This window comes from Zea mays, chromosome 3, assembly GCF_902167145.1.
Source record: "Zea mays cultivar B73 chromosome 3, Zm-B73-REFERENCE-NAM-5.0, whole genome shotgun sequence".
Taxonomy (NCBI): Eukaryota; Viridiplantae; Streptophyta; class Magnoliopsida; order Poales; family Poaceae; genus Zea; species Zea mays.
In genome coordinates, this window is record NC_050098.1 from 201585982 (window position 1) to 201657716 (window position 71735).

The following is a 71735-nucleotide window of genomic DNA, read 5'->3' on the forward strand; positions in this document are numbered from 1 at the left end:
GGCTCAATAGAAGACATAAAAGAGTAACGTTCACAAAAATGAGCAACTCGAGATCTAGTGGTTACCCCCTTGTGGATGTCACCGAGTATGGAGTTGACGGGGTGATCTCTTTGAATTGCTTGATGGACTCTTGGGTGTGGCGGTCTTTGATCCCAAATCTCTTAATCATCTTCCTTGTCATCATTATCTTCATCTCCCCCTTGATCAATGTCCTCCTTTTGAGGTGGCTTATTGTCTTGATCTTCATTCTCTTCTTCTTGAGCCTCATCCTTATCTTGAGTTGGTGGAGATGCTTGTATGGAAGATGATGGTTGATCTTGTGCTTGCAGAGGCTCTTCAGATTTTTTTGGACACACATCCCCAATGGACATGTTCCTTAGCGTGACGCACGAAGCCTCTTCATCATCTAGTTCATCAAGATCAACTTGCTCCACTTGGGAGCCATTAGTTTCATCAAACACAATGTCACAAGAAACTTCAACTAATCCAGTGGACTTGTTAAAGACTCTATATGCCCTTGTGTTTGAGTCATAACTAAGTAAAAAGCCTTCTACTGCTTTACGAGCAAATTTAGAATTTTTACCTCTCTTAATAAGAATAAAGCATTTGCTCCCAAAAACTCTAAATAAGAAACATTGGGCTTTTTACCAGTGAAGAGTTTATACGATGTTTTCTTGAGGATTCAGTGAAGATATAAACGGTTGATGGAGTAGCAGGCGATGTTAATCGCCTCCGCCCAAAACCGATCTGGTGTCTTGTATTCATTAAGCATGGTCCTTATCATATCCAAAAGAGTTCTATTATTCCTCTCCACTACACCATTTTGTTGAGATGTGTAGGGAGAAGAGAACTCATGCTTGATGCCCTCCTCCTCAAGAAATCCTTCAATTTGAGAGTTCTTGAACTCCCGTTCCATTGTCGCTTCTAATCTTTTTGATTCTCAATCCGAACTCATTTTGAGCCCGTCTTAAGAATCTCTTCAAGGTCTCTTGGGTTTGAGATTTTTCCTGCAAAAATAATACCCAAGTGAAGAGAGAATAATCATCCACAATAACAAGACAGTACTTACTCCCGTCGATGCTTATATAAGCGATCGGGCTGAATAGATCCATGTGGAGTAGCTCAAGCGGCCTGTTGGTCGTCATGATGTTCTTGTGTGGATGAACTCCAACTTGCTTCCCTACATGACATGCGCTACAAATCCTGTCTTTCTCAAAATGAACATTGGTTAGTCCTAAAATGTACTCTCCCTTTAGAAGCTTGTGAAGATTCTTCATTCCAACATGAGCAAGTCGGCGATGCCAGAGCCAGCCCATATTGGTCTTAGCAATTAAGCAAGTGTTTAGTTCAGCATCGTTATCATTAAAATCAACCAAATATAGCTGACCATCTAATACTCCCTTAAAAGCTATTGAATCATCACTTCTTCTAAAGACAGTAACACCAATATCAGTAAATAGACAGTTGTAGCCCATCTTACACAATTGAGAGACAGAAAGCAAGTTGTAATCTAAAGAATCTACAAGAAAAACATTGGAAATGGAATGGTCAGGAGATATAGCAATTTTACCCAAACATTTGACCAAACCTTGATTTCCATCCCCGAATGTAATAGCTCTTTAGGGATCTTCATTTTTCTCATATGAGGAGAACATCCTTTTCTCCCCTGTCATGTGGTTTGTGCACCCGCTATCGATTATCCAACTTGACCCGCCGGATGCATAAACCTACAAAACAAATTTAGGCCTTGTTCTTAGGTACCCAAACGGTCTTGGGTCCTTTCACATTAGAAACAAGCACCTTGGGTACCCAAACACAAGTCTTAGGACTCTTGTGTTTGCTCTCAACATATTTGGCAACTACTTTGCCTGTTTTGTTAGTGAACACAAAAGATGCATCAAAAGTCTTAAATGAAATATTATGCTCATTTGATGCATTGATAATTTTCTTTTTAGACATTTTGATATGAGTTGAATGCCTAGAGCTAGATGCCTCATTAATATACATAAAAGCATGATGAGAAACATAATGAGATTTTCTAGCATTAATTCTCCTAATCTTATGCTCAGGATAGTTTTCAGGATATAAAATGTAACCCTCTCTATCCTGAACTATGGGAGTCTTCCCCTTAACAAAATTAGAGAGTCTGTTCTTGGGGCATTAAGCTTGATGTTGCTTTGGCTCCCTTGTTGGAAGCCAATGCCATCCTTAATGTCAGGGTGTCTCCCATTATAAAGCATGCTTCGAGCAAATTTAAATTTTTCGTTCTCTAACTCATGCTCGGCAATTTCAGCATTTAATTTAGCTATGTGATCATTTTGTTCTTTAATCATGGCAATGTGATCATTCATAGTATCAACATTAACATCTCTACATCTAGTACAAATGGTGACATGTTCAACAGTAGATGTAGAAATATTGCAAACATTCGATTCTTCTATCTTAGCATTTAAACTAGCATTCTCATCTCTAAGACAGGAAATTAAATCATTGCAAATGTTAAGCTCTTTAGATAAATTCTCACATTTTTCTACCTCTAGAGCATAAGCATTTTTCAACTTAACAAATTTCTTATTTTCCTTAACGAGCAAGTCCTATTGGCATTCCAAGAGATCATCCTTCTCGTTAATGGATTCTATCAATTCATTTATTTTCTTCTTTTGATCCTTAGTAAGGTTAGCAAAACGAGAGGTTAAGTCATCATTATCATCACTAGAGCTACCCTCATCATCGGAAGTAGTGTATTTGGGGGTATCTCTAGCATGTACCTTCTTCTTCTTGCTTTCCTTAGCCATGAAGCACTTGTGGCCGACGTTGGGAAAGAGAAGTCCCTTGTTGATGGCGATGTTGGTGGCGTCCTCATCGGAGAAGGAGTCGGTGGAGCTCTCGTCGGAGTCCCATTCCCGTCCTATGTGCGCCTCGCCACCCTTCTTCTTGTAATATCTCTTCTTCTCCATCTTCTTCTTCCCTTTCTTGTCGTCATCCATCACTGTCACTTGTATATGGACATTTTGCAATAAAGTGACCGGACTTACCACACCTGTAGCAAACACTCTTGGAGCGAGGTTTGTAGTCCTTCCCCTTTCTTTGCTTGAGGATTTGCCGGAAGCTCTTGATGATAAGAGCCATCTCCTCATTGTCAAGCTTGGAGACGTCAATTGGGAGTCTACTTGGTGCAGACTCTTCTTTCTTCTCTTCCATTGCTTTGAATGCAACGGGTTGCACCTCGGGTGTAGAGGTGGCGCCTTGCTCCAAATTGACAATGTGTTTGAAGTCTTTGATTATAAGTTCAAAGCTCACAAACTTGCCAATAACCTCCTCGGGGGACATCTATTTGTATCTAGGATCTTCACGAATTAATTGAACTTGAGTAGGATTACGAAAAACGAGAGATCTTAGAATAACCTTGACCATTTCATGGTCATCCCATTTTGTGCTCCTGAGGTTGCGCACTTGGTTGACCATTGTCTTGAGTCGGTTGTACATCTCTTGTGGCTCCTCTCCTTTATTTAGGACGAATCGACCGAGCTCTCCCTCGATCGTCTCGCGTTTAGTGATCTTGGTCACCTCGTCCCCTTCATGCGCCGTTTTGAGGACGTCCCAAATTTCTTTGGCATTTCAACCCATGCACCTTATTATACTCCTCTCGACACAAGGAAGCGAGGAGTATAGAAGTTGCTTGGGAATTAAAATGCCTAATTTGGGAGGCCTCATCCGAGTTGTAGTCATCGTTGCCCACCTGTGGTACCTGCGCTCCAAACTCAACAATATCCCAAATGCTTTCGTGGAGTAAGGTCAGATGGTGCCTCATTTTATTACTCCACATACAATAGTCATCACCATAAAAGTATGGTGGTTTGCCTAGGGGTACCGAAAGCAAGGGAGCACGTTTAGGAATGCGAGGGTAGCGTAGAGGCATCTTACTATACTTCCTGCGCTCTTGGCACTTCGAAGTAGTAGACACGGCGCCGGATGTGGAAGGTGATGAAGATTCAGTCTCGTAGTAGACCACCTTCTTCATTTTCTTTTTCTTCTTGTCACCTTTCCTATGTGACTTGATGGAGGAAGCGGATTCCTCCTTGTACTTGTCACCGGACTCTCTTGACAGAGTCTGTTCATTGTTCTTCCTTCCCGAGTCTTCGGCTTTGTCATCGGTGACTATTTCCCTCTTGGCGTGATCTCCCAACATCACTTCGAGTTGTTAGACTCTTAATGAAGCACCGGGCTTTGATACCAATTGAAAGTCGCCTAGAGGGGGTGAATAGGCGAAACCTAAAATTTACAAACTTTGAACACGCACTATGCTCGGGGTTAGCGTTAGAATTAAATCGGAGTGCGAAAGATATTTCTCCTTGCTTAGAGTTGCTCAATCAATGCGGGTAACTTTGGGAGCAAACTCAAATCAATGTGAGCAAGGAAACTTTTAGAGAGAGGAAAGAGGGGAAACAAATCAAGTGAAGATCAACAAGTGAACACGGTGATTTGTTTACCGAGGTTCGGTTCCAAAGAACCTAGTCCCCTTTGAGGAGGCCACAAAGGTCAGGTCTATTCCAACCCTTTCCCTCTCTCAATCGGTCACACAGACCGGTCGAGGCTTCTCCTTAATCACTTGGGTCACTAAGACCCCGCAAGGATCACCACACACTTAGGTGTCTCTTGCTAGCTTTACAAAGCACTTAGAGAATAAGAATGAGAAGGATAAAGCAATCCAAGCAACAAGAGCAACAAAAGAACACAAAACACCCTCTCTCAAGTCACTAAGTGATAGTCGCCTAGAGGGGGGGTGAATAGGGCGAAACTGAAATTTACAAATATAAACACAACTACAAGCCGGGTTAGCGTTAGAAATATAAACGAGTCCGCGAGAGAGGGTGCAAAACAAATCGCAAGCAAATAAAGAGTGTGACACGCGGATTTGTTTTACCGAGGTTCGGTTCTCGCAAACCTACTCCCCGTTGAGGAGGCCACAAAGGCCGGGTCTCTTTCAACCCTTCCCTCTCTCAGACGATCCACGGATCGAGTGAGCTTTCTCTTCTCAATCACTTGGAACACAAAGTTCCCACAAGGACCACCACAAGATTGGTGTCTCTTGCCTCAATTACAAGTGAGTTTGTTCGCAATGAAAGAATCAAGAAAGAAGAAAGCAATCCAAGCGCAAGAGCTCGAAAGAACACAAGCAAATCACTCTCTCTAGTCACTATGGCGTTGTGTGGAATTTGGAGAGGATTTGATCTCTTTGGTGTGTCTAGAATTGAATGCTAGAGCTCTTGTAGTAGTTGGGAAGTGGAAAACTTGGATGCAATGAATGGTGGGGTGGTTGGGGTATTTATAGCTCCAACCACCAAAAGTGGCCGTTGGGAGGCTGTCTGCTCGATGGCGCACCGGACAGTCCGGTGCACACCGGACATGTCCGGTGCCCCCGCCACGTCATCACTGCCGTTGGATTCTGACCGTTGGAACTACTGACTTGTGGGCCCGCCTGGGTGTCCGGTGCACACCGGACATGCACTGTTCCTTGTCCGGTGTGCCAGTATGGGCACGCCTGACTTCTGCGCGCGCTGCGCACGCAATTAATGCGCCGCAGGGAGCCGTTGGTGCGGAGATAGCCGTTGCTCCGGAGTTGCACCGGACAGTCCGGTGCACACCGGACATGTCCGGTGAATTATAGCGGACTAGTCGTTGGCGATTCCCGATGCTGGCGAGTTCTTGAGGCCGCTTCTCCTTGGCGCATCGGACACTGTCCAGTGTACATCGGACAGTCCGGTGAATTATAGCGCGAGTGCCTCTGGAAATTCCCGAAGGTGGCAAGTCTGAGTTGGAGTCCTCTGGTGCACCGGACATGTCCGGTGGTGCACCGGACACTGTCCGGTGGTGCACCGGACAGTCCGGTGCGCCAGACCAGAGGTGCCTTCAGTTGGCCCTTTGTTCCTTGGTTGAATCCAAAACTTGATCTCTTTATTGGCTGAGAGTGAACCTTTAGCACCTGTATAACTTATGCACTAGAGCAAACTAGTTAGTCCAGTTGTTTGTGTTGGGCAATTCAACCACCAAAATTATTTAGGAACTAGGTGTAAGCCTAATTCCCTTTCACTAAGCAATTGAGTTGATTTGGAGGCTTGGAGAGGATTTGATCTATTGATTGTGTCTTGGAGTGTAGTCTTTTGCTGTTGTATTGAATGTTGAGTTCAGAAAACTTGGATGACTTGAATGGTGGTGGTTGGGGGGTATTTATAGCCCCAACAACTATTCTAGTCGTTGCTGTCGATGGCACACCGGACATGGCACTGTTCAGTGTCCGGTGTGTGCCACGTCAGCTGCTCGTTGGGGTTTGGAGCGGTTGACCGTTGAGGTCCTTTGTCTTCTAGTTACACCGGACAGTCCGGCGGCACACCGGACACATGTCCAGTGCATCCTAACATCGCTGCTCTAACCTCCGACTACACATTGTTCACTTTTGCAGTCAACCGTTGCGCGCAGGTGACCATTGCTCCGTTGGCTCACCGGACAGTCAGGTGAATTATAGCGGAGCGCCTCTCAGAAAACCCGAGAGTGGCCAGTTTGTTGGTGCCTTGACCTGGGCACCGGACAGTGTCCGGTGTGCCACTGGCACACCGTTGCTAGTCTTTGCTCCAAACTTGGTTGAGTGCCCAACTTAATTTCTTTTTTGGTTTATGTTGAGCCTTATGCAACTGAGATAAATGACAACTAGGCAAACTAGTTAGTCCACGTGGTTTGTGATGGACGTCAAACACCAAAACCGATTATAGGAAATGTTTTAAGCCTATTTCCATTTCATTGAGGTAGCACCATTGTGCCCACTAGAGCTTGTTGAAGGAAAGGTGTATGGCGCATTTGTAGCAGACGACGAACATGACCTAAAGCGCTAGGTCCAAGATACAGGCACCACAAACTACATAATCAGTGCACTTTGAAGGTCATGACACTATCCTATTTGCGTGCAAGAACGGTGAACACCTAACCCTCACCAACACCTACTTCATTCCTAGGCCTAATGCGAACATCATTAGTGTTGGGAAGCTAGACGAGGCAAGATTCCAAGTGAATGTGGAGGGAGGAGTCTTGCGGGTCCATGATGAGAAGCATCGCCTGCTCGCTAGGATCCATTGGAGTCCAAGTCAGCTCTACGTGTTCGACATCAACATCAAACGAATGATGTGCTTGGTGACGCATGTTTAAGAGGACGTGTGGCACAAATATGTTCCTTCATGGAGCACAAATCTATTCCTCACACTATCTGTTCCTTCATGGATCACACAAATGTCTTACCATAGTGCATGGAAAACCTTGTGGTTCCTTACATGGTTAAAAACCTCCATGCAAATACCTATAAAAGAATGTTTTTGGCCTTTATATTCTACTTCTTGTAGTGTATCTCATCACTAACTAGGTTGATGAGATCTTTAGGTTTTGGAAGGCCTTGTATGGTGGCTCTAAATACTCCAATATCTGTTGACCTCTAAATCCACCTCTATACAAAATTTCCAATAAGAAAAAATGTCTCCCTTGAACATGGGGTGGTCCATCCCCACCGCACATATTTTTGTAAGCGGTGAAGCCTAAACCAATGAAAACAAGGCTCTAACACCAATTGAAAGGATCAAGATGCCAAAGAGGGGGGTAAATTGGGATAATCTAAAATTTCTTGCAACAATTAAATCCTACAAAATAGCCCACTTCACCCATTGTGCCTAATAGTATTTTCTATTCTTCGCATAAAAGATTCGCATCTAAGTTCCAATCCTATTTTAGTACGACAATTCTAGTAATATAGATATAAGAAGGTAATTGCACCAAAATAAATGTTCAAAGTAAAGAAAGGGTTAGGAAAACAATGAACTTTTCCCAAGGTATTAGAGAGTTGTCACTACCTAGTACCCACTAGTCCATGTTGGAGCACCCGTGCAAGGGTGTGCCACCTTTCTCTATGTAAGTACCAAGTGCTCTCTATGGGTTGGTTCTTCACCACTCTGGCATGGTGGGTCACAAGCAACTGTTTACACCATTTGTTGGGCCACTCACAATCCGCACCAGGTGATCACCAAGCTCTTGATTACCACCAAACCATCTAAGTGATATTGATCGTTAGGAGTAACAAGCACAAACTCTCATTTGACCTAAAAAGCCAAATAAGGATGGTGGATGCACACTTTCTACTATCTATGCACTAATGAGATCCTTAATCTTATGATTATCAAATCTCAAACACATAACTAGGTAAAGGATCCTCTTTATCCCTATTTTGTTTTTAGCTAAACAAACAGGCCCTTTGAGTAAATGTGTTTGTCTGCTTTAAAATGAATCCATGCATATGTGTCTTTGGAGTGTCGACCTGGAAGTTTTTAGGCTTTATAATTCATGAGCGTAGAACAGAAGTAGATCCTAACAGAATTAAAGTTATTCGAAATGTGGGTGCTCCTACTTATAAGTTCAAGATGCAGAAATTTCTCGGTAAAGTAAATTATTTGCAATAGCTTATTTCTAATTTTGCCGGGAAGGTTGATGCCTTTACTCATATTGTTCAGCTTAAGAACGATGATGGTTTTACTTGGGGAGCAAAACAACAACACAATTTTGATCAAATTAAGGAATACTTATATTTAGTCCCAATGCTAAAGGCACCGAAAAGTGGAATTCCTACTAGGCTATATTAGTTGTTTAAGATAGTCATTGGTGTTGTTCTAACTCAAGATGAAGGAAAAGAGTATAGTATAGCGTATTTAAGTTGTTGGTTGATGGATGTTGAAACAAGGTATATTTTATTGAGAAAATTATGTTTATGTTTTTTTATGCATGCACCAAGTAGGTATTTTCTGCTATGTAGCTCTTGTATTGTTGTTTGTCAAGCAGATGCGATTAAATGTATGTTTCATAACTCCATTATGAGTGGTACGATTGGTAAATAGACTTATGCATTTAATAGAATACTATGATTTGGTATATGAGTCTTTGAAATCTAGAAAGGGTTAGGTTCGTAGCTGATTTCATTATAAAGCATTGGATTAATGATTCTTGCAAGCTAGATATAGTTACTGTCTACAAGCTCTATCCGTGCAACTAGGCTCCTTTCTAGGAACATTGTATGATGCACTATGGTCAGGTCGGTGCAGTACACGCAGAAATCAGGCGGCCAGGCAAGCAGATAAGCAAGACAAGCGCCGCCACACCGGCCGCAATGCAGATAACAAGAATAATAACAAAGTAACCAACGAACGGGCGGCCCAACGCTAACACTCGACTACTCGAGTACGTGATCCAAAAAAAATCAAAGTGAGGTCGTGCACCACGGTCGACGGCATGCATGGGTTGGGAGGGCGGGCAGACAGCAACCTATTAATTAACCTGCAGCTGACGCGCCAACGATTCCAACATCTCGATCTCGATCATGTTGGCGGCGACTTGTACTGCCAGGTCGGCAAAAAGAACACAAGTAGACTCGCATGTACAATCAGCAAAAGATATATTATATGTCAGTCGTGTCGACTATAGCGCATCTCACACGTACGGCTGGCTGCAACTTAGCTATCTGCATATATACATGCCAGGATAGTGGCAGTGGGTCGATTAGGTCTGGGCTGATAGAAAACGACGGGAACGGGATGCAGCCGGATTTTGAATCATTAGTCACACGGACCATTTATCTGTTCGCCTTGAGATGCATATTATACGTACATAGGTTTGGTGGACGGTAATGGTATCTAGATTTTACACTATGAATTTTAAGAATCGAACCAAATTAGGATTAGACTCCATTTCTATTTATTTTTGAACTAAAATTATTTATGTGCTCTAACTTTTTGTGAAGAAGCATTTGGATCGTGATCTATTACCACCCCTAGGTGCAGATTCATTGTTGGGAATAAAATAGCAAGCTTAGAGCATCTCCACTAATTCTAAAAAAAATCATGCTTCAAACGTTCCTTAATTGAGGTCCCCGAATATAACAACTTTCTAAATATCTCTGTTTAGTTCTCAAACTTAGGGTGCTGTTTCGCACTCTCAATAGCATATTTCGCTTATCAAACACACCATGAAATCACTCATTTGCCATTGATTCATACTCATATACAAGTAATGCACTTTAAATGATTTAAGCTGCAGAAATAATGAATTTATAATAAAGTTAGCATAATTTAATAAAAAGTTAACAGTATAAGAATTAAGAACTGTTAGAGTCTATGGTTATTCATGTTCCCAATTTATATTTAGCAACTTGCTAAATTCAAGTTTAGGGATCTTTATTGGGAAGTGGGAACTAATGGAGATGCTCTGCCGCCACGTGCACTTTGTGCCCTTCCATCTACGACCCTCTCTCCATTTTATTAAAATGTAAAAACATTACTTTAGTTTATCGTATAAGTTATACTTTTCTGGCTTTGATTTAACTCCTGTTTGCAGGTACTTTTAACTTGCTAGTATTGGATTATTGGTTCGGCCAAGTTGGCTTATTTCTACGTAGCAGTTATGTTAGGGCTTATTCGGTTTGGTTTCAATCTATATAGATTAAGTGAGATTGGATGAGTTTAAATTCTAAAAAATCAAACTTCTTCTTATTTTTTTCAATCTCATCTAATCCATGTGTAATATGAATAATCGAACAAAGGTTTAATTGGCTGGTATTAGAACTGTATATGGACAAACCGAAGGTGTATTCTCGTGAAGTTATTTTGGCAGGAAGGCAACCAGGAAAGCAACCAGTTCGTCAGGTGCTGCAAGCCTGCAAGTACTTCAAGCCAAAACATGCATATTTGTGAGGACGTTTGTATAGAACTGATTATGGATTCAAAATTATGAATCCACGAAGGGCGGCCCTGGTGTAAGATTTCTATGGGATATGATGATGCACCAAAGAGCTCACTTGAGTAGTGTTTGGTTCCGAGGTCAGCGGGGACGAAGCGGCTCCATTATATAGAGAGTGGTTCCATCCGAGAGATTTTGATGAGGCGGATGACATTTGAACATAATTTTTTCTTTTTAAAGTCACTCTATCCTAAGGAACCAATCCAAATAACAACAAATTAAGAGTGAAACGGCTCTATCCTACTATACTCTATAACTAAATACTACCTTAGAAAGATAAACAAAGCATACAAAGAGAAACAAAGCAAAGAAGGAAAAGAGAGACGAACCAAGAATGTTTTTTTTTTCACAGATCAATTGATTGGCCGGATCATCCAAGCTTTCAGGTCCGTTCATGGCTCAGTGCAAATGGATAAACCGTACAGGACCTCTAGAATTTTAGAACCCCTAGCTCTTGCATGGCTCCATCAGTTTCAGCTTAAATTTAGATTTTAGTCGTTACAAGTGTTGCGGACTACCAAACATCTAGTTTTTAGTCCACTTTTATGAGAATCGTTTTGATGAAAATCGTTTAAAATGAATGTAAACACACAATCGGCCGAGTCGTCGTGATAGGATGAATCTGTTACTTTCTAGATTTCAAACCCTATAGACTCCTTCATCTTCCTACACACACGTAATCCACGCGATACTTACACTCTCTCCTCAATCAGATTCCCAGAAAAGATTGTCAGAAAAAGCTAAACCGAACATGCCCTATATACTGGGCTATGACCTCTATATGCTAAAAATATAAATTCTGAGTTCAATTTTTAAATCAGCGAGATAATTGTGTATGAATGCCTATAATTTCTAATTAGTAATATAGCAAAAAACATATTATTATATAATGACTTTGATAATTTGGTTATTTATACTTTCCTTGTATAAGAGATCTATCGAAACGTTTGAATGCCTTAAGCTGATTCTAACGGGCAGAATCTGGCCAGCAGAAACAAATAGTCCTAATAAGGAATTTTTAACAAGCTACCAAGCTATAGCAAAACGATTCTTTTTAAAATTATATAATTCTTACTCATTTTTTATGAATTATATAAAATTTATTTACTTAATTACGTAATCAGATGAATTGTTATTTTTAATAAAATAATGTGTTTCGTATTAAGTATTAACTAAACGTCTATAAAAGAAAATTTGAGATAGTTCTACGTTGACAATCGATTGTAGAGATTGACAATAGAACTGATAACTAACGTGGAGATAATTGATATAGGGTGTGTTTAGTTATCTATATAGTCTTTAGCGAGACTCATTGTTTGCAGGGACGATATGTTAACATGACGATAATTAATATAGGGTGTGTTTGGTTCTATTGTGTGTGGAGATTGAGCAGGGCGCAAAAACCACGAGTGGGCTTGGCGCCTTGGCTAGAGAGAAACCAAATCAAAATCTGTTTTCTCCGGGGGCATGCTCTACTAATGCAATTCCTAATAATTAACATGTAATTATTGTCTATTAAATAATTTTAATTTATTTAAAAGTGGATTAAGGACTATCATTAATATTTTTTAATGATGCATCAACATGTAATTAGTATCTATTAAACATTTTCAATTTCTTTAAAAGTGATTAAGGCTTGAAGTATGATATGGTAAATTTATAGATGCACAAGTTGTCCGATCACATGAAAATATAATAAATTTTAATAGCTTTTGAATACATGCAACAAGTATTAATGCAAGTAACTAAACAACATCTGTAATGGATCGGATTGGAGTCAGGCTCACTATAGAGCCAATCAGGCCCATAAGGCCCATAGTCCACTACAGTTCGAACAAGCCTACGTGCGCTGCGCGCTTCCAATGCCGCGCCCGCCGCTTGCTCGAGCTCGACGGGATGCCGCGTCCAAGCCCGCCGCTCTCCGAGTCCCTCTTCAACTCCCTCATCGCCTCCCGCTCCCGCACCGGTCGCGTTGTCGACGCCCTCTCGCTCCTCACGCGCATGCTTGCTGCCGGCGTCGCCCCGACCGCGTTCACCTTCTCACCGATCCTCGCCTCGCCTTCCGCCACCGCCTGCTGTGCCGCGCAGCTGCACCCGCACATTCTCAAGAGGGGCCTGCTCCACTGCGAGCCCTACTCGGGGACCTCGCTAGTGGGGTTCTTCGGGCGAAGCGGGCGCTTCGACGAGGCGCTCAAGGTGTTCGGTGAAATGACCGTAAGGAGCGTTGTCACCTGGAATTGTCTCATCTATTCGTTTGTGCAGTTTGGACACAGCCGCGCTGCAGTGTCCTGGTTCAGGGAGCTCGTGAGAAGTGGCGATGGCTTGTCAGATGGCTCGTTTGTTGCCATATTGCCTTCGTTTGGGTTGCCAGAGCAAGTTCATGGTGTAATGAACAAAATTGGAATGGGTTCCCTCTCAGCAGTTGCAAATGCATTGCTGAATTCATACTGTACTTGTGGTGCAATAGATGTGGCAGAGAAGCTATTCAATGAGATAATGTTTAGAGATGTGGTTTGTTGGAATACAATGATAACTGGTTTTGCAAGGAGTCATGTCCCAGAGAGAGCTTTTGAGCTTTTCTTGAGTATGCAACGTCAGGGCATTTTTCCAAATGAAATTACATTTGCCAGTGTTCTGTATGCTTGCACCGTTATAGATGGACACAAACATGGGAGATTTGTTCATGCGAAAATTATCAAGCACAATCTCAGCACAAGTGTGTCCGTGAACACTTCATTGGTTGGTTTCTATGCAAATTGTAGTAGGGGTGATGCTCATAAAGTGCTTGAAGGGGTTCATGGAAATAGCACCACGTGTTGGAATGCTCTGATTTCTGGTCACTCTGATTGTGATGATCCAACTTATTTGGTTATTGTGAGACACATGCTGCAATCAGGGATTAAACCAAATGAAGTTACTTTGTCATCTCTCAAGGATCCATCACTATTGGATCTCCAGCAGGTTCACTCATTGGTCATAAGATTGGGTCATGGTGGTAATGACTATGTTTCAAGTGCTATCATATCATCGTATGCTTCACATGGCATTATTTTTGATGCCTTATCTTATGGAGCTGCACTGGATCCAGACTCATGTAGTGTTTCTATGAATGTTTTAGCTGGTGTCTGTAACAAAGCTCACATGTACCAAGAAACTAAGGACCTACTTCTACATAAGCGAGATCGAGATACTATTTCATGGAGCATACTCATTACTGCTTGCGCACGGAATGGTGATTTCATTGAAGCTTTTGGATTTTTCAGGCAGATGAGGATCTTTGGGCACCGTTTTGATAGTTATGTATGTGTGAGCTTGCTGGGCATTTGTACCAAAAACAATAGCCTTTATCTTGGTAAGTTGATTCATGGACTTTTCATCAAGACCAATTCCAGTTGCTCTGACAGTTATGTTGATAATATGTTGCTAGATATGTATGCTAAATGTGGTAGAATTGAAGACTGTCTCAGAGTCTTTGAGGAAATGGAAGACAGGAACCTTATATCATGGACAACTGTGATTTCAGGACTTGGACTTAATGGTTTTTCTCGTAAGGCCTTGGCATTGTTTAAAGCCATGGAAAAGGATGGCTGCAAACCTGACAAAGTAGCAATTCTAGCAGTCCTGTCATCTTGTAGACATGGTAGGCTTGTGCAGGAGGGGATGAAGATATTCAAAAATTTGAAAGCTGATTATTCAATTGAAGCTGATATGGAGCATTACATTTGTGTGGTGGACATGCTATGCAAGTGTGGTTATTTGAAGGAAGCTGAGGTCGTGATTAGAGGCATGCCTTTCCAACCAAGCACTGCCATATGTCGCACATTCCTCCAAGGATGCAAGACATATGGTGTTACAGAGGCACAAGTTTTTAGCCAGCCGTGGATCAAATAGAATTCCTGTTGCATGGAGGTGTGCTTTTCGTCCCGTTAACCTTTTTTTTTTGCTGATAGTTCAATATTTAGAATGGACTGGATCAAGTTCATTTTTATTGGACCTGCACATATTGAAGTACCACAAAAATAGAAGAGAGATGTATATTAGATCACCATGTCCATTTAGATGTTAGATCATGCATCCTCATTGATGATGCTTTTCTGGTAGATGCAGTAGCTTTCTGGTTTGTCATATTTGTTTTCCCACAGTTTGTCTTTTGTTAATACTTAATACCATCTTAAGTTGTTTAATTTAATTGCATAACTTACCCAGGGTTTGGGGAAGGGAACTTCGTAATAGCCTTACCCTTGGTTTACTTTTCAAGAAGAACACTAGTGGATAGACTACCACTGTGCCAGCCTGCTGTCTAGGTCACAATTCTTAAAGCGGTAAGGCGAGACAAGGCGTTGGACCACGACACCTAGGCGAAGCCTAAGGAGAGCAGGCAAGGCCTTATCTATCTAAGAACCAGCAAGACAGTAGCATGGAGAGGAGGAAAAAGAAGGAAAGGGGTAGCAGGCCCAGCCCACCATCTAGCCCATATATCTTCCCCTGCTGCCCTCCTTCTCCAGCCGATGGGACCGCCGTCGCCCCCGATTTGGTGTCGCTGCCCCCGATTCAGGCGCCGCCGCTGCCGATTTGGGCCGCCGCCGCTCCGATTCAACGCTTCCCTTCCTCGTCTCCCTCCCTCTTGCTGGTTCTTCGCTGGGCGACGGGGACGCCTAGCTACTTTTGGGTGCCTGGACACTTTAAAAACTATGCGCGTTACATCATTCATTGTGTATCAGCAAAACATCCAGGCCTCTCATAATGTTATCATCATGATTAGGGTTAAACAAGGATAAGGAAAAGGTGAGAAGGATGGCTGCTATTTCGGTGACCTGGGAACATAGTCCTCAAGATTCAGCCATTTACGTCTCAATGACAATGCTCCTCTGGGCACCTGAATCTGATACTTTTAGTTTCTGAAAGTTACAAGGGAAGGGAATTGTGCATGTCCAAGGAACTGTACGATTACTTATATTCAAGTAATCTATGGAATGTGAAGAACTGAAGAACCATGCCATGGCTTAAATTGTAGTGAGTGTGAAGTATCTACTATTATATTCAGTTCCATTTATTTATTGAAAAACCTCAGTTCCATCAGTAAGGGTGCCAAAAGGAGGGTAAAAGGAAAACGCTGATTGTTTTGGATTTGCCAAGGTGCACCTCAGCTGTGTACAGCCGATAGAGAGGTTGAAGCAACTGGAATGGGTTCAGTAAGTTATCTTTGTTACTATGCTTGAATCTAGCTGATGTTAACCTGTTCAAGTGCTTCAAAATGATTGGAACTTTGAGAATACCTAGTATAATTTATATCATGTGTCTTTCCTACTCAATGTATATCAGAAACGTGGATTGCTTTTTGACAAACAACTCATTCTTATCTGTCATCTGTGACCCCTTGGTTTGCTTTGGAATGATTATCCCACAGAATTATTCATGTTGTCTTTTCGCAGTATGAGGAGGTCAGCCGGTCGTTGCAAGTTAGGATGTGGCTAATCGGTTGCAAAGACGATAAAGCACAAGTCTAGTACAGACACACCTACTGACACCCTGAGGTACCTGGGGCTTTTGACGAAGCATGCACATTGGCAAGGTAATAAGGCTTCTATACCATCCAAGCAATGGCTTTTATCAGTTATTGCTTCCCTTCCCAGTGGGCACTATCTGCATAGCGACAAAGGTGTTCGTTAAGTAATCGTTGATGATGGGGCACTTTCGTCCTGGCACCTAAAAGGTGATTTGGTCAAGGAATTAAAATCGGTTTTTCACTCTAGAGTCTAGACCCGCACATTATCTAATGAATAGTGCAGATTCCTGCAATTACTTATCAAAATAACATTGCAAAAAGTTTACTGTTCCAAAGCGATCCAATTTACTGAATGCAAGGGTTGTAAATTTTGATTCTGTCGATCTTGCAAAAATGAGGTTATTGTACTTACCGTTTTTTGTCAACCAAAAATGGCATTTTCCCATTCGGCGCCATTGTATTCATAATTATTTTTTATTCCTTTTTTCTTTTGCACTACTTAATTTTGTTTTTTGTTTTCTCTTTCCTTTCCATCTCCGTTATTATGTGACAAACAGTTTTTGACTTTTTGTGCCCAATTCTGTTTCGCTGCAGTCAATCGAGCAATAACGGTCACTAGGACACAGGTCCTGTTTGGAACGGCTGAAACTATTATGAAAAAGCTGGCTTGCGTCTGGCTGTCCTGAAAAACTGTTATCTGGAGAAGCACCTGTCTGAACGAGCTAGGTATTTAACAGTCTGATTTTTTGATGGGTTGAAGAGATGCTAAAGATGTGTATCGAAGCCGAAGCCGGAGCCTCCTTCACCCGAGCCGGAGCTGCAAATCGTGGTCCCGCCTCATATATGGAAAAGAACTCTGGCTTCTCCAAGTAAACAAAAGCACTTCTCCTTGACTCCTTGCATGGTCGTTCGGTGTGGCTCCTCCGGCTTTGCCGCTTTGGTATCGAAGCTGCCGACGGAGACGGAGCCGGAGTGCCACCAAACAGGCCCCAAGTCTTGATGTAAATTGTGCAACGTCTAGAATTGAAAATGCTATACATCTGGCCAGTGCATCCGACTCCCGTCCGACTGCCAGTTGCATCTTTATTTTGCTACTGCACTTCTGCGCCACTTGATATTCTCGGTCGAACGAGAGTCGGACGGCTGGGTCGTACGTATAGCAAGGTTCGTCTAGAATATCCTCGAGTGTTACGAAAGCAGCCCAAGTAACTAGTAATAGATTGTTCATGTTTGTAAACTATGAAATGAAAAAAAAAACAACTATTGACATATATTTAGATATATGTATTTATATGCTGTATTCCATTAGTACATTCTTGCGGACACAATAAAATGACAAAAGATCTTGGTCCTATCATGTGGCCTCCAAATAAAGGAGTTGCAATAGCATCTCGTAGCTTGCCCAGTTGCCCATGCATGTCCCCATCATCCATGACATCCTCGTTGAGCTCATGTTGCAAAGGCATCATCATTTTGCAGCGACTTTATTTTTCTTCTCTCCTTGACTTATCTACTATTTGCACACAACCATCATAGATTATTATAAGATGCATTTTCGACATTACCAAAATAACATAAGATGTGTCCATGACATGTGGGCCCTACACTGAGAACGTCGCAACTATGGATGATCGTTTCATGGTAACTGTGTTTCAATGAAAAGTTATGGTGGTGGTGCCAACCTCTCCTTACACGAGTGTACATATTAGGGCGTGTACAACCCTAAGCTTTTGGATCGGTTTTGTAAGTACAAGAGACGAGACTGTATGGTACACTGTGAGCCACTGGATCATGAATACGGTCAAAACATAATATGTATAGAGAGTCATGTAAAGTCCTTTTAAAAAAACGCTAAGGGCAGGTACAATTGGTGTCTTGAGCTGTGTCTTCGAGTGTGTCTAAGTGGATAAATGTAAAAAAACTCAAGACACGTATCTTGACGAAGATATTGTATCTTGGCTCTATGTTCGAGACAAGAGACTAGCTGATTTGTCAATTTAATTTATTGAATGCTTTGATTGGTGCAATGGATATAGTAAAACATAGGTGTTAGACACACTCACTGTATTATATTGTATTTTAGCTGTATCTTATACTTGGAATACTGTAGAGCAGTGTTAGAGTTTTATATGCTCTAATTAATAGGGCTGTACATCGCCATATACAGCATGTAATAATTAATAACACCTCTGCAACCGTATCACAGCTCTTGTTTTCGGACGGATGCAGTCAAGTTGTCAACATCAATTGGACCTGAAGAAAGTGTCGACGTCGATTCCAGTAAAACGCTAAGGGCATGTACTTCAGTTTCACATCTCAATGCTATCTCCATTCATTCATCCCACACATGAACGGAACCTTCCTAGGTAGTTAGTGGCGCAACATGCAGAGTCAGCACAGATAGTAGCATCGCAGCGGCTGACCGACGCCGGAATGCGCGATAGGCGAATATCGCCGTCCATCGCTTGAAATGCGGACAGCAGACTGCAGGAATCCAGAAAGGCGAAAAGGCGCGGGTCGTTGCAAGATGGATCGGATATAACCACACTTCTCGCACATCGTCAGCGCAGCGCAGGAAGAAGAAAGCGGTCGACGAAACTTCCATGGCGCACCACCGCATGCATGCCATGCCATGCCATGCATTATCCGCCGGCGCTAGTCAGCCGCTGTGCTCTACCTGCAGGATAATGGCCACTCGATCACCACGCAGGCACGCACCTAAAGCAAATAAACCACCCACCAATTATCCACAAAAAAACGCCCCGCAACAAATGTTTGTTTTGTAACTGCTGCCCCGGCCGTGATTCCATCCCATTGGCCCCCTATAAATAGCGGGCGGCCACCTGGCCATGACAGGGCACGACACCGAGAGACGCAACACTCCAGCCCTCGACTCTCGCTCGCCACAGGTCCTGCGGTGGTTGCAAACGTTTTCGTTACGTTCCACACCCATGGCGGCCCGCGTCGGCATTGTTGTGCTCTGCAGCCTGCTGCTGCTGCTGATCGTCGGCGCGGCAACGGCGGCCGAAGCTCGCGTCGTGCCGCCAGGCTATGCTGCCCCGGACATCGACGTGGCCAGGGCGGCGGGCACCGGCGGTGGCAGACGGGGCGGCATTCCAAGAGGGAGCAGGTGGAATGTGCAGAGCGTGCAAGGCGACTCCGCCCGCAAGCGGGAGGTGCCGGGTGGCCCGGACCCCCAGCACCATGGCTAGACATAAACAGCATCACGATCAGTCCAATGCGAATGGTCGATGCTCTGCCATGCATGCAGGCGAGCCTCCATGTGTGGCTTCCAATGGCAGGCCAAGCCACATGCACGAACATCGATCACTCGATCCATATATATGTTTCCTGCCGCTTCTTTTTTTTTCTTTCTTTCCAGATACATCATGTTGAGTCGGAGAGGTAAGTATAACCTGCATCGGTTTCAGCCGGGGCGTTGGAAGGTGTCATTATGCTCTTGTGACATCGTACAATGCACATACACAAGAAACCGAGGCTAGAGGTATACGTACATGCATGCATACTGCTATATATATATGGTTGACTTCTCTTTCTCTATGTATGAGTTGTAATAAGCAAGTAAGCGCAGGCTTGTAATTGCACCAAAGACGGCGCAGCGCCCTTGTAACTTTATCATCCGACGAAGGTACTTGTGGAATGGAGTAGCATATTCTCTGTTCTTCTTGCAATGTTATTGTACAGTGATAGTGAAACTATCGAGAGACAGCTTCAGCAACTCAGCATACTCGGAATGTTTTGTTTGCTTGCTGATTGGCTACTGGCATCATGATGCATGATTAAATGGCAACGGGGAATTCCCCTGCCGGGGAATAGCTCCCCATCCATGTCTCCGTGACGGAAAAAAATCTCCGCGGGGATCCACACGAACGCTTGCGAGGAACATTTCTTCCCAATCCCCGTTCCTCGCGGGGATAAATCCCTAACAGGGATCCACATCCTCGTTTAATTTATAATTAAGACATATATTTTTTGTTTTTAATGTTAAATATTTTCACTTATACACGTTGTTGGATGTAAGTAATCATTAAGCATACATCAAAATGAACATATTTATACAATTAGTGGTCTCTTAACAAGTTAATTACTTATTTTTGTCGATAATTAGTACACAAAAACATAGTCACGTGTAAGTTTAACGGGTCCCCGTGGGGAACGGGGATGAGGAATGCTTCCCCATCCAAATCCTCGTTTACCTGTCGAGAGATAAATTTTTCCCGTTTATATCCCAAGGGGTAAGTTTCTTCCTCATCCCCTAATAGAGGAATTTCTCGCGGGGAATCGTGGATCAGATCTACATTGCCATCTCTATGCATGATATGCGCCATACAGCTGAAAAAGAATATGATATCCACCACAAGGTTTGTATCAACCAAAAGGTGGATCAGAGAAAGGTTCCCTTTTCGAACAATTTCTTTTAATCGAAGATGATTGATTGATGCGCACCGTTTCCATGCATGGATTCTATGGCGACCAAGTGTCCGAGCAAGTCGCCCACAAAATTAGGATTAGTATTGTGTTATATAATACTATATGCGGGATCACCTCGTCATCTGACTCGAAAAAGGCCAGTACTGACTCAGCCTACTACTACTATCAAGCTTGGAAGTAATGAGCAAAAATATGATGCATTAAAGTATGATGCATTATATATAAATACTGTTGGTGATTCTGGCGAACCATGCAAAATTTATACATCGACGTGCTACACACATACTACGGGATGCGCCGGAAAGGAGCTGGGTGTTGCGGTCATGCTTGCCGGCTCCTCACTTGCCATCTTTCGGCTAGTTTAATTCTCCCAACGTACTATATATTCATCTTCTATATTCGTTCTCCATTCTTTATGATCTACTTTAAAAAGATTTTCTCATCTATATCTTCTTCATCTCCAGCAATGTTCTCTATATGTCGTCCTCTATACGTAAATTAGAGACATATTTTATTTTAATTTTTTATACATACATATTTGTCATACTCTCAAATGCATTGTACGTATTTTAGTTTTGTTAAATCTATTATTTAAAATATTAAAATGGATAGAGGGGAGGAGAGAGAAACTCTCTATGTATAGGATTCATCACCATCCTCTAAATTTAGAGGATTGTTTAGAGGACGTAAATTTCAGGTTACAGAGTCCTTTAAAGGACATGTTAGAGACAGTCTAGTCAACGCGGGGCGGACCCATGTGCGTTAGGTTTGCCTATCAAAGTCATATTATGGGGTAGTTTGTTTGGAATTATAATCTACTTAGATTATACAATCTATTTTATTTTAAAATAAGTGTTAATTAAAAATAAGTAGATTATATAAACCATAGACTATAAATCTATAATCCAAAACAAACAAGCCTTATGTAATCGCAAGTAGTTAGAGAGTAGTGTTTGTGTTGTTCACTCGTTTTTTTATTCCTGAAAGAGATAAAAAAAAGGCAACATAAATAAAAAGATTATTCCTTCTCCCATTTGTTAACCTTGAGAGATTAACAAATGAGAGAAGAAATGGGAGAAGATTTGAAAGAATAATGACAATTTAATAAGTTGGTACAATTAGAATCAATTCATTCTTTCTTGTCCTCCATTACATATTGCAATAATCCTTTTACATGTATATATCCGATCTCGCAAGGCTGAATACGAAGGTAAAAATTGAATAACTTCGAAGTTTAGCTATGGGTGTGTCCGTATACATGGTATTGTGCTCCTATTTAAATAGAGATAAGGTACATTTGTATGAAATTACATGCATGCTTACAGATTCTATACATATAAACTACTCTCTCTGTTTCTTTTTAGTTGTTGCTGGATAGTTCAATTTTGCACTATCCAGCGACAACTAAAACGAAACGAAGAGAGTATAAACCCTGCAAGATTAACGTCGGCTTTTCCTTCCTCATGCCGTGTAGACCAACCTTCTAGAATCTTCTTTACTCCTGTTTCTCGTGTTAACACTGCGGAGAAGAAGCTTTACCAAGTTACTGTCTTTCGCTGAAATGCCGAATGGTTGATATTGATCAAACAATTAAAACTAGAAGAGAAAAAAAATAAGAATAGTTGAAGAAGAAAATGATGATAACGATGAGTAGTTTTTCTTTTTTTACTGTAACACCACGTTTTCTCGCGGACCGGCTGTACTTACTTCGGGTCCTGGTAGGATTATAGATCATTTCCACGGACCAACACCCAAGAAGACTTACCGATCGATCACCTATCCTAATATTGATTTAGACCAAACACGTTTAACCAAGAGATTCTTTCGAGATAGGCTTCCGAAAAAATGCACCTTGTTGGTATAACTATTCTATCATCCCATTAAACCTTGGACAAGGATATTACAATCTATCCGAACCAAGATATCTCATTTACGAAATATGTATTTTTATTTTTTCCTCATTTTATTTATTTTGTTTGAATTACACATTTTTCTAAAAGTATGTGCTTCATTATATTTTTTTCTCGCGTCTTGTATTATTTTAAACTAAAGTTTATAAAAAAAACTTATGTGACATTGTGATGGTTATCCATTGAAGTGACGTAGACTGTGGTAGATAGCTCATCTCTCTTAGGTAAGCATTCCTCATCTTATTTTCCGCGGAACTTGTTAAACTTTCATGTGACGATGTTAATGATAAAAATAAATGATTGTCTTATCAAAAGATTACTCATTGTACATATATATTTTATTTAATTTGATATACATATAGTGGTTTATTATATTCAACAATGTTTTGCATTAATAACAAAGAACATACATTTTAATTGTAATTTAAGCGGAGACGTAGATCCCCACCAGGAATTTATTCCCATAGGGAACGGGATAGGGAAAAAAATCTCCCACAAGTGTTTATAGATATCACTGTTGGGAAAAAATCGTCGCGGAGACGATGATGGAGAGCTATTCTCCGAGAGGGAATTCTTGGTTACCATCCCTATTCGTAACACGGAACAACCTTTTAGGGCATGTTTGGGAGTGAAGTATTTTTTACAGTTTCTATGTGATACCATGGTTTTGGGCAGTACTGTACTATTTTATACCATGAGGTGGGTTGCATTCCTGAATACTATGGTTTCAAAATCATAGTATCCTAGATAATATGGTATTTTTGAAGTATTCGAAACTCCACTCCAATCAAAGTTTTTATGATATGGCTAGCTTTTGCCTAATACCATTGTTCACAGTGTTGTATCTAAACAATGTTTCTTAAAAATATGGTATTTTTGAAGCTATCAAAACTATAATATTATCATAACAATTACAAACAATCATCGTTTTGAGAAACATTGTCGCAAAGAGTCACTTATTTTCCTTTTCCTCCACACACACGCCCAACGTGTCGGCTTCCGCCGGGCAAAATCCTAGTCCCAAAATGTCCGTACCTGGCCGTCCCGGCGAACTCTCCGGTCGCGGCTCAGGAGGCGGCGGTGGCGGCTCCCGCCCGCATCTTCGACTTTGGCTCAGGAGGGGCCTGTCACCTGTACGCCCCAAAAATGCATGATTGTATCTTGAAATTTCAGTATACCTGTAACTTAGCATGAAGCTTCTACACATGAGTACTTTTTTTTCTCTCCTGGGTAACATCTTAAGGACAATTCATGTGGACTATAGACAGAACGTGCATGGAAGTCCTATGGTCTACTTTCCCCTCAAATCAATCAAGCCTAATTGTCCGTTGACTGTTGTACACTTGTGTCTCATATGTAAGGCCCCTTTCCTAAACCATGGTTGACGACAGTCCTTTGTATATGAATTGGTAGATGTAGGCTGGACCGCTGGAGCAAACAAGTTGGGTAGATATAGGCTGGACTACTGGAGCATACAAGTTGTCGCTGGTTCTGTCCTAACATGTATCATGTTCTATTTAGAAATTCTCTAACAAAACCTGACCATATCCAAATTTGGAGGCAGCCCCAATGCGGCAGTGCTAGAGGCTTCTACATGAGTGGGGTTCAAAGCATCGGGTTATTATTTTGGGTACCCGAAAGGCCCAAACAGGCCCACCAAGACAACAGCCAGTCGACGGATACTGGACTTGGACTTTAGCTGACCAGCCCCCAAACAGCCAAATCGGCCAAAGGCCCAAATGCAAACGCTTCCTGTCTACAACAGACTTTCTCGCAACCATTTTCTCCACCCGCACAGCAGTCTCAGACTCCCAGCTATCCAATGTGCATGTGCAGCAGTTTCCATCAGCCCCAATCCAACGTTCAACAGTATCCTCCTCCTCCTCTACCAGTGCAATGACAGCAATCTAGCCCACAGCTTGCTCAGGCAATGCAACCACAACATCCTCCTGTGCAAACTCAGATAAGACCTCAAGCCCCACCAAGCTACCCTCATTATCCACCCCAGCAGCCATTGAACACCACCCCTAAAACTCTTCTCGGCATTGTAGCTATGCAAGGAGCACACAACGCTGTTGCTCCATCAGGTGCCAGCCATTCTGAACCGCCATATTACGTACGGAGGGGTTGGCATCCCACTATCTCAGCCACCGCCACTGCGCCACAGCACAACATGCAGAGGCACCAGCACAGGTTAGGGCTCGTTTGGGCCACCCCTCCAAGCAAAGGGTCCTACGCTGGCCTTCCACGGTGGTATGCGCCATAGGGCAATCCGCAAGGCTACAGCACATGCTACGCTTACCCACCAAGCGGACCTCCAGGCTCCAGCAGCAGTCCAGCCGCAACAGTTGCCCCCAGGTGGAGTCGTAATGAGCCATCCGGGATCGCATATGATGCGTGGCCATCCCTACGGAGAAATGATGGAGAAGGCGATCGCCGAGAGTGGCCAGCCAATGGATTTCAACACCCTGCTCGACAGACTGAACGAAGCAGGGTCGGGACCACCACCCGCACGCGCGTGGTGATTGGTGTTAGTTATGTGACTTATGACTATTATCATGCAGCTAACTCGCTAACCTTAAAATGGTTATTTGAATGCAATAAAATTAATAGTTAATTGGCTAAAAATTGGTAGTGAAGTTAGCTAGCTAACAAACAGCTATCTAGGTATTAACTAATTTGCTATAAATAGTTAATAGCTAAACTATTAGCTAGAGTGTTTGTATGTCTCAACTAATTTTAGCCACTAACTGTTACCTCTAGTGCATTCAATCATCACCTAAATAAATAAGATTTGTGCTGATGCCATGTATACGATGTACATATATAGTTGTGATTTTTTTCATATAATCGGTGCCGCACCGCACGTGTACTACGTTCGTATCTATAGATTTAGGACTCCTTATAACTTGTTGTCGTTGGAGGATACTCAAAAATCCACCCATTTCTACATTTTATATTTTCGGATGCTCAAGGGCATGTTCATCTACTGCCTCCCTGTCTCGTATGTTTGAATCCCGCATGCAGGTTAGATGAACAGAAGTCAATTACTGACACGCAACCAGACTGTTGGCGCCGATTTGGTCATCAAACACTATAATGAATCGTTTGACGGTACTTGCACCTTTAAATGATATAGGGTCGAATAAAGTTGAAAATCTTTAAAGCCATGACCACCACCTATTTAGGGCCAAACAACAACAAACCCAAGGTCCTTCTCGTGATAAGCAATACATTGAGTTCGGCTCCGCGAGATAGTGGACAGTGGCGGAGATCTGTGACGGGTGGCAACGCTCCCTGCGGTGGCGCGGACGATACGCACACGGGGCCGGACGGTCCGCGCCCTGGTGGCAGAAGCAGCTTCTTCCTTGTGTCGAGCCGTACGGTCCGCGCTCTGGGCCGGATGGTACACGGTGACGTCGGGTCATCTTTTTCTCCTCGATGACCTAGATCCCGCCCCTAGGGAGAGACCTTATGGTTCTCTGGATCAGTAGGTCATCCGGAGTGTCCACATACGATGTAGAGTCGCCTAAGAATTAAGACATCAATTCGAGGAAGAGATCTTGAGTGAAGTAGTCGAAGTATATCTTGTCCCTCAGGAGGGGTAAGATCCTAGGGTTATATTCGGGTCGGCAGGCCACCCAAGATAGATCTAGACAACGTAGAGTCGAATAAGACTAGAGGCGGATATGTGGAAAGCTACAACTAAATCTATATTACATCTACTCCTAGGGCAGGAAAAGTAAATAAAGTAAATAGGTACGATTGGAATGTGTTTGGGAATTCTCAATCGGTTGTACCCCTTCATATATATAGGAGATGTCTGGACCCGTTCCTAGGCGATAGCTAATAAATCTCACGTGATTAGATGAATAACCACGCACAAAATAAGAATAATCTCCTGAGTTAATATATAATGGCGGGGGCACGAACCGTCCGGGCCCTAGGACCATATCGCTCACCACTTTTGGTGTTCAACACAGACATTTTTGTGTCATGTGGGTCAACTGATGACGTGAACATTTGCCCGTCGACTTGAATCTGGTTCCAATGGTGGACGTGATCGGCCCGCATACGAGACTTGCAACACAATGAGGTGGCGAGACTGAGGCTGCCTGGAGCGCCTTGCGCCAAATTTTCAACACAATGGTCCATGGCCTGGGAATTTGACGCGACACCGGTTACCAAATTTTTCGGTATTGTGAAATTTCTCATGTTTTATTCGATAACCTGAGACATCTTGTGCCAAATTATTAGTCCTAAAATTCTCAACTCTAGATATATTCCAAATGCTGAATTCGTCAAAATAATAGATTATGTCCCAACATTTTTCAAGATAACTGTTTAAAGTGTCATCTAAACATTGATATTCTTCTAAAATCTGCTAGACAACTAGCTGAGAATCACCAAATGACCTCACATGCTTTACTCTCATACAATCTAGAAGTTCCAAGCCGAATAAGAGTGTCGGTGTTTGGGACCCGACCACGCACCCGGGGTTACCCCTCAAGGTGCTTTTTGGGTAGGACGGTGTAACCGACAGTAGCTCGATGGTTCGTGCTGAGCGCACGAGAGACAGTAGACAGTTTTCTACAGGTTCGGGCCGCTCAGAGAGGCGTAATACCCTACTTCCTGGTGTGGATCTTTATGTGGTGGGTTACAGGGGGTTCTCTAGTATGAAGGGTGCTAGAGAATTGAGTAGATGGCTAATGAGTGACCTGTCTTTTGATGGGGTGCCCCCTAGGCCTTATATACTCGATCGTGGGGCGTTACATACGGGTATGATAACTATGTGCTCCTAAGTAATAGTGAACCGACTGAACTTATCTCCCTATTATCCTGTCGACTTATCCTCGTTCAGTTCCGACGTCTGAGAGCGCTGCGCGGGATAATCGGGTTAAAGCTGCGGATAACGTTTAAATCCATTGAGCCGTCTGGGCTCGAGTTGATCCAATCTTGCGTCAATCTGTTCTGCTAGTGATTCCTCCCCTGGCCCACGAAGGGGTGGCATTGCAGAATAATGGGCCCAAAGTCTTTCGCGAGGCCTTCTAACCTTCTAGTGGACCCGGGGATATCTGTCCTCCACAAGCCCCCAATCTTTGAGTTGATTTTGAAACAATCGGTCCAAAGATTCTAGGTCCAGCTTGCAGTTTTGACTTTAAACTGTGGATGCCTTGACAGTACACTTGTCAAGTCGTTGCTTCTGAACTTTGATCGGTCCGGTAAAAACAAACTCCTATTATGTTCTTCGGCTCTTTCAGCGATCTTCGCTTTATACTTCAGAGATTAGTTCTTGGTTACCAGCTTATGCTTTAGAGATCAGTATTTCGTCTTTAGGGGTTGAAGATTCATTGGGTGCACCGGGTGTAGCCCCCGAGCTTTGAGTGGATTACTGAAAATAATCCACTCAAAGGTCTTCATCTCATGCCTTAGAACTTGGCATTATATCATCAACTTATGCTTTTAGAGATCAGCCTGTTGTCTTTAATTCTTGCCTTAGAGATCGCCAACGCGGTATACCCATGTCCTGTTAGGTTTGAAATTTATTTGATCGGTGACAGATTGGACGTCCGGTAGATGGCTCTTGGCTGGTCTTCATTTCGTTTCACGCTTCAATGCTTCTGTTGATTAGACTTGTACTTCAGCAGCTATTTTTGGCTTTCCTCCGATCTCTATTGATATATTTTTTCTGTCTTGATACATTCATTGCGTATACTGTATGGATGTGATTGCTTGGGAAAATCTATTGAAAATTCCTGGACGTCCCCTCCCCAATGGGTGTAGCCAAGGGACGGCTTGGTGCGCTGAGCATTTAGCAAACTGCCCTTGAGTAGTAACTTGACGTGACCGTGGGGCATAATCATATCGTCCAAGCAGTTGACCTCAGTCCCAATGGTGTCGTGTTACGTGAGACGACGTCTGCCGCCTGACTTGTTTCCAGGTGATTTGAATGGCTTATTGAATACGTGCGACTGTTCAGTGACCGTGGTAGGAGATGAGCGGTTGCCTCCCGCCCCTATAAATAAACTGTCTGCTTCACTAGTGTCTTCGCACATCTCCCGGTCATTTGTTGCTTATTCTCCACTTTTCTCTTCTCTTCCAATCAACTATGGGAAGAACAAGAAGGGCGGAAGTTCGTCGCACCACTCCGGCGACAAGCGGAAGCGCGAGCCGAGTCCCCCCTCGGAGGACTTTGGTGACTCTGAGTACTCGTAGGAGTTTTCCTCCAAGTCCGAGGGGTCGCCGGTATATGCCTCTCCCTCGGTATTGTCAGATGACTCGATCGATTCCCAGGGGATCGCTGTCGAGGTGTGGACGTACATCCAGGCCATCGAGCGCTCCGGGCTCGAGGGCTCGGATGAGTCAGAGATCTCCTCGGACGAGGAGAACTCCTCCGACTCGTCCGAGGAGGGGAGCGGTGGTGACGGCAACGACGAGGGCGACGGTGGCGATAGAGGCGACATCGGCGGTGGAGGCGATGGCGACGGCAAGGGTGACGGCGATGGCGGCGGCAGCAAGGGTGACAGCGGCAGCAGCAAGGCCAGTGGCAAAGCGCCACTGGCTTAAATATTAGTATAGATAAGTAGAAGTATAAGTAGTATTAGTAATAGTGTAATAATGTAGTACTAGTTAGTAGTATAAAGTAGTGTAAGTAGTGTAGTGATGTAGTAGTGTAATGTAGCGAAAAAGGGAAAGAAGGCCAGCTCATAATGAGTTGGTCTTTGAGTTTGTGGAGGAACTTCCCTTCTTAATATATTGAAGAAAATTTCAGCTTGTTCTGAGTATCTTCTTTGCTTTTCCATCGTTCTTTTATAGTCGATTGATAGCTTGTATTCATGCCTAGGATTGTCGTTGTTCTTAGAGATAACACCCGAGGAACGATTGGTAATTATAGAGTCGTATTTGGTTCTGTCGGCATTTACATAGAGAAAACGGCTGAGTTATGGCAGGCATTGTCGGCGTCTTTTAGAAGTAACTGTCGAGCTGCTCTGGACCATACCGGCGTTTTAGAGGTAACAACCGAGTTACGCTGGGCCACGTTGGCGTTTTAGAGGTAACAGCCAAGTGGTGCTTGGCGACGTCGGCGTCTTAGAGGCAATAGCCGAGTTACTCTTGGTACGTCGGTGTTTTAGAGGTAACAGTCGAGTTATGCTGGGCCACGTCGGCGCTTTAGAGGTAACTGTCGAGTTATGCTGGGCCACGTCAGCGCTTTAGAGGTAACTGCCGAGTTATGCCAGGAAATCTTGTTTTTCCCGAGTGATGACTTCGCACTTTTTAGAAACGGTGCCCAACCGGGAAAACCCCATCTTTATCACGTCGTCGCATGCCTCTGCGTTCTGAGCCCTAACTTCACCTTTTTGCCTCAAGCCATACCTCTGTTTCTCTCTGATTTCGCTTTTGTTCAATCCGCTGACGAGATTGCGATGGCGCCCAAGCGGAAGAACCAGAATTCTATTGCGGTAGTGATCCCTCCCATCGACCCCAACAGCCAGTTGCCCTTTGCAGGTAACCATATGTCTGTTGTCTCTGAATCGGATCTCCTCTGCCTTGTCGATGTTGGAGTTCTTCCTCCGAAGGAGCTTTGTTCTTGGCGGATTTGTCGTGGGGTCACTGTTTCGACAGAAGATACCCACGAGTCCGTTGTCTATGTTCCTTTTCTTATCTGCGGCCTTGATGTTCCTATTTCTCCCTTCTTCCGTGGTCTCCTTGACTTTTATAATATGAACCTGACTCATCTGAATCCCAATTCCATTTTGCAAATTTCTATCTTTGTTCATCTGTGTGAGGCCTACCTCGGAATTCTTCCCCACTTTGGTTTATGGAAGTATCTGTATCACTGTCGACCTAGGATGGCTGGGGGTCAGCACTAGCTCGTGGGTGGTGTGAGTCTGGAGATGCACCGCGGGAGGAAAACAGAATACCTTGACATCCCGCTTAAGGACAACATTAAGGGGTGGTGCCTAGAGTGGTTTATTGTGGAAAACCACGGCAAGTCCCTCCCCCTCGGTCAGGGAGACAGCCAGATGTGCGCACTCCGAGTTGGATTGAGTCTCCTACTGCCTTGGAAGTAACAGAAGCTAGGGTTCTGCTTGCTGAAATATGTCTGTTGAAGGAGAGAGGTCTGACCGCCGAGGCTGTGGTTGCTGACTTTATTTTTAAGAATATTCAGCCCCTGAAGGACAGAGCATACCCAGCTTACTTGTACAGTGGTGTTACCGACTCGACTCGGGTTACCAATAGGAGAATTCCTGCTGAAGATCTAGTGAGCCGATTAGATATGATCTTGAGAGGCAAAGTATCAAATGTTGGTGCTCCTGTTGCCTACTCTGTTTGGAATCTGCCACCTCCTAAGTCCTTTTTCAATTTTATGTCCAATCCTCTTGCTGGTGATAGTGGTCTGGGTCTTAGAGTGCGACCCTCTGGTTGCTTCTCTTTGTGATCTTCCTAATGATGAGAGGCAAGTTCATTTTAAGATGCCAGCGAGTCCAAATGATGCAGAAATAAATGTTGTACTCGATATGTTGGCTGGAGAATCTTCTGACTCGGCCCCTGCTGAAACAATGGCTGTTGTGGTTATACCAGAGACTGACAAAACAGTGGACACTCGAAAGCCTGAGGGTACTTGCCCAAAGCGTCTTCCCCAGGTCAGCCGCCAACTACGCCTGCTGAGGAGAAGAAGAAGAAATGGCTTCGGCGACTGTCATGCTTGGATCAGGATGTTGGACCTTCTGCTCCTGTTTGCGAAGAAATATCAACAGAGGTCTTTACTGAAGTGACCCCAATGGTGGTGTACCTGCTGAAGTTGACCCCAATGGGTGTGACTGTGCACCAACTGACCCCAATGAGTGTATCCGTACACCAGCTGACCCCAATGGGTGTGATCATGTTGAGACTGACCCTAATGGGTGTAACCTTGTTGAAGCTGAGCCCAATGGGTGTGATCCTATTGAAGCTGACCCCAATGAGTGTGATCCTGCACCATCTATTGTCCGCATTTTTTACGAGGACGAAGAAGAGGAAGAAGTTCCGCTAATTCGTAAGAATAGCCGGCGGTACAGAGGTAGTAGGGGGATAGTGATATTCCTTCTCCAGCTCTGTCTGCTCTTGTTAGCCTTCAAGATTTATCCATAACAGATTTTGATCAGGCCCTTGAGGATGTCATTCCTGAAGATATGCTGTTGGAACCGACTGTTGATGATATGATGAATGTTTGCTCTGACGCTCCAGACGTGGGATTAGAGGTATCCCGGGCGGTATCTCGTGCATCGTCAACTTTGGAAGGCAGTCTTCGGTGTCAAGAGGTTGGTCAGGATTGCCTGACTCCCATGGAGGTGACTGAGGATCCTTCAGCCTCAGAGGTGGCCGTTGCAGAAAACCCAGCCCCCAAGGATGACACTGGCGGTTACCTAGCCCCCGAGGGTGTCGCCGGTAATGATCCGGCTCTGGTGGGTAGCGCAAGCTGCAACCCAGCCCCCGAGGGTGTTGCCGGTAGTGATCCGGCTCCGATGGGTAGTGTGAGCTGCCACTCAGCCCCGAGGGTGTCCGAGCGAGCTCTCCTTCCCATACCTCCATGGACGTCCACGTCGGGTCGTCTCCACCACAATCTGATGGAGTGATAGAGATGCATACTTCTTTAGCTTCGAGCGAGGGAGTCGCCTTAGAGGTCGGCGAGCCAGATGCTAGAATTCTGATATCTGCTAGTGGAGCTGAATCAACCCTCGACGATGCTCTTCAGATTGTTCCAGTTGATATTCCTTCATCGATCTACAACACAGCTTCTCATGACTTGGGATTGCCTTCATTCTTTTCTAATCTTCAGGTAACTTAGCTCTTCTCGTTCTGTCATTCCTCCTGGTAAATCACTTTCTTTATACTCATTTGTTTTTAATAACAGGCTTTGGTTGACGGGATGTCTGCTCAATTGAGATCACATGGTGCCTCTTTCCCAGAAGGAGCTCTGTCTCTGACGCAGTGGAATCCGTTGCTGCTTCAGAAGCAGATAGCTGATTTGAAAGTGTCAAATGCTGGTTGGTATCTTTGTTTCTTCCTTGGCTGATTGATTAATTTGTTTTTAACCGTGTATCCTTCTTTGATTGCTTTTTGTCAGATATGGCCCGACGGTACTCTGAGCTTGAGGAGAAACATCTTCAACATCAAGCCGACTCGACCCGGTGGTATTCTGAGCTTGAGGAGATGTATTCCCAAGGTTAGATCGACCTGGCTCGGGTTTTTGCTTCTTTAGACAATGCACATTCTTTGAATTCTTCTTTGAATGCTCAGCTTGACTCTGAAAGGGTAGCTAATGAGGTAAACTTACTCAGTTGGATCTGTCGTGCTTTTACTGCTCAATGGATGCTTGAGAGTTGATTCTTGTTTGTAGGAGGAAAAACGAGCACTTGCAGCTTCTCGCGATAATCTGGATAGGTTGTATCGTGACGCCAGCAATTCTCTAACCATCTTGGAGAGGAGCCACCGCTTTACCATGACAGACCTGGATCATCACCGTCGGGAACTGCAAGTATCTTAGGATGAGATCATGCGGCTTAGGCAGTTGGTGTCAAGCAAGGACTCCATCAAAGATCTACGTGCTTCCAAGAGGTTAATCGCCCAGGAGCTAGAGGTCGCTCGACTGGCTACCAAAGTTGCAAAGGACAACTGCGCCGCTCTGAAAGCCCAGCGTGACAAGGCTATGGACAAAGCCATTCGCACGGGGCGAATCTTGATGAGAAGGCCCGGTGTAGCTGTTCCTGATGACATTGTTGCGAACATCAAGGCTACGCCTGATGCTTCGAGTCGCCCTTCCTCCTCGATTGCTCCTGCGAAAGACATTGCCGAATAGAGAAGTTTTGCTGTGTTTAGAAGATACTGGATGCATTTGTGACCTATATGTGTGTGTGATCAGTGCGCTCGAATAGTTGGTAGGATATTAGAATGTGTTCTTGGCGTTGAAAGCTATAACATTTTGTTTCTGTTGTTAGAATTCAACAGTCGCTATGAACGTTTGCAGAAGTAAACGTGGCATGCTGGTTTTTGGAATCTTTTCCTAATTTATGCTAATTGATCAGCTGGTAAGGCATAGAGATCTCCCTATGACGAGTAAGCGTGAGCATGTTGCACTATCTTAAGTCTTTGCCGACTTAAGCCGATTGCTCCGTTAGTAGGGTATAGTGGTCACCCTAAGTCGAGTAAGCGCGAGCATGTTGCACCGTCTTAAGTCATTGCCGACTTAAGCCGACTGCTCCATTAGTAGGGTATAGTGGTCACCCTAAGTCGAGTAAGCGTGAGCATGTTGCACTAGCTTAAGTCTTTGCCGACTTAAGTCGATTGCTTCGTTAGTAGGGTATAGTGGTCACCCTAAGTCGAGTAAGCGCGAGCATGTTGCACCGTCTTAAGTCTTTGCCGACTTAAGTCAATTACTCCGTTAGTAGGGTATAGTGGTCACCCTAAGTCGAGTAAGCGCGAGCATGTTGCACCGTCTTAAGTCAGTGCCGTCTTAAGTCGATTGCTCCATTAGTAGGGTATAGTGGTCACCCTCAGTTGAGTAAACGCGAGCATGTTGCACCATCTTAAGTCATTGCCGACTTAAGCCGATTGCTCCGTTAGTAGGGTATAGTGGTCACCCTCGGTTGAGTAAGTGTTCTGATTTCAAGTTTAATCAAGTCGAAGTCGATGGATAACCAATAGTTTGAATGCTTTTGAGAATGAAATCTTTTATTGATGACGTATTTTCCAATTACAGAATACAACATTGCTCCGATAGTTCTTGCCAAGGGTAAAACTTCCTGGGGTGCTCTACATTCCATGATTTCCCTACTTCGATCCTGGCCGAGTGACCTCCGACACTATGAATGGCCCCTGCCATAGCGGCGATAATTTGTGTCGTCCTTCTCCCATTAGAATTCGACGAAGGACCAAATCTCCCACTATGAAGGATTGATGTCGTATAGTCTTATCATGATAGCGCCTCAGGGTCTGCTGATATCTAGCTGACTGAATTAATGTATTCAACTGCTCTTCTTCCAGTACGTCAATATCTTCTAGCCTGGTAGCTTCCGCTTCAGCTATGCTTTCAAAGACCAGCCTTGGTGCCCCAAACCTAAGGTCGGCAGGTAGCACTGCCTCCGAACCATAGACCATGAAGAAGGGGGTGTTTCCATGCAGAGCTCGACTGACGTTGAGTTCTTAGGCTCCAAACCACATAAGGTAATTCTCTGATCCACTTTCCTGCAAACTTTTCATTCTTGTCGAAGACTTTCTTCCTGAGTGCTTCTAGTATCATTCCATTAGCCCTTTCCACCTGACCGTTGGCCCTTGGGTGTGCTACTGACGCATATTTGATCTGAATGCTCCGTTGTTCATAGAAATCAAAGAATTCAGAGCTAGTGAAATTGGATCCCAGGTCGGTTATGATGCTATTTGGTATCCCAAACTTGAATATTATATCTTGTATGAATTCCACTGCCTTGGCTGAAGTTAGAGAAGCGATGGGTTTGTATTCTATCCATTTGGTGAATTTGTCTATGGCGACCAACACATGAGTGTAGCCTCCCTGAGCTTTCTTGAAAGGTCCAATCATGTCCAGTCCCCAGCACACAAATGGCCACGTTATGGGTATGGTCTGCAGTTGTTGTGCTGGTAAATGCTGCTGTTTTGATAAGAATTGGCAAGCTTCACATCTCTGGACTAACTCGACTGCATCACTCTTTGCCGTCGGCCAGTAAAAACCAGACCTGAAGACCTTCCCAACCAGAGTTCTGGATGCTGCGTGTATCCTGCACTGTCCGGCGTGAACCTCATCTAGCAGTTGCTTCCCAGTAACCAAAGGAATGCACTTCATGAGGACTCCTGTTGCACCCCTCCTGTACAGTGTGTCCCCTATGAGGGTGTAGTGGGCTGACTGCCTTGTGATGCGTTCTGCTGCGGCTTTATCATCTGGTTCCTCTTCATTATTAATATACCTGATGATAGGCTCCCTCCAGTCATTAGAGTCTGACTCTGGCTGGCTTAAAACATTGCACTCCCCTGCTTGATCTAAGGAAATGCTCGGGCGTGGCACCTCCTGGACAAAAACTCTAGGTGGGACCTGAGTTCGACTGGATCCTAGTTTCGACAACGCGTCTGCTGCTGCGTTGCGATCCCTTTCCACATGATGAAATTCCAGCCCTTCAAATTTGTCTTCCAGTTTTCAGACGGTTGTACAATACTTGCCCATAGAATCATTCGAGCAATCCCATTATTTATTTATCTGACTTATGACCACTAGTGAATCTCCGTATACCATCAACCTCTTAATGCCCAGTGATATGGCAATGTTCAATCCGTGGATCAGAGCTTCATATTCTGCTGCATTGTTGGATGCTGAAAATAACAACTGAAGAGCATATTTGAGTTGTTCACCTCTAGGGGCAATGAATAGGATCCCTGCGCCTGCTCCCTGCAGTTTCAGCGAACCATCGAAGTACATCCGCCACACTTCTGCAGCCTCTGGGTTATCTAGTACTTGTTGCTCGGTCCACTCTGATATGAAGTCAACTAGCGCTTGAGTCTTTATCGCAGTGCGAGGCTGAAACTCAATGTCGTGAGCTCCCAGCTCGTAGGCCCACTTGGCTATTTTTCCAATGGCTTCTTTGTTGTGGAGAATATCCCCTATTGGAAACCCGGTGACTACTATGACTTTATGGTCATCAAAGTAGTGACGGAGCTTGCATGCAGTTAGAAGTACTACGTACAATAGTTTTTGAACTTGGTGATACTTCTTTTTAGAGGGTCCTAGGACTTCACTGATGAAATAGACGGGATGTTGTACCGGATATGTGTGTCCTTCTTCTGCCCGCTCGACTACTAACGTGGTGCTCACCACGTGAGTCGTGCAGGAGATGTACAACAGCAGATCTTCTGCCGGCTGGTCTGGCATGGCTCGGCGTGGTAGCTTTAGCACTGGCGGTGTAGTCAAGAACTTCTTCAGTGCATCAAGAGCTTCCTGAGCCTCTGAGGTCCACTGGAACTTGTCCACCTTCTTGAGCAATTTATAGAATGGTAGGCCTTTTTCTACTAACCTTGATATGAACCTGCTTAAAGCTGCCATGCATCCAGTAAGCCTCTGCACTTTCTTTTGTGATCGTGGTGCTTCCATCCTCATGATAGCTTTGATTTTTTCCGGGTTAGCTTCAATTCCTTGGTGGCTAACAATGAATCTGAGCAATTTCCCAGCTGGCACTCCAAAGACACATTTTTCTGGATTGAGCTTCCACCGGTACCGCCTTAGGCTATTGAAGACCAGTTGCAGATCCCCAATGAAGTTTTCTGAGTTTTCTGTTTTAATCACCACATCATCGACATAAGCCTCTATTCGCTTGCCCCAGTGATCGGCTAAGCATGTTTGAATAGCTCTCTGGTAAGTTGCTCCAGCGTTCTTGAGGCCAAACGACATGGAGGTATAGCAGAAGGCTCCAAACGGGGTAATGAATGCAATTTTTTTCTCGTCTTCTTTTGCCAGGCTGATTTGATGGTATCCAGAGTAGCAGTCCAGAAATGACAACATAGAACATCCGCGGTCGAATACCACCTGATCTATTCTAGGAAGTCCGAAGGAATCCTTCGGACAGTGTTTGTTGAGATAAGTATAGTCGACGCACATGCACCAATCCACTTTATTCTTTTTGAGTACAAGAACAGGATTTGCTAACCACTCAGGATGCAGTACTTCTCTAATGAATCTTGCTGCGACTAATCGAGCTAGCTCGGCACGAATAGCTTCTCTCTTGTCAGGCGTGAAACGACGCAACTTTTGTCGGATCGGCCTCGCCTGGGGATAGACTTTCAGTTTGTGCTCGGCCAGTTCTCTCAGGACTCCCGGCATATCCGCAGGCTGCCATGCGAATACGTTTCGGTTATCTTGCAGAAACTAGACGAGCGCGCCTTCCTATTTGTCATCCAGGCTGGAGCTGATGATGGCGGTCTTGCGCTCGTCATCGAACCCGAGGTTGATTCTCTTCGTTTCCTCAATCGGCCGCATAGAGGTCATGACTTGAGCTTCATTCACGGGTATCGCGAGGTCTTCCTCAGGCTTTGAGTTCACCTGCGCGGAGGAAGTCGTCGGTGGTTTGGTGGTGAGGGTCACCTGAATGGCCACTCGGAAGCATTCCGCGACGCCTTGGAAGTCAGCGCGCATGGTGATGATTCCTTGTGGTCCCGGCATCTTCAATATCATGTATGAATAGTGCGGAATGGCCATGAATTTCGCCAATCCCGGCCTGTCGATGATGGCGTTGTATCCGCAGTTGAAGCTTGCTACCTCGAACCTTAGGAACTCGGTTCTGTAGTTTTCCGGAGTCCCGAAGGTAACCGACATGTAGATGTGTCCGAGTGGGTATTCTCCTTCAGTCGGCACAATGCCGAAGAAAGGAGTGTCTGACTTGTGGAGCTCTTTGAGTGCGACTCCCAAGCCTAAGAGTGTTCGGGGGAAGGTGACGTTGATGCTGCTTCCCCCATCCACTAACACCTTTTTTACCCTGCTCTCTCGGATCACTGGATCAACGAGGAGCGGGTACTTGCCTGGATGATCGAAGTTGAGCCATTGATCTGCCCGAGTGAAGGTGATCGGGTGTTCGGACCATCGATACGGGGCAGGAGCACTGGTGGCCGCCACCAGTATCTGACGGTCGTTGAGCTTCTGCTGCCTCTTGCTCTCTTGCGACCCGTATCCGCCGAAGATGACGTTGACTTCTCTGTCGACACGTGGGAACCCTCCGCCTCCTCCCCCTTCTTGTTGTGGAGGTTGTCGAGGTTCTCCGGGTCCTCCTCGTGGTGGGGGAGGTGGTAGAGGTTGGAAGGGTTGGCCACTCCCGACGGAGTGCTTGAAATCTCTGCAGTTCCGAAGAGTATGACGCATATCCTTGTGGTACAGGCACTGGACGTCGAGGATATCGTCCAATGTTCGTTCGCCTCTGCGGGGTGCCCCTCGGGCACGAGAGACGGGTGCTCCAGCGACATGAACTTCTTCGCGAGGCCTCTTCTCCCAGCGCTTGTCGGTTTGTTGGTTCGTGTCGCGTCGTGGCGCAGACGGAGCTGGCTTCGTTCCTCTGATGAAGTCCTAGGCACGTTCATCGGCGATGATGTAGAGGTCCGCTTCCCTGAACAGTTGTTCGTAGGTGGTCGACGCTTTTTGTAGTATGGCTCGGACGAAGGTCGAGTCATTAGATCCTCGGTAGAAGTCCTTGATTACTGCAGCTTCTGCAACTTCAGGAATATGATTTCTCATGGTCTGAAATCTTTTGAGGTACGACCGAAGAGTCTCATCTTCTCGGCGCTTGATGGATATGAGGTCCCATGGCTGTGCCGGCTTGTCAAAGAGAGATTGGAAGTTGGCGATAAAACACCGACTGAAGTCGCTCCAGTCGTCAATGCAGTGTTGGGGTAGGTGTCGTAGCCACTACAGCGCATCTTGCTTGAGGACAACGAGCAAGTATGCAGTCATCACATCTTCAGTTGCCCCAGCGGCCCAGGCAGCGGTGGTATAGACAGCCAGCCAGCCTCCTGGGTCCTGCTTAGGCTCGTACTTGTTGATGTTGGAGACTTTGAAGTTAGGGGGCCACTGAATGGCCCTGAGACGCGGAGTGAGCGCTGATACTCCACATGTGTCCTCTTGGCGACGATTGTGGTGTCGGTCCCAGGGAGGGGAGTTACCGATGTGCTGCCTCGACTGTCCCTGGGTCGTGCTGCCAGTTGAAGCCGTTGCCGACTCAACCCTAGTGGCCTGACTTCATGCAGAGATGTCGTGATCCTGATCATACTCCTCTCGGCGCCGGACCTTGTTTTCGTGTCGTCGTTCGCGCGAAGCATTGATGGAGCTCCACGCATCCCGTCGACTATTGATGGCGTGTCGTAGATCGCTCGGAGGATGAGCGAGAGGCAGGAGATGATTAGCTGCCCGAGTGAGCAGCCGCCAATAGCCCTCGGCGTCTGGAGTCTGGGGGAGGCCATCGGCTATCCGAGCCAATACTCCACCGACCTCGCTTGGTGTGTTCATGGCTCGGGCGAAGTCGGGGTTCAGGTTTCGTCCGAAGAGAGGGTTCTCTCGACGCTGTCTCGCTTCCTGCTCGGCATGCTCTTGAGCTTGTCAACGATCACGTCGGTGGGAGTTCCTCCTTTCCCTGAAGACTCATTCATCTAGAGTTTCTCCCAACTCTGATATCTCGTCTCGCGATACAGGCTGCGCTGGATCTTGTTCTCCGGCTTCATGATGTCGTCGGGCGTTACAGCGTCGGTTCCTCCATCGACGAGCTTCCCGCTGAGGAGGTTCTTCCCTAGGTACGGTCGGTTCGTCGTTGGAGATGGGGACGATTCCACCCCCCCCCCTCCCGATGAAGAGGACGTCGGGGTAGAATGGAGTTGTCGTGACGACAAGCTTCTTTCTATTCTCCTTTGAGGGCGGAGGTGCCAGAAGGGCAGCTTGATGGGTCTTTGTTTCTTTTTTTCCTTGTAACCCGTGTCCATTTTTCCGTGGATGAGGTGGACAACGGGTTCCTCCGGGTGAACGAATTCTCTGCTCCTAGCTTGTAGGAGGTAGTCTTCGTCCGGGCGCTGGAGGTTGCGCTATCTCCTGCTTCGTTCCTGCCTTCTCGGAGATTTTTGACGAAGGCTTTTTCTCCGGTGGATCCGCTATACGATGTAGAGTCCCTTCTTCGTCTGCCACGGACGAGATAGTTCCGAAGCAGAACACAGATCCAGGGCAGAGAGCGATATTGTGCTGAAAAGTGATGGCCATCGAGCTAGCTTGGATCAGTGACACACCCCCTACCTGGCGCACCAGCTGTCGGTGTTTGGGACCTGATGGCGCACTCGGGGTTACCCCTCGAGGTGCTTTTGGGTAGGACGGTGTAACCGACTATAGCTCGATGGTTCGTGCTGAGCGCACAAGAGACAGTAGACAATTTTCTACAGGTTCGGGCCGCTTAGAGAGGCGTAATACCCTACTTCCTGGTGTGGATCTTCATGTGGTGGGTTACAGGGGGATTCTCTAGTATGAAGGGTGCTAGAGAATTTAGTAGATGGCTAATGAGTGACCTGTCTTTTGATGGGGTGCCCCCTAGGCCTTATATACTCGACCGTGGGGCGTTACATGCGAGTATGATAACTATGTGCTCCTAAGTAATAGTGAACAGACTGAACTTATCTCCCTATTATCCTGCCGACTTATCCTCGTTCAGTTCCGACGTCTGAGGGCGCTGCGCGGGATAATCAGGTTAAAGCTGTGGATAATGTTTAAATCCATTGAGCTGCCTGGGCTCGAGTTGATCCAATCTTGCGTCGATCCGTTCTGCCAGTGATTCCTCCCCTGGCCCACGAAGGGGTGGCCTTGCAGAATAATGGGCCCAGAGTCTTTCGCGAGGCCTTCCAACCTTCTAGTGGACCCGGGGGATATCTGTCCCCCACAAAGAGGGACTCATACTCGGCTTGATTTTTAGTACAATAAGTTTTTAATCGGCTAGATAAGTCAAAAGAGGTGTTACTTGGTAAAACAAGCACGAAGTCAATTCCTTGTCCTTCATTACAAACCAATCCATCGAAATACAAAGTCCAAGGAGTAATAGTGAGATATGTCATGTCTAGTTCATGTGTATCATCAAATCTGATGTTCTACAATAAAGTCTGCTACGACCTGGCCTTTCATAGATTTTAGTGATTTATAGGCCAAGTCAAATTCTATAAGTGCATAAGCCCATTTACCAACTCTACCATTCATGATTGGGTTTTGCAACATGTATTTGATCACATCGGTTTGACCACAAACGGTGAAAGACTAGACAACAAATAACACACACTTGGTGCATGCTTAAAACATGCATAAGTATAATTTCTTGACAAAGGTGTATCTTGTTTCAGCATCCACTAGTCTTCGTTTTAAGTAGGTCACCACATGCTTCTTTCCTTCAGTGTCCTATATCAGAACAGCTCCAATAACTTTATGTTTGGCTGCAATGTATAACCTAAATGGTATTCATATTTGTGATGATTTCAATATTTGAGCCGAAGACAAATAGTTTTTAATAATGTTGGTGTTTCGACCCCGGGGGGTCCCTGGATCGACGAGTAAATTGTCGCTGCGTGTCCTAGCCCAGATGGGTCGGCGCGAGATGGAACACAAGGGGGAAAAGAAATAAGGGGAATCGCGGCTCGTGTTGTCCTGCGCCCAGGGCGGATGCGCTTGCAGTAGGGGGTTACAAGCGTTCGCGAGGGAGAGAGAGAGAGAGCCTGCTCGTCAGCCCGTCCTCCCGCGCGGCCATCTTCTCATACGAGGGACCTGGTCCTTCCTTTTATAAACGTAAGGAGAGGGCCCAGATGTACAATGGGGGGTGTAGCAGTGTGCTAACGTGTTCGGCAGAGAGGAGCCAGAGTCCTATGTACATGCCGACATGGCTGTCGGAGAGGTGTTGGTGCCCTGTTCATGTGATGTCGTGGCCATCGGAGGAGCACTTAAACCTTGTAGAAGCACAGCTGTCGGGGCTGTCGGGACCTTGCTGACGTCTCCTTGCTTCCGTAGGGGGCTGAGAACCGCCGTCGTCATGGAGCACGCGGGGTGTCATCATTACTTGTTATACCGGGGCGAGCCAGATGGGACGCCGGTCTTGTTCCCTGTAGCCTGAGCTAGCTAGGGGTAGGGTAATGATGTACCCCTCTGCGACGTGGTCGGCCCGAGCCCAAGGTCGGGCGAGGCAGAGGCTTTTCCGAGGTCGAGGCTGAGTCTGAGCCCTAGGGTCGTGCGAGGTGGAGGCTTCTCCGAGGTCGAGACTGAGTCCGAGCCCTGGGGTCGGGCGAGGCGGGGACCGTCTTCCGGGGTCGAGGTTGAGTCCGATCCCTGGGGTCGGGCGAGGCGGAGACTGTCTTCTGGGGTCGAGGTTGAGTCCGAGCCCTGGGGTCGGGCGAGGTGGAGACCGTCTTCCGGGGTCGAGGTTGAATCCGAGCCCTGGGGTCTGGCGAGGCGGAGCTTCCTATGGCGCCCGAGGCTGGACTTGGCTGCTGTCAGCCTCACCCGAGCGGGTGGCACAACAGTCGGAGCAGTGCAGGCGGAGCTGTTTTCCTGTCAGGTCAGTCAGTGGAGGGGCGAAGTGACTGCGGTCACTTCGGCCTTATCGACTGAGGAGCGCACATCAGGATAAGATGTCAGGCGATCCTTGCATTGAATGCTCCTGTGATGCGGTCGGTCGACGTGGCGATCTGGCCAAGGTTGCTTCACTGCGAAGCCTGCCCGAACTGGGCCTCGGGCGAGTCAAAGGTGCGCCCGTTACTTGAGGATGCCCTCGGGCGAGGCGTGAATCTGTCTTGGTCTACTGTTCCTGCCCGAGGCTGGGCTCGAGCGAGGCGAGACCGTGTCCCTTGAGTGGACGGAGCCTTGACCTGAATTGCGCCCATCAGGCCTTTGCGGCTTTGTGCTGATGGTGGTTACCAACCGAGTTTTGGAGTCTTGGGGGTACCCCTAATTATGGTCCCCGACAAATAAGATTAAATGTTTCCTATTGTTTTGCCCCCAAGTGAATTTAGCATCAGTTTCAAGCCGAATGATAGGAGTGAATGCATCAATCTTCCCGACTAAATTAGAAATAAACTTTCGGAAATAATTTACTTTGTTGAGGAACTTCTGAATATCAAGCTCTGGCGAGGCTCCGTAGTCGACCAAATCTTCTCCTAGCAGGTCGTCTTCCTTGGTGTTATCTTCCTCCATGGGTGTTGGCATGTTGTTGGAGGCATTCTGGCAAGGTGCGGACGGTCTGGATTCAACAACCGGACTATCCGGCGTACCTGCAGATAGCTATACATCTATTGTCCTGTCCTTCGTCTTTGAGGTCGTTTGATTTGTTTTTACAGCCTTTGGTCTCCACCTCTTTTGTGGTGGTGGTACTGCATATGCGAATCATTAAATATTTTTTCCGCCTCTTTTTCCTTGCTCTCTTTTGCTCTTAGGCGCTGCAACCTAGACCATCGGGCATGGAGTATATTGGATTGGCTGTTTTGCTAGTTGTTCCTATGTCTTCTTCCTTGCCTGTATTGGTCGATTCACCAAAAATCATCGGCCCTTCATTGTTCCCCTATATGATGACATATGTTGTGTATATTTTGATGATGTCTCCTTTTGTCGTTCTTTTGGTGGCCGTAGTTATTTCTTCTATATGCCCCCCTGCCGAATTGGTCGGTCTCTGCGGCCGAGTAGTCCAGCAATCTTGTTGTACTTGTGCCTGGTGACCGGATTAAGGCACATTCAATTGGTCTTGTACTAGAGGTGCCAACCTGTTAAATACAGAAGTTTGGGGCACCCCCCAAGCGGGGTACTCTACCATCCCACATTTGATTTGGGATATAAGGTGGCGAAAGGTATGCATGTTGATATGGCACATGTGGGTATGGGGGTGGAGGTGTTCATGTAGGTACATTAGTCCTTAAATGAATATCGTAACGTGTTGACTTCTTTGATTGGTGAGATGACCCAATCAGTTTTACTTGTTGTCGCTCCTGAGTAGGTGAGCAAGGTCGCTTTGTTGGCCGGTCACTTGGGACGACCTTCTTTTTCACATATCTAGATAATAACTAGTCAAAGGTTGGGCCAGATTTGACCAATCGACCGGATGCTTTAAACGTATTTGCCTTCCATGTACCTATTTCTGGTCGTTGAGGTTTGAAGGTATGTGGTCGTCGTTGCTCCTGAGCGTTGTCGGACCATCCACTCGATCTATCCGGACTGTCCGGTGGTTTTCGGACCGTCCGTGTCTATGCGCCGGACCGTCTACAGTGCGTAGAATAGTGGGCCACGCCTAGCCACTTGCCTATGCTTGCCCCCAGCGTTGGAGGTCATGATGATGATCTTCAGGGTCTCCCCTCCATCATGAGTCTTTTCTGTCACCACTTTCCTACAAGAAATTTTAGCATTTCCATCGGTCTCTCATGCATCGTCGATGATGATTCCCTTGCCCTTTCCCTTATCCAATGCGCTAAGCCGAAACAGGACTTTTTTATCATCAAAGTTGATCATATTTATTGGGAAGGGCTCTATGTTCACCTGCATTTCCTGAAATTTCAATCGTCCCTCGTTAATGGCCGATTGAATTTGCCGTCGTAACACATTGCAATCATTAGTTGCGTGAGAGAATAACATGTGTCACTTGCAGTAAGCACGACGTTTCAGTTCGTCGGCGGATGGAATAGTATGTTTTATTTTAATGTTGCCATTTTTGTGTATTTCATTGATATTTTATCACACTTACCAATATTAAATATAAACTTAACCTCTTCTTGCTGTTTCTTTTGAACCGGTTCTAAAGAGAAACAAACCGAAGATTTGGCCTGCTTTGGCCAAACTATCTCGGTAGCGTATACTTCTTTTGATTCGTCGTCCGAGTTACTCTCATCACATTCTACCATATGGACGTTGTAACGAACCACTTTGGCAGTATCTTTGCTTTGGCTTTCACAAGGCAAAGCCCTCTGGTGTAATTGAGCTAGCGTGAAAAATTGAATGCCTTATTATATTTCTTTTAAATAATAACACATTCCATTAAATGCTAATCCTAGTAGCTATTTTTCTGCTAGATGAATTTGGAAACATCGGTTTCTTGTGTACCGGAACCTCTGGATGTAATCATTAACTGATTCATCTTTCCCTTGTCGCAGTGCCACTAGGTCTACTAGATCAAACTCATAGTCGCCGGAGAAAAAAATGATCATGTAATTTTTGTTCTATATCTCCCCATGAAAAAATATAATTAGGAGGCAGTGTGGCATACCATGCGAATGCAGTCCCTATTGAGGACAATGAAAATAAACGAACACGGAATGCCTCTGCATTGGTCAATTCTCCTAATTATGCTATAAACTGGTCTAAGTGTTTGTGCGTGCTCTTACCCTGGTCACCCGAAAAATTTGCGAATTCAGGTATCCTAGTTCCCTGAGGGTACAAATGATAGTCAAATCGGCTATCATAAGGTCTCCGATATAACTGTCCACCAGGGATCATACAGACTCTGAGCTTATCTCAGAATGCTATGGCTATCTCTTCCCTTACTATGTCAATGGCGGCCGATGAGAGTCCACCAGCCCTCTGATCCAGCATAGGTGTGGGTGTTTGGATATTAGTATGTTGTTTCCTGTAACATCCCAAAATTTAACCCCAAGGTTTGAGATCCTAATCTCCTAACCCCCCCCCTTAATTGCTCCCTAGACTCCACCTCATAGGACATCTCATCATATGCATACACTATGATTGTTAGAAGCACCTCACATAGAATATTTTTTAGCACGTAAGATTATTTAGCTAATTATTTGTTCAAAAGAAAAGGAGATAAAAGAAATAGAAATTGACAAAGAAAAATCCCCCTCCCTCGGCTGGGCCGTTTCCGGCCCAAACTCTCTCTCTATCTCTCTCGCGCGCCCGCGCTTCTCTTCCCCCCCCCCCTCACGACCCAAGCAGCCCAACTCCTGCGCACCCGCGCTCGGCTGGGCCGAATCCCCCCCGGCCCAGCTAGCTAAGGAAATCCCTTTTCTTTTTCTTTTTCCTTTTTCTTTTCCTATTATTATATATATGTATATATATTGATATTTTATGAACCAAAAATAGTCTAAATAAATTATAGGGCACAAAAAATAATGTCTAACAATTGGCACACCTCACCAAGTCACCATGATTGATGTACTGTTCATTACCTATTTTTGCTAGAAGAAGAGGGATCCGATCCTCCAGAATTTGTAGCTCCGGAAGAAGGGCAGGAACCTGACCCCTCCGAAATAGATCTTTTGTGCCAAGAGAACTTCGATGAAGGCAAGTCCATTCTTCCCTTGATGCATAAATTACCTATTCTTTCTACCACTACCTAAGCCGGGATTAAGGGATGAATCTTTTGCATTCTGAGCAGAGAGATAGCCCGCATTAACAAACATCTTTTGAGTACAAAATGTGGATGAGAAAAGGGCAGTGTCTTTACTAAATGATGTTTTCAAAAAGTGTATGATGAAGGGTATTCACCCTCATCGCCTTTTGAGTGGGATGATCAGGGACTCCCTGGTTTAGGGGAGGGCCTCAGGTGTTGGCTCAGCCGGGTTAGGTGTGAGCAGAAGGATTGTCCCCTCATATAAGGACCGGTTTGTCATCCTACACTACCTGTACTCATGACAAGTACAACCACTCGAGACTGTATGGGCAGTCACTCAATCTGAACTCGTACGGTCCAAACCCCAGGGTTATGAAGGCTGGGGAGCACCGGGAGGATAAGGAGGGGGAATGTTTTGTCCGGTTTAGACATGACGGTGGCCTGACTCCTTCCAGTATAACCGTTAAGGTAAGGACGTGCGAGGAAAGAAAGAGATTCGACATTCAGGTCTCACGACGGTGAGATCGCAGAAACCGGACTAGTGGGTAAAGTGTACCCCTCTACGCAGAGTTCAAACCTATTCGAATAGTCCGTGTCCACTAGAATGGACGAGTCTGGTGTGGTATGACAATTAGTGTTTTATAACCTCCGGGAACAGGGAAATGTGTGAGTGGGTGTGTTTTTGGAAATGAAAACGATGCCACGGGAGCGGGAAGCTCAGTGGTGGTTGAGTGTGAAAATGTGCTATTTCCTTCTTTGGGAAAAACCATCAAAGTATTGCCTTTCTCTAGAAAAAGAAGAGTGACTTCAACTCCACCATATAAAGCATGTATATTATAGGTCCCTTTCTCTTTACGGGCGGGATGGGCTTGCGGAATGCCTAGTGTATTCACCCAGATTTATTTATGTTTTTCAGCAGCTGAAGACTTCCTTTTTGATATGCTTGATTAAGGGGGTTGTGTCTGCACCCAGTTCTGCCTGTGGCTTGGGCTAGTTTATCTTCGACTGCGCTTTGTAATTCTAGCTCTCTATCGAGCTTGTACTCTGGTATTGTAATAACTTTTATTCGAACTCTGTACTATTTGAAGTAAGGAATGTGGTTACTAGCCTCCTGGGACTAGTAATTGTATCACATTTGAGTCCCAAAGGATCGGGACGCTTCAGGTGGTATCAGAGCCATAGGACTGGTCGTAGATCGTAGCCCCGACCTTAAAAGTTTGCCTTAAAAAGAAAAGACCTCTTACCTCTAAGGAAAAATCTTCTCTCCTTTCCCCCGATATTAACAGACCCTTCTTTTCTTCTACCAGATGGAAGGCTCTTTGGTCATTAGGACATCCTACTGCTTAGAGGTGGAAGGATTCCCTCATCTCTTGCGGAGTTGCGCGCTTCGCATGGGGATCCACAAGAAGCCGGAGTACGTTTGGAAAGAATACCACGAGAATGGAGCTGAGAAGTGCTCTATGGCAGTCTACCTGGGAGAAATCCAAAGCTACCCGAACGACCCTTCTTTCCAAGTCACCTTCACCAGACACCGCTTCCCAGACACTTGCCAAAATGTTGCCCGAAAAGCCCTCCGACAGCTATGCCAAAACTACAGCAGGGAAGTCTTTGAAAGCCCCCTTCGTTACTTCCCACCTAGCAACAAAAATACCCCTGCCTGGAGGAAAAGACTTCAGGCCCTGTCAGGAAGAGATCCTACTGAGGATGACCCCACCATTGTCTACATGGCCGGATATCTCCACACCCTCGATAACCACTATGACGACCTTTCCTCCCACTGCACCCACCTAAACTCCCGGGTGGAGAGCTTAGAGCAACAGGTCAAGGAACTTAAAAAGGAGAAGGCGTCCCTCCAAGAAAGTCTCGAAATAGCAGAAGGAGAAGAGGCCAACACTCGTGAAGCCTACCGAACCCTGAAGATGGATTACGACAAGAAGCTAAAGAAGCTCGCCCCCACGAAGAAAATCCAGAAGAGGACCAAGAGCCAAGGATGCCAGACTGAACGGAAGAAGGAAGCCCCTCCAGCACTACCTCCCTCTAGGATAGAGAACTTGTCCGACGTCGAGGATATGTCCCTAGCTAGCCTTGACGACCTTCTCAAGGAATTTGGGGACACTTTAGAAAGGGAGTTCAGAAGTACCTTAGAAAGCGCTCGCGTGTAGTGCGACTTGTGGTAACTGTATGCTTGTAATGAACTTGTGTGATGAATAAAATAACATGGTTGAATTTTTTTGCATATGCATAGTAGTAATTCTCTCCCCCTGGCAGATGGCTTCGGATAAAACCACGCCTACCGCCTCCAGGATTGGAGCAAGGTCTCCCCTAGGAGCTGAAGGAGAAGCCAGTGGAGAAGGGAGTGAGACCCACCTCCCCGCACCCCCGGAGCTGCCATTAGATTTAGCCCAAGTTCTGGCCAACCAAACCTGACTCATTGAAGTCCTCACTAGAAGTCTAGAGAATCAGCGCCCGAATGGTGGAAGACCACAGGACAGGATGGGAGATTTTCTAAGGCTCAAGCCTCCCACATTTGCTGGATCCAGCAATCTGCTCGATGCTGATGACTGGCTGCGCACGATAAAAAGGAAGTTAGAAGCCATCAGATGCCCTGAGAACCAGCGTGTTCATTTGGCTGCTCATCAACTTTTCGGGATGGCCCTATCCTGGTGGGATACCTTTAGCACTGCCGTTAGAGATGCTACCTGGGGAGAATTTGAAACTGCTTTCTGAGAACATCATGTGCCCCAAGGGATCGTTAAGCTCAAGGAATATGAATTTCAGGAACTAACTCAAGGTGGAAGATCTGTCAGTGAGTACGTGCACAAATTCACAGAATTGGCTCGCTACGCGCCTGACGACGTCAGCACAGAAGCCAAGAAGATGGCCCGCTTTTTGAAAGGGCTAAGACCAGAACTCAAGACTATCCTTGCCAGCCAGGATTTCCTCAGCTTCTCGCACCTCTCAAACAAAGCCATACAAGTGGAAAGGGCAAGGGAAGAAGAAAAAGGTCACCTTAAGAGGAAATTCCAAGTCCTCCGAGCTAAGCAGCAAGACCGACACCAGAGAATTCGATCCTTTGGGTTTCCACCCAAGGGACCAAGCTTCAATAAGCCAGTTGGACCCACTCCGTCACGTTTCAGTCAGTAGGGTCATAGCTCCTTTCAGCCCCCCTCAGTTGCAAGCAACCAACCACCAGCTAATGCCTGTTGGCACTACGGAGACCCCAGTCACTTCAAGAATAACTGCCCCCCGTTGAAGGCATCGGGACCTACTTACTCCAACTCGGTGAATGGCCCCAAGAATGCCCCAGTGCCCACCTCAAAGGCACCCTCCTCCATCAGCCAGCAGAGCAAGACCCAGTATCATGGCAGGGCACGAGTAAACCACGTCGATGCCCAAGAGGCTCAACAAGCTCCGAGAGTAGTACTCGGTGAGTTCCTAGTTGAATTTACTCCCGCTACTGTACTTTTTGATTCAGGAGCATCCCATTCGTTTATAGCCACTAGTTTTGTGGAAAAACATGTCATTCCCTCTACACACCTAGAAATTCCCTTGGTCACCCGAACCCCAGGGTCAGACCTTATATGCCAGCTCAAATGCTCCCAAGTCAGAATTCTTTAAGTGGGGTAGTGTTCTTGGTAGACTTAACCGTCTTGCCATCCCAAGGGATTGATGTGATCTTAGGAATGGATTGGTTAATCAAACACAAGGGCATCATAAGTTGCACAAATACGACTGTTCTTCTCACTGACCACCAAGGAAAGTTAGTTTCTTGTTAGGCTCAGCCACTCGCCAAGGATCCAATGGTGTTTAATCTAGCAGTAGAAAGCATATATGTTGTAGAAGAATTCATGGATGTATTCCTAGAAGAATTGCCAGGAATGCCGCCAGAAAGAGAAGTGGAGTTCTACATAGATCTAATCCCCGGCACTATGCCCATCGCAAAGAGACCATACTGCATGGCTCCCACCGAATTAGCAGAACTAAAACTCCAGATCGCAGAGCTTCAACAAAAAGGGTACATTCGTCCTAGCTCATCTCCTTGGGGAGCACCAGTCCTCTTCGTCACCAAAAAGGATGGAAGTATGAGGATGTGTATTGATTATCGATCCTTGAATGAGGTTACAATCAAAAACAAGTATCCACTCCCTCGGATCAACGACCTCTTCGACCAACTTCAAGGGGCCAAGTATTTCTCCAAGATAGACCTAAGGTCACGATATCACCAGCTAAGAATCAAGGAAGCAGATATTCAGAAGACTGCATTTGTCACCCGGTACGGACAATATGAGTTCACAGTAATGCCCTTCGGACTAACCAACGCACCCGCCTTTTTCATGAACCTCATGAATAAGGTATTTATGGAAGAGCTGGATAAGTTTGTCGTAGTCTTCATTGACGACATCCTTATCTACTCCAAGAGTCGCGAAGATCTGAGCATCACCTCCGGATTGTCCTTGAAAGACTCAGAGCACATCAACTCTATGCTAAGCTCAGCAAATGCGAATTCTGGTTAGAAAAGATAGCCTTCCTTGGGCATATCTTGACTGCAGAAGGAATAGAAGTAGACCCATCCAAGGTAGAAGCAGTATCCAAATGGAAGCAGCCATCCAACGTTAGTGAAGTTCGAAGCTTTCTGGGAATGGCAGGATATTACCGCCATTTATCAAAGGATTCTCTAGCATAGCAAGACCTATGACCGAGCTCCTCAAGAAAGACAATAAGTTTCTGTCGACCCCGAAGTGTGAGGAAAGCTTCCAAATTATAAAGAAGAAGCTCACAAATGCACCCGTTTTGTCACTGCCAGACATCCATCAGGATTTCGTCGTCTTCTGTGATGCTTCAAGGCAAGGCTTAGGGTGTGTACTCATGCAAAATGAGAAAGTCATTGCCTATGCATCGCGCTTACTGAAGCCGCACGAGCAGAATTATCCCACGCACGATTTGGAATTGGCAGCCATAGTGCATGCCCTAAAAATATGGAGGCACTACCTAATTGGGAACAAATGTCACATCTTCACCGATCACAAGAGTCTGAAGTATATTTTCACTCAGCCAGACCTCAACCTCCGTCAGCGAAGATGGCTAGAATTGATCAAAGATTATGACCTTGAGATCCACTACCACCCCGGGAAGGCCAATGTGGTAGCAGACGCCCTCAGCCGAAAACCTTTCGGGAAGAAAGGAACCAACTTCTTAGAAGATTGGAAGGAAGAATCAGCTCAGCTGAATGCATGTCTGGGAGACAATGGTAGCCTAGAAGTCAAGCCAATGCTAGAAGACCTCATACGCAAGGCTCAACACTTGGACACTGAGACAGCAGGTCTTATGGAAAAAGCTCGCAAAGAACAACTTCCGGACTTCAGGACAGATGAAGAAAGAGTCCTTTGGTTCAAAAATCGTCTGTGTGTACCAAAAGGAGAGGCACGAGAGGTCCTGCTTGACGAAGCTCACAACTCAGCCTACTCCATCCACCCAGGGACCACCAAGATGTACCTAGACCTCAAAACCAGATACTGGTGGAGAGGGATGAAGAAAGAGATAGCACAGTATGTGGCCCGGTGTGACACTTGCCAACGAACTAAGGCCGAGCATCAGAAGCCTGCAGGTCTATTGCAACCCCTTCCAGTGCCCGAATGGAAGTGGGAAGAAATAGGCATGGATTTTGTAACCGGACTGCCCCAGACCCAAAAAGGGAACGACTCTATCTGGGTGATAATAGATCGTCTTACTAAGGTGGCCCACTTCATCCCAGTGAAAACTACCTTCGGAGGAGCCACCCTTGCCCGGATATATCTTAAAGAGATAGTCAGACTCCAGGTATTCCACGAAAGATAGTGTCAGATAGGGGAACACAGTTCACCTCGAAATTTTGGATGAGCCTTTAGCAAGCTATGGGCACCAAGCTAGACTTCAGCACCGCCTATCGCCCCCAGTCAGATGGTCAGACAGAAAGGGTCAACAAGGTCCTCGAGGATTTATTAAGAGCCTGTGTGTTGACGTTTGACAGAAATTGGGAGTCTAGTTTGCCATATGCAGAGTTCTCGTACAACAACAGCTACCAGGCCAGTATCAAGATGTCACCGTTCGAAGCATTGTATGGATGGAAGTGCTAGACCCCTCTAATGTGGTCCAACGTAGGGGAAAAGACACTAGAAGGACCTGCCTTCGTTAAAGAGGCAGAAGAGAAGGTTGCCCTGATCCACAAAAGAATACTTGAAGCTCAAAGTCGGCAGAAGAGTTATGCGGACAACAGGCGGAGAGAACTCAGATTTGAGGAAGGAGACTCCGTCCACCTCAAGGTCTCCCTGATGCACGGAGTCAAGAGGTTTCAAGTGAAAGGGAAGCTAGCTCCACGGTTCGTCGGCCCCTATCCTATCATTGGCAGAGTAGGACCCGCAGCATACCACCTTGAATTGCCAGAATCCATGTCAGATATCCACAATGTGTTTCACGTGTCCCAGCTCCGCAAATGCCTGCAAGTACCAGAAAATCACATTGAAGAAGAGACAATCCAGATTCAGAAGGATCTTCAGTACCAAGAAAAGCCAGTAAAGATTCTTGACTCGGCAGTCCGAAAGACCCGCAACTCAGAAGTGGGACTCTGTAAAGTTCAGTGGAGCAGAGAAGGAGAAGAGAAAGCTACCTGGGAGAGTGAGGACTCCTTAAGGAGGGAATACCCTTACCTTTTCTCAAGCCCAGTCTGAATCTCAAGGGCGAGATTCCTTTAAGTGGGGTAGGTTTGTAACATCCCAAAATTTAACCCCAAGGTTTGAGATCCTAATCTCCTAACCCCCCCTTAATTGCTCCCTAGACTCCACCTCACAGGACATCTCATCATATGCATACACTACGATTGTTAGAAGCACCTCACATAGAATAAATTTTTTAGCACCTAAGATTATTTAGCTAATTATTTGTTCAAAAGAAAAGGAGATAAAAGAAATAGAAATAGAAAAAGAAAAAAAAGGAAAATCCCCCTCCCTCGGCTGGGCCGTTTCCGGCCCAAACTCTCTCTCTCTCTCCTGCGCGCCCGCGCTTCTCTTCCCCCCCCCCTCGCGGCCCAACTCCCGCGCGCCCACGCTCGGCTAGGCCGAATTCCCCCCCGGCCCAGCTAGCTGAGGAAATCCCTTTTCTTTTTCTTTTCCTATTTATATATATATGTATATACATTGATATTTTATGCACCAAAATAGTCTAAATAAATTATAGGGCACCAAATAATAATGTCTAACAATTGGCACACCCCACCAAGTCACCATGATTGATGTACTGTTCATTACCTATTTTTGCTAGAAGAAGAGGGATCTGATCCTCCAGAATTTGTAGCCCCGGAAGAAGGGCAGGAACCCGACCCCTCCGAAATAGATCTTTTGTGCCAGGAGAACTTCGACGAAGGCAAGTCCATTCTCCTCTTGATGCATAAATTACCTATTCTTTCTACCATTACCTAAGCCGGGATTAAGGGATGAATCGTTTGCGTTGTGAGCAGAGAGATAGCCCGCATTAACAAACATCTTTTGAGTACAAAATGTGGATTAGAAAAGGGCAGTGTCTTTACTAAACGATGTTTTCAAAAAGTGTATGATGAAGGGTATTCACCCTCATCACCTTTTCAGTGGGATGATCAGGGACTCCCTGGTTTAGGGGAGGGCCTCAGGTGTTGGCTCAGCCGGGTTAAGTGTGAGCAGAAGAATTGTCCCCTCATATAAGGACCGGTTTGTTATCCTACACTACCTGTACTCATGACAAGTACAACCACTCGAGACTGTATGGGTAGTCACTCAATCTGAACTCGTACGGTCCAAACCCCAGGGTTATGAAGGCTGGGGAGCACCAGGAGGATAAGGAGGGGGAATGTTTTGTCCGATTTGTACATGGCGGTGGCCTGACTCCTTCCAGTATAACCGTTAAGGTAAGGACGTGTGAGGAAAGAAAGAGATTCGACAGTCGGGTCTCACGACGGTGAGATCGCAGAAACCGGACTAGTGGGTAAAGTGTACCCCTCTGCGCAGAGTTCAAACCTATTCGAATAGTCCATGTCCACTAGAATGGACGAGTCTGGTGTGGTATGACAATTAGTGATTTATAACCTTCGGGAATAGGGAAATGTGTGAGTGGGTGTGTTTTTGGAAATGAAAACGATGCCACGGGAGCGGGAAGCTCAGTGGTGGTTGAGTGTGAAAATGTGCTATTTCCTTCTTTGGGAAAAACCATCAAAGTATTGCCTTTCTCTGGAAAAAGAAGAGTGACTTCAACTCCACCATATAAAGCATGTATATTATAGGTCCCTTTCTCTTTACGGGCGGGATGGGCTTGCAAAATACCTAGTGTATTCACCCAGATTTATTTATGTTTTTCAGCAGCTGAAGACTTCCTTTCTGCTATGCTTGATTAAGGGGGATGTGTCTGCACCCAGTTCTGCTTGTGACTTGGGCTAGTTTATCTTCTACTGTGCTTTGTAATTCTGGCTCTCTCTCGAGCTTGTACTCTGGTATTGTAATAACATTTATTCGAACTATGTACTATTTGAAGTAAAGAATGTGGTTACTAGCCTCCTGGGACTAGTAATTGTATCACATTTGAGTCCTAAAGGATCGGGACGCTTCATTTCCCTACCCACTGGCTTAGGTTTAGTGGGGGCATTAATGCTTGCCCTATGCGGCTCATATGACTGGTCATCCCTTTCCGGTCTTCTAGGAGGGGCAAAAAATTATTCGTCCCCAGATGTCTGGGATGTTACATTACGGTACTGGGGCACTGTAGTATGTGATGAGGGATTTAGTTGGGACATATGTGTAGTTGGGTAATAATCATAATCATTGGGTTTTGTGTACTTAGCGCCAGATCGTCCGGTCAAATACACGGACCATCTGGCTGCATGGGCGGATTGTCCGGCAGCCTAGTCGGGCCGTCCGGTAATGTATTCGGACTGTCCGACGTTATGTGCGAACAATCCGAGTAGTTCGTTTAGGGTTTGCGTGGGACGTGGCAGATCAGATGTGGGTATCGATAATTTGGTTCTAAACACGGGACATGGCATCGCTGGTAAAGTCTACCCTTGAGCTATAAAAGGGCAATACGACCCCCATATTCAAAGACACGATCCACAGCTTCACACAAGCACTCAACTGTAACACGCTCCAAGCAATACTACTATCAGCACTACACTCGAATAGGGCTCTGGCCTGAACCAGTATAACCGCTTGTCTCAGATCCACCTCCGAGACCCCCGTGACTAATCATTCGGATTGAGTCCGCACTAGCATCCCCGCTAAACACAAACCTTATTGTCCCCTCCGAAACCACGACAACGCCGATCTGGGCACCAATCACTGTAATGAGTACCGGCGGCGGTGCTCTCTACGGAAGCGCAGACGGTCCACAGTGGATGGCCGGTGGTCCGAGACCTGGTGTAGAGGCTAGGGTTTCTGCCAGACGAGCCGGACAGTCTGCGGTCGAGGGCCGGTGGTCCGCGACCTGGCGTAGAGGCTAGGGTTTCTACCGGACGAGCCGAACGCTCCACGCCTGGTGGCGGGACGGTCCGCGCGTGCGCAGAGGCGACGAAATTCGCCAATAGCATCTAAATCTTGCTCCCGGGAGGGACCCCATCGGGGAGGAGAGATCATAGGGTTTGTCTTGGGATCGGTAGACCATCCAAGACGCCTCTAAATGACATAGAGCTGGAGAGAGGTGAAGATTAGAGAAAAAAAATCTATGTTACTGTTTACTCTTAGGGCAAAAGGTAAATAACTAAAGATAAATTGATCGTTGATTCGATCATTGATGATTGCAATCGATCGTACGTCTTAATATATATATGGGAGGTCTTGACTCGTTTCTAGGCGTCTTCCAACAGCAACCGTGGATCTAGAGAGATAAACCGCGCGGAAAAAGGGATTAGTTGTGCCTAATTCGATCTATTCGCGAACCATCCGCGACTATGGACAGACCGTCGGGTCGTGTCTAGTGCCACAATAATGCTCAACGGTTTTGTGTTGGGGAGGAGGATAAAATAAAAACAATCCGAGCGATCTCGGTTGCAATTCCGTTAATACGCTCATCCATTACCATCGTAATTATACCCCAATGGGGTGAATAGCCTATCCAAACATAGCCTCCGGGGATGTTGCTAGTTGCTACTACCCGCTATGGCCTACGCTACGCTGCCATTCCCAATGTCTCAGGCTCAGCCTCACGCAGTCACGCTCACCACTGCGTCGACCCAGGTTCCCACTGAGCAATGGGTCCATGTCGCGACGCCGTGCGTTTCGTGCCCACGTGAACTGCCTGCTATACCGCTGCTGATCTAGCTCCGCATGCGCTGGCTGAGGAGCGGGCCAAAAAGCGTCAGAGGGGGGATTGCGAGTCAAGTGGTGCCTGGGCCCCGATTGCCATTGGCTCGTTCCTCGAGCCGCGCGGCTGCGGGCACCACCGCCCATTTCTCTGGCGTATCTGGCTTGCAGGACAGGAGACGCAAACGCAACGCAACGCAAACGCAAGCAACCAACCACGCTTAAACAATCGTTAACATTAACGTTATACAGTCTCCGTGGGGACAGCGTGTCATCGTCGCGGAATCTAAACCTGCTCCCTGCGTCGTATTATAGAACGGAAAAGAAATGGTGCTCCTGCGGGCAAACGGTCGTCCGTCTACTTTTTACCTCTTGCATGCATTCGATGAAGTGGACGCGGGTACGGTCTTCTGAATTTATGTATCTGTGCAGTTATGTCACTGTACATGGGATCTAATCATATTTAGTTCTGCGTGTCAGTGACCCATCCACAAATTCAGAGGATCCCAATACGATGGAAGTGCAGTGATGTTTGCTCTTCCTGATTAGCTTTTCAGAAAACTGACAGCGCACGAACGGCAAAGGCACGCACACGAAAGGTTCTGTATCGAGCTTGGAACGGAAGCGATCAGCGCATTAGGCTCGGACGTAATGATGCCCACGAACAAGAGCGCCACAATGATAGGTCCCGTACGTCGCGAAAGCCGTAGTAGTTATCAGAAACGGGTCATAAAGCGTCAGGTCTTCGTGTTGCCGTCGCTCTTAAGTTTCATGCATGCTACACCCCCAGTAGATCGTTTTTTTTTTGAGTTTTTACTATTCCACCGTGTTCCTTCTGGGTCTGAGTCCCAAGATGTGGTATATGCTGTGCATCGTATTCGTTCCGTTGTTTTGACAGTAAAAGAATATGATTAGCCTCCGTGCTCGCGGCCAGTTCTTTCGTTTTTTAGTGGGGGGCACGCGGCACGTGAACGGCATGTAGCGATATGTGCTTCCAGTTGTAGAAAGCATTAGGAGTAAAAAAAGACAGAGATTCTTATACCTTAGGGCATGTACAGTGGTGTTTAATGTGGAGGCTCTTAAGGTGTTTAAGGGGGTTATTTGCAAAAAAATCTTAGAGCCGTCTCTCCGCGAAGAGACGCCTCTGGCTCGTAAACCAAGTAGCAACAGACGCCTCACTTCCCACTGTACGAATTTGTCGTCTGTTCTATCGATCTGATGCTATACAAATACATTTAATTCTGTATTTATTAATAGACTACGTTTGTAGACACTCCATTGTACAATACAGTCTCTTAGTTGTCTCATGTGCTTAGAGAACCGTTTTGGTGTCTCTCCACTGTACATGCCCTTATGGTCTTAATATTTTTAAAAAAGCTCTTCTTCTTTGTCAATCTTAGTCAAAAGTTTGCACGCCTTGAGTCCCTTCCTTATTCAAGCCAAACGCCAAAAAAAACTTATCAAATTTGCTACATTCTTTTTTTCGAAAAAAACGCCAGCTGCATGCCGAACTTCCTCGACCTGATTTTTTTTTCAACCCTAGTGCCGCACTGGACCCACTCCGAAATTGTTCACCAGGCGTCCAGGCCGCCCCTATGTAAACCAGCAGCAGTAGCATCCCCGTCCGGACGATCCGTTCGTCGTCGTCGTCGCTATCATTGTTCCCTCCAAGATAATAGTAGTATTGTACAGTAGTAGATGCCTTGGCTGCTGGTAAGAAACCCCACTCCGACCCGACCGGCCTCCCGACCGGATCACACTTCACTCGAGCACTCGCTCAGTCGCTCCTACGTCTCGACCCCTTGAGCGGCGAACTTAAGATCTAATCAAATAATGTATCTCACAAAAATTTCATACACGATTTAGTGAAATTATTTATTTGTTCGATAAATAATAATATTAATTTACGGTTAAAACTCAGTACAAAGATATTAAGTAATATAATAGATTCTAAATTTATATATTAAAATGGAAATTATAATATAAAACTTAGTACAATTTTTTTACTTGATGTTCCTTATAGAAGATAGTCTTAATTATGTGATCTTTATTTTACTTTAAAAAGTCTATTTTAATACATATGACTAGATAATTATTTAAAAGCATCTTATAATTCTATAATTTTGTTTTTATTAGAATTATTGTAAAATACTTTTAATATTCAAAAACCTAATTGAACAGTCAGACGAGTGTGCGGCAAAAGCTGAAGCAAACAAACGCAAACGGCTCATCCCATTCCCATCACATGATTCCCAACTCAGCGCCGCATCGCGTCACCGCAATCTCGCAGTCATCCCCCCAAATTCCCATGTACTGCTCTTGCTCCTGATAATGGCTTGATTTCTCAGTCCGCACTCGTCACTGAGGCTGGGCGCTGACGCCTTCCCCGTTTTTGCAGCTCCGCGACCGCTAGCCGTGAGGATGAGCCTCCTCCGCAACCGCCGCGCCGCCGCCGCCGCGGCTGCAGCGGCGGCGGCGGCGGGAGGAGGGGGGTACCCGGAGCCGCCGGCTTACAACATCATCCCGATCCACGACGTGGTGATGCACGGGGAGCACCCGTCGCTGCGGTTCCCGGAGGTGCGCGCGGCCGTGGAGGCGCTGGCGCACGCGGCGGACCTGCCGCCGCCTCCGCTAGCCCGCGCCTGGGACGCCTTCCGTGCCGACCTCTTCGACTGGCTCGGCGCCACCTTCGGCTTCCAGCTCGACAACGTCCGCAACCAGCGGGAGCACCTCGTGCTCCTCCTCGCCAACGCGCAGCTCCGCGCAGGCGGCACCCTCCCCACCGACCACCCCGCCGACGTGCTGCACCACTCCATCGCGCGGGACATCCGGAGGAAGCTCCTCAAGAACTACAAGACCTGGTGCTCCTACCTCGGCAAGAGGCCGCACGTCCATGTGCCCAGCGGCGGACGCCGTGTCGCTCAGGGGGTCGGCCCTGACACACGCCGCGACCTACTGTACACCGCCCTCTACCTCCTCATCTGGGGCGAGGCGGCCAATTTGAGGTTCATGCCGGAGTGCCTCTGCTACATCTTCCACTACATGGCACTCGATCTCAACCATGTCATCGACCAGTCGATTGATATCGAGACTGGGCGACCATCAGTTCCTGCGGTGCACGGTGTGGATGCTTTCCTTGACAAGGTTGTGAAGCCGATATATGACGTGCTCGAGGCTGAGGTGAAGTTCAGCCGGAATGGGACCAAGCCACACTCGGCCTGGAGGAACTATGATGATGTGAATGAGTACTTCTGGAGCCGCAGAGTTTTCAGGCGGCTCCAGTGGCCCCTGTCACCAGCGAGGAGCTTCTTTATAAAGCCAGGAAACCCCGGGCGTATTGGCAAGACTGGTTTTGTTGAGCAGAGGTCGTTCTGGAATGTGTACCGCAGCTTTGATCGGGTATGGGTGATGCTCATTCTGTTCTTTCAAGCAGCAATGATCGTTGCATGGGATGGCCACACTCCGTGGTTTAGCCTACGCTACCGTGACATCCAGATCCGGGTGCTGTCTGTGTTCATCACCTGGGCTGCGCTGCGCATTGTGCAGGCAGTGCTTGATGCAGGCACACAATACAGCCTCGTGAGGACGGATACTATATTTCTCGCAGTACGGATGGTGCTCAAGGTGCTTGTTGCTGTTGGGTGGACTATCACATTCATTGTGCTCTATGTTCGAATGTGGAATCAGAGGTGGCATGACCGCAGGTGGTCTTTTTCTGCCAATTCCAGGGTGTTAAACTACCTTGAGGCAGCTGCTGTGTTTCTCATCCCACAGGTGCTTGCACTTGTGCTCTTCATCGTCCCATGGATTCGGAATTTTCTGGAGAAAACCAATTGGCGAATTCTATATGTGCTCACCTGGTGGTTCCAGACCCGTACATTTGTTGGACGTGGTGTGAGGGAGGGCCTTATTGATAACATTAAGTATACCACATTCTGGGTGTGCCTTCTCACTGCTAAATTTAGCTTTAGTTACTTTCTCCAGATTAGGCCGATGGTGAAGCCAACAAAGACTATTCTCAGCCTCCATGACATTCGGCGTAACTGGTTTGAGTTCATGCCTCACACAGAGCGAATTGCTGTAATCTTTCTGTGGGCTCCAGTTGTTCTTATTTATCTCATGGATATTCAGATATGGTATGCGATCTTCTCATCACTTACTGGGGCACTTATCGGGCTGTTCTCACATCTGGGGGAGATTCGCAGTGTTGAGCAACTGCGCTTGAGATTCCAGTTCTTTGCAAGTGCAATGCAGTTCAATTTGATGCCAGAGGAACACCTGGATGCTGTGCACGGTGGCCTCCGAAGCAAGCTGTATGATGCTATCAATCGGCTGAAGCTGAGATATGGCTTTGGTCGGCCGTATAGGAAGATTGAAGCTAACGAGGTGGAAGCTAAGAGGTTTGCGCTGATATGGAATGAGATTATTCAGACATTTAGAGAAGAGGACATCATTAGTGACAATGAAGTTGAGCTTCTTGAGCTACCACCAGTTGTGTGGAAAATTCGTGTGGTGCGGTGGCCATGCTTCCTGCTAAATAATGAGCTGCTTCTTGCTCTTAGTCAGGCAAAAGAGCTAGTAGCTGATGACAGGACACACTGGTCAAGGATACGTAACAATGAGTACAGGCGTTGTGCTGTCATTGAAGCTTATGACAGCATACGTCACTTACTGCTGGAGATCATTGAGGATGGAACTGTTGAGCACATAATTTTCAGTCAGCTGTTCTTTGCATTTGATGCTGCAATGGAGAATGGGAAATTTTGCGAAGAATATAAAATAGAACTGTTGCCTGAAATCCATTCATCTGTAATCGCCTTAGTGGAACTTCTACTGAAAGAGAAGAAGGATCAGACCAAGATAGTAAATACCTTGCAGACTCTTTATGTCTTTGCAATTCATGATTTTCCAAAGAACAAAAAGGATATGGAACAACTGAGGCGAGAGAGGCTAGCACCATCAACACTAGAGGATTCCCGTCTCCTCTTTGAGGATGTCATAAAATGCCCAGGCAATGATGATGTTAGCTTCTACAAACAGGTGAGGCGCCTCCATACAATTCTCACCTCCAGGGATTCTATGAACAATGTCCCAAAGAATCCTGAGGCTCGACGGCGGATAACTTTCTTCAGCAACTCTCTATTCATGAATATGCCTCGCGCTCCAACAGTTGAGAAGATGATGGCATTCAGTGTTTTAACCCCATACTACAATGAAGATGTGATGTACAACAAGGACCAACTTCGCCGTGAGAATGAAGATGGTGTCTCAATTTTGTTTTATCTTCAAAAGATATATGAAGATGATTGGGGAAACTTTTTAGAACGTATGCAGAGGGATGGAATGACTGATGACAGTGAAATTTGGGCTGGGAAATATCAGGAACTCCGACTCTGGGCCTCGTATAGAGGACAGACCTTAGCACGGACTGTTAGGGGAATGATGTACTACCACAGAGCTCTCAAGATGCTTGCTTTTCTTGATACCGCCTCCGAGGTAGACATCACAGAGGGTACTAAACATCTTGCATCCTTTGGTTCAGTTAGGCATGAGAATGATGTGTATCCCATGAATGGTGGTTTCCGGCGGCAACCACAAAGGAGGTTAGACAGAGGAACCAGTACTGTAAGCCAACTGTTTAAAGGTCAGGAAGATGGTGCTGCTCTCATGAAGTACACCTACGTTGTCACTTGCCAGATATATGGAAAGCAGAAAATTGCTAAAGATCAACGCGCAGAAGATATTTTAACTCTAATGAAGAAAAATGAGGCACTTCGTGTTGCTTATGTTGACGAGGTCCATCAACGAGGCTATACTGAATACTATTCTGTCCTGGTAAAGTTTGACCAGAGCTTACAGAGGGAGGTTGAGATATACCGGATTAGGTTACCAGGTGAACTGAAGCTTGGGGAAGGAAAACCTGAAAACCAGAACCATGCCATCATATTCACAAGAGGTGATGCAGTTCAGACGATTGACATGAACCAGGATAATTTTTTTGAAGAGGCCCTCAAAATGCGTAACCTGTTAGAGCAGTACAACTATTATCATGGGAGCAGAAAACCAACACTTCTGGGAGTTAGGGAACATGTTTTCACTGGATCGGTCTCTTCGCTTGCTTGGTTCATGTCTGCACAGGAGACAAGCTTTGTTACCCTTGGTCAGCGAGTCCTAGCTAATCCGTTGAAGGTTCGGATGCATTATGGGCATCCTGATGTATTTGATCGCCTCTGGTTTTTGACTCGGGGTGGTTTAAGTAAGGCATCAAGAGTGATCAATATCAGTGAGGACATCTTTGCTGGTTTCAACTGTACCTTACGTGGTGGCAATGTTAGTCACCATGAGTATATTCAGGTTGGTAAGGGCCGTGATGTTGGCCTCAATCAGATATCAATGTTTGAAGCAAAGGTTTCTAGTGGCAACGGTGAGCAGACCCTTAGTAGGGATGTCTACAGGCTTGGTCATAGACTGGATTTCTTTCGGATGCTCTCTGTGTTTTATACAACAGTAGGGTTCTACTTCAACACAATGCTGGTGGTCTTGACAGTTTATACATTTGTTTGGGGACGCCTGTATCTAGCTCTCAGTGGTCTTGAGGCTGGTATCCAGGGCAGTGCTAATTCAACCAACAACAAAGCCTTGGGTACTGTTCTTAATCAGCAGTTCATCATACAGCTTGGCTTCTTCACTGCATTGCCAATGATTATAGAGAACTCTCTTGAACAAGGTTTCCTACCTGCTATCTGGGATTTCTTCACAATGCAAATGAATTTTTCATCTGTGTTCTACACATTTTCCATGGGAACTAAGAGCCATTACTATGGCCGGACAATCCTTCATGGTGGTGCAAAATACCGTGCTACTGGCCGTGGTTTTGTTGTGCAGCACAAGAGTTTTGCTGAAAATTACAGGCTGTATGCTAGGAGCCACTTCATAAAGGCAATAGAGCTTGGAATAATATTGACTGTGTATGCTGCACACAGTGTTATTGCCAAGAATACACTTGTTTACATAATTATGAATATATCTAGCTGGTTTCTGGTGGTATCATGGATTATGGCTCCATTTGCTTTTAATCCGTCTGGTTTTGATTGGTTGAAAACAGTGTACGATTTTGATGATTTCATGAACTGGATATGGTATCCTGGTGGTCTCTTTTCTAAGCCTGAGCAGAGCTGGGAAGTGTGGTGGTATGAAGAGCAAGATCATCTACGGACCACTGGTCTTTGGGGAAAGATTTTGGAGATACTGTTAGATCTCAGGTACTTCTTTTTCCAGTATGGGGTTGTATACCAGCTGAAGATAGCAAACAATAGCAGAAGTATTGCTGTCTATCTGCTTTCCTGGATATGTGTGGCTGTGATTTTTGGTCTGTTCGTGCTAATGTCCTATGCTCGAGACAAGTATGCCGCAAAGCAGCACCTTTACTACCGGGTTGTTCAAACTGCTGTCATCACTCTTGTAGTGCTAGTGCTGGTTTTGTTTCTGAAGTTCACGGAATTTCAAATCATTGACATCTTCACTAGTCTTTTGGCATTTATTCCTACTGGTTGGGGCTTGATTTCGATCGCTCAAGTAATTCGGCCATTCATCGAATCCACTGTGGTCTGGGACAGTATTATTTCTGTGGCTCGTTTGTATGAGATACTGCTTGGAGTGTTCATTATGGCACCAGTTGCATTGCTGTCCTGGTTGCCGGGATTTCAAGAAATGCAGACAAGGGTACTTTTCAATGAAGGTTTCAGCAGGGGCCTCCAGATATCCCGTATTCTTACTGGGAAAAGAACAAATACAGTTTGAGGTACTTACGATTTCACAATGAACTTTAATGATTACCTACCCTCTTTGCATTTTACAGAGTAACCACAATTTTTGTGGACTATTTTGCATGTTCACTGTGCTCTAATATTTTTAGGCCTCGGTGTTTCTGTTAAATACTTTGCTCATGGTTAAGGTTGTGAGTGCATTGATTAGCGAATAAATCAGTAGTCCCTTATTTTTGATTGGTTATTCACAGTCTGAATTGCAATACTGCTAGCTTCAGGTAGCACAATAGCCAACTATGATGCCGATAGCAGAACAGCCAACTAAAGCTGGATGTGCTTTCATTTGTAAGAAAAAATGGCATCCAAAACTTTAACAAAATATTTGTTTCATGGTCTAGGAGCAGAATATCCCTGTATAGCATATTGGATAATAGCCGTGCTGATAGCAGCAGTTAAACTTGGTAAACCTGCAAGTGTAAATACTATTATGTGGACTTTGAGCTTATGACGTGCAGTTGCTGGGTGCTGACTGTTTTGAGTTTTCCTGAACAGGTTCTGACCCAGATTGTTGCGGCGGTGAAGGTGAAGCAGCGGTGCTCTATCTCCTATGTACAGCTTAGCAATTCAGTGTGGAAGGGCTTTGTGCTTACTGATATAGCTTAGATCCATATTGAACTCTTCCAGTAGCTTTTATAGCTATCTAGTTTAGGAGTCCAGATTTGTGATTTTGGCGATTTAGGTGTTCAGTTCTTTTGTACATTGGTTGAGCTAGTTGTGTGTAGCTGATTCTATTGCAGCACCACCGGTGAGCTCTAGTGACCTATTTGTTGACCTCTGCTGGAAGTTGCATCTTTTGTGCTAGCAACTGTGTCGTGACTCGTGAGTGCTATTGCTCTGCTGAAGGTATAAAAGTTGCTGGAAAGGATGTTCCTGGATGTGACCGATCAGATGAGCGATCCATTTTTTTTAGTATTTCACTGAAGGTACCGCTTCCAAATTTATATCCATACTGTTTCACTGTTTGTCGTCCTGATGTAGCGAGTTGCTGGTGTTTGTTTGAGTTATTGACCCCATCGTGTCGCCCCCCCGGGTCGGCAGTGCGCTCCAACTCAATCCAGGCGCCTCGTCCAGGCTGCTGCTGCTTCGACGGCTCGACGACCGCTCGAGCCACAAAGCGGATGCGGACAGCCGGACACTATGGTCAAGACTAACGGACAGTGCTGTTTGGCTGCAGCAGCTGCAGCCAAACGGCGTAGAATTCACGGAGCAGTAACTATCTCCAACAGGCTTTCTATTCCACTCATAATTTCACTCTCTATTTCAAACTTCACTATACAAACATTGTTACACGTCTGGATGCACGGTGTCGCTGAGTTGACTGCTCCCGACTGTCTCTAGCAACATACTCTATATCCATCATCTATATCCGTCATTTACAGTCTTCTCTAAAACATTTCATTCTCTATATCTATTTCCTCTCAACAACGTCATCTAAATCACGTCATCTATACATAAATACATATATTATAGTTATTTTTAATTTTTAATTTTTGTATATACGTATTTGTCATACTCTCAAACATACTGTACATATTTTCGTTTTGGTAAACCGGTTGTTTAAAGTATTAAAATGGATAGAGAACCGTTTAGAAAAACTCTATATATAGAAGATCCAGCAGCGTCTTCTAAATATATAAAACCGTTTAGAGGACGCTGCTAGAGTGAGTAGAGAACGACCTCATCTTCTAAATTTAGGGTACAAGACCCTTTAGGTCCCGTTTGTTTCCTTTCATTTTGAGGAATTGAAATCTTACTAATGGAATAGACTATTTTTTTAGAATGTGACATTCCACCACTTTCTAAAGTTATCATATAAGTCTATCTCAAATTCATGGGGTGAGAGATAGAAATTGATTCTATAGATTTACATGCTATTTTTCCGATGTACAACTTATAGCACACTCTTCTACTTGCTTCGTTATAACATAAATGTAGTATATAACTATCTCTCTCATATGATTTAGGATAATGTACAATTATATTACATATATAAATATGTGAACTTAATTAGTTTTGTCTAAATTATAATTATTAAAATAGAATTCAATTCCAACGAAACAAACGGGGCCTTAGAGATATTTGTTGGGGCTAGTTTCAGTCTTTTAGAGGATGAAGTGAGCGGGACGACAACGAAACAAACGGGGCCTTAGAGATATTTGTTGGGGCTAGTTTCAGTCTTTCGGAGGATGAAGTGAGCGGGACGATTGTAGGGCGATAGCTCGTACTAGCACTATAGGAATAGGAGGCTAAGTAGTTGCGGCCCTGTTCTACTCGGGGCAACCATACTCTACCAAAACTCTACAGAGATGAATAGATGAGCATGGCTTGGGGTCTGGAAAATCCAATGGAAGGGCGACCTCTGACGGAGAACAGATTTGTCCTGAAGTTTGAGTCTCAAAGAAATCTTTAATGTGGTCGCTAATAGCATCTTCAATTGTTCTCTAGAAAAATTCTCTAAAACTCATGATTAGCAAGTTGTTAAATAGCTATTAGGAGCAAAAAAAAAAGCTTTGGTGTCCAACAATTCCTAATATTTAAGGAGTATTTTAATTCTAAATCTAGATTTGGTGGACAATTTTCTGTTACATTACATGTGCTTGTCTCATTTTTTTTTCTCCTAGGCGGTCGATCGTTGGTGACAGATCCCCTGACTGTCGATCACCAGAGATCTCTCTAGCGGCAGCGGCATCATCAGCCATGCAACAACAATTGTCTGGCAGCGGCGATCATCTGCACGGGTGCCCAATTTTTTTTTTCCGCCAGCCGTTATCGGGAGTGGCTATCTAGTTGCTAAACCTAGAGAACAAATAAAGTTAAATAATAAGTAACTATATTTATCAAGTCTACTTAGAGAATTATTAGAGAAGTATTTTTATGTTCACTTGTTAAATTTTAGATTTAGTAAGTTGTTTAGAGAATAATTGGAGATACTCTAAGAGGGCTTATTTGGTTAGAAGAGATTAAGGACTAAATTAGTTTATTCTTCCTCAATTTTCTCTAGTCTCCTTCGATCCCCTTTTAATCAAACAGGACTAAAGGTGGCACATGGAAACATATAGGTGATGCTTTTGTGGAATGTGGACTGTGGTTCCCTATGATGGATTTTAGAGACCTTCAAGATTCTGAGATTAAACACTAAATTATACAGTAAGTCTTACATTTAAATATTAAGTTCAAAATATAAACAACAAGTGTTAAATTTTAAAAAATGAGTTAAAAATGTTCGTAAGTCATACTGATAATTTATGAAATGCAGGTACGAAAGAGAGATCCATATGACTTTTTACTTGAGATCTTCTAAGAGACATAATCAATGTCTTGATTATATTGTCTTCGTCCACTTAAAAACATAAAGACCAAACAATTAAATAAATTTTACCTGCATAGATTAAATCCTTAGTCCTATATAATTATAAAAATAATCACATTATATATACTGAGTTGTTGATCAATCTCGATCGTTTAGATCTCTGATCTCGTTGTACAAAGGAATATAGATGCCTTGTTAACTCTAGCAACCGGAACTGTTCCAGGTGGATAAATATTATACAAACTAGACCATCATTTTAGGTGAAATTGTTTCCCGGTAATGATTCTTAATAACCGCATGGGCCCTTAAACATCTAACCACCTTGAAGTAAGCGGTGACACCTAAGAGGGAATGAATTAGGACTTCTGTCTAAACTAGGCCACAAATAAATCCCTAGAGCAAAATCTATGTAAATAAATAATCTAGAATATGCAAACTAGATTTTGTTTAAGTGTTGCTATCTCTATCGCAAAACCTAAGTTTCAATCCTAGATAATCTAACTAGAAAGGCGAGATTGGAACTTAAGTACTTAATATAACTGCGGAAGGTAAAAAGTAAGGTAGAGATGCAAACTCTCGTGAATGACGCCAGTATTTTTACCGAGGTATCCAGAACCACACAAGGTTTCGACAAATCCTCGTTGGTGCCCCTACGCAAAGGGAAGCCCACGCGAGGGGCAAGCACCTTGGTCGAGTAACTCCGTAGAGAGTCGCGGGCCTTCTCCACGCGCAAGTGGCGCTCCGCTTCTGGGTCCTCTCGGACGCTCCCCGCTGTCTCCACTATCGAGCTTCCGACTGAAACGTCACGGGCCTCGTTCCTCCGGTACACGGTGGTGATCGTAACACAAACATGGTTGTCACAGTCTCACAAGACTCGCCCCACTCAGTACAATTACAACGGCTCGCGCAGGAGTCGATGGGTTGTGTGGTTTTTCTAAACTCACTCAATAACTAGGATTCACCTAGAGCAAGCGCTAATGTGGTCTAACTAACCTAAGCACTTCGCAAAGCACCTACGCTAATCATAGAATGATTCTATTAAGCACTTGGATGTTTGAGCACATGAAAATGTCTACAATATACCTTGGTATGTTGCTTGGACTTCCACACCTTCAAATGGTCGGTTGGGGGTATTTATAGTCTTTCCCTCAATTATAGCCGTTGGATAGAAAGATGTTGTTTCTGTCGACGGCCACACCAGACAGTCCAGTGCACACCGGACATGCACTGTTCACTATCGGGTGCTCTAGACACGTCAGCCGACCGTTGGGGTCTGTAGCAGTCGACCATTGGATCCGACCGTTACCCAGACTAACCAGTGCTACAGCTCGAGAGCGCCTAGTTACGACCTCTCTACACATCCTTTGAACTATAAATACAAACACTAGCAAACACATTAGTCCACAGGTTATGTTGATCATCAAATAACAAAATTAAAAGTTGCCTAGAGGGGGGTGAATAGGCGAATCTGAAAATTATAAACTTAAGCACACACTACAAGCCGGGGTTAGCGTTAGAAGTGAATTCGAGTCCGAGAGAGAGGGGAAAACAAATAAACCAACAAATAAAGCGGATGAACACGATGATTTGTTTTACCGAGGTTCGGTTCTAAAGAACCTAGTCCCCGTTGAGGTGGTCACAAAGACCGGGTCTCTTTCAACCCTTTCCCTCTCTCAAACGGTCACTTAGACCGAGTGAGCTTTCTTCTTTACTTCTCACGGGTCACTTAGATCTCGCAAGGACCACCACACAATTGGTGTCTCTTGCCTTGCTTACAAAGCACTTGTGAGTAACAAGGAAAAGAAAAGAAAGCCAACCAAGCAAACAAGAGCAACAAGAAACACAAGTGATCCTCTCACAAGCCCTAATGCGCTAGAGTTGAATTTGGGACTTTGAGTGGATCGATCGCTTTGATTTGTGTCTTGGAGTGAAGTCTATTGCTTTTGTATTGAATGCAATGTGTGGAATGCTTGGATGGTTGGAGTGGTGGTGGTTGGGGGGTATTTATAGCCCTCAACCACCAAACAACCGTTGGGGGTGGCTGGCTGTTGTCGATGGGCGCAACGGATAGTCTGGTACGCCACCGGACACTGCCCGGTGCGCCAGCCACGTCACTGAAGCGTCCCGATCCTTTGGGGCTCAAATGTGATACAATTACTAGTCCCAGGAGGCTAGTAGCCACATTCCTTACTTCAAATAGTACAAAGTTTAAATAAAAGTTATTACAATACCGGGATACAAGCTCGAGAGAGCCAGAATATAGAGCGCAGTAGAAAGTACACTAGCCCAAGCCACAGGCAGAACTGGGTGCAGACACAGCCCTCTCAATCAAGCATAGCAGAAAAGAAGTCTTCGGCTGCTGAAAAACATAAATAAATCTGGGTGAATACACTAGGTATTCCGCAAGTCCACCCCGCTCCCGTAAAGAGAAAGAGACCTATATCATACATGCTTTATTCGGTGGAGTTGAAGTCACTCTTCATTTTCTTAGAGAAAGGCAGTTGATGTGAGGTTTTTCCCAAAGACTTAAAAGTAACAAAATACTCAACCACCACTGAGCTTCCTGCTCCCGTGGCCTTGTTTTTTTTTCAGTGCGCACTTACACACACATTTCCCTGTTCATGGAGGTTGTAAAAATCTCTAATTGTCATACCACACCAGACTCGTCCATACCAGTGGACACGGACTATTCGAATAGGTTTCAACTCTGCGCAGAGGGGTACACTTTACCCACTAGTCCGGTTTCTGCGATCTCACCGTCGCGAGACCCGAATGCCAGATCTCTTTCTTTCCTCGCACGTCCTAACCTTAACGGTTATACCGGAAGGAGTCAGGCCACCGCCATGTCCAAACCGGACAAAACATTCCCCCTCCTTATCCTCCCGGTGCTCCCCAGCCTTCATAACCCTGGGGTCGGACCGTACGAGTTCGGATTGAGTGACTGCCCACACAGTCTCGAGTGGTTGTACTATTTATGAGTACAGGTAGTGAAAGATGACAAACCGGTCCTTATATGAGGGGACAATCCTTCAGCTCACGCCTAAACCAGCTGAGCCAACACCTTAGGCCCTCCCCTAAACCAGGGAGTCCCTGATCATCCCACTCCTAAGGTGATGAGGGTGAATACCCTTCATCGCACATCCCTTTTTAAAAGAAACCTTATTTAAAGAAACATATTGCCCTTTCTCCCAATCCACATTTCGTATCAAAAGATATAGGTTAATGCAGGCTATCTCTCTACTCACATTGCAAATATCCCACCCTGAAGTTCCGGATCGACGGTCCCCGCTTCTTCTAGTAAAACAGGCAATAAAACAATACATCAACAATGGTTTTCTAATTTTAGTGTGTCATTTTCTAACATTATTATTACATGTGACTTTAGAAATCATTTTTGATAATTTTTGGTGCATAAAATATTGAGAAGTACTAATTAAAGGAGAAAAGGCTGAAAAAGGAAAAAGAAAAAGGGTTTCAACTCTGGTGGGCCGGGGGGGATTCTGGCCCAGCCAGGCGCAGCGCGCGCGGGCGCGAGTGCGTCGGCCCAGTTGCGGCCCAAGGCGGTAGACGGCGCGGGCGCGCGAGGGTGACGGCGTCATCGCGGGGCCCACACGCCAGAGAGAGTGGAAGGGGGGACGGCGCCAGCGGTCGACGGCGGGGTGAACCGGCCGTCCGCGGGGAGAACCCAGCCGCCGGTGGGCTTGGCGGCGATTCGCCGTCGGTGACCCGGTTCTTGGGCAACAGGTAGGCGCGTTAGCACGAGGAG

At 45.5% G+C, this 71735-nt stretch overlaps 3 protein-coding genes and 1 non-coding gene across 7 annotated transcripts; all 4 read left to right on the top strand.

The window, feature by feature from the left end:
• Positions 1–12634: 12634 nt before the first annotated feature.
• Positions 12635–17691, top strand: LOC103651197 (pentatricopeptide repeat-containing protein At3g58590). 3 transcript variants are annotated; one of them, XM_008676818.4, is made up of 5 exons: positions 12642–14170; positions 14342–14727; positions 15581–16010; positions 16251–16390; positions 16919–17691. In XM_008676818.4, exons 1-2 carry the CDS (start codon positions 12715–12717, stop codon positions 14707–14709), a joined length of 1824 nt encoding a protein of 607 aa, XP_008675040.1. In that variant the 5' UTR covers positions 12642–12714; the 3' UTR covers positions 14710–14727; positions 15581–16010; positions 16251–16390; positions 16919–17691. The 3 variants fall into 3 exon arrangements, with proteins under 3 accessions (XP_008675039.1, XP_008675040.1, XP_008675038.1); XM_008676816.3 differs by having other exon boundaries at positions 12642–14727; XM_008676817.3 differs by lacking the exon at positions 15581–16010 and having other exon boundaries at positions 12635–14727.
• A 1498-nt stretch (positions 17692–19189) lies between these two features.
• On the top strand, positions 19190–20063 carry LOC109945323 (uncharacterized). The gene has a single exon (XM_020551176.2). The coding sequence runs from the start codon at positions 19276–19278 to the stop codon at positions 19534–19536; it is 261 nt and encodes an 86-aa protein (XP_020406765.1). The 5' UTR covers positions 19190–19275; the 3' UTR covers positions 19537–20063.
• A 38958-nt stretch (positions 20064–59021) lies between these two features.
• Positions 59022–65621, top strand: LOC103651198 (callose synthase 11). Of its 2 annotated transcripts, XM_008676820.4 has the most exons (3): positions 59022–59143; positions 59232–64634; positions 65152–65621. In XM_008676820.4, exon 2 carries the CDS (start codon positions 59255–59257, stop codon positions 64631–64633), a length of 5379 nt encoding a protein of 1792 aa, XP_008675042.1. In that variant the 5' UTR covers positions 59022–59143; positions 59232–59254; the 3' UTR covers position 64634; positions 65152–65621. The 2 variants fall into 2 exon arrangements, with proteins under 2 accessions (XP_008675042.1, XP_035822303.1); XM_035966410.1 differs by having other exon boundaries at positions 59030–64634.
• LOC111591288 (small nucleolar RNA J33) lies at positions 62262–62342 on the top strand. Its single transcript, XR_004857501.1, has one exon. It is a non-coding gene; the product is annotated as a small nucleolar RNA J33 (small nucleolar RNA).
• Positions 65622–71735: the final 6114 nt, after the last annotated feature.

What these genes read in the sequence shown, in the direction of transcription:
- LOC103651198 (XM_008676820.4), top strand. Translation starts at nt 59,255, where the DNA reads ATGAGCCTCCTCCGCAACCGCCGCGCCGCCGCCGCCGCGGCTGCAGCG.
- LOC103651197 (XM_008676817.3), top strand. Translation starts at nt 12,715, where the DNA reads ATGCCGCGTCCAAGCCCGCCGCTCTCCGAGTCCCTCTTCAACTCCCTC.
- LOC109945323 (XM_020551176.2), top strand. Translation starts at nt 19,276, where the DNA reads ATGGCGGCCCGCGTCGGCATTGTTGTGCTCTGCAGCCTGCTGCTGCTG.